Source organism: Mixophyes fleayi, chromosome 4 (genome assembly GCF_038048845.1).
Source record: "Mixophyes fleayi isolate aMixFle1 chromosome 4, aMixFle1.hap1, whole genome shotgun sequence".
Lineage (NCBI taxonomy): Eukaryota > Metazoa > Chordata > Amphibia > Anura > Limnodynastidae > Mixophyes > Mixophyes fleayi.
Window position 1 is genome coordinate 8,208 of NC_134405.1, and position 72,089 is coordinate 80,296.

Sequence of the window (72,089 nt, forward strand, 5' to 3'; positions counted from 1 at the left end):
TACAGTTGAATATCGGAGCTCTCCATTCAGAGTCAATAACCTTCTACCTTATTGATTGCTCATCGGTTCCCTTGATCCTGGGCCACCCATGGCTTTCCCGACATAACCCTGTAATGGACTGGGTAAAAGGAGAAATTATCCAGTGGAGCTCTTACTGTAAGCAGTTCTGTTTGTCACTGCCGCTGCGGGTGATCCAGTCTATTCCGGAGCAACTTCCCTCACAATACGTGTTTTCCAAGAGAGCTGCGGATACTCTACCACCTCACCGTGACTTTGACTGCGCCATCGAGCTCATACCAAGTTCCAAGTTACCCAAGGGAAGCCTGTATTCCCTCTCGGCTCCCGAGACCAAGTCCATGCAGGATTATATTGAGGAGAATTTGGAAAAGGGCTTCATCAGGCCATCCAAATCTCCAGTAGGAGCTGGTTGTTTTTTTGTGTCTAAAAAAGACGGAGGACTAAGGCCCTGTATTGATTACAAAGGATTGAACCTCATCACAGTCAAAAACACCTATCCACTTCCTCTCATCTCCGTATTGTTCGATCAACTAAGAGGTGCAACAGTCTTCACCAAAATTGATCTCCGGGGTGCATATAACCTCATACGTATAAGAGCAGGTGATGAGTGGAAGACGGCATTCAATACGCTCTCTGGCCACTATGAATATTTGGTCATGCCGTTTGGTCTTAGTAACGCCCCTGCAGTATTTCAGGACCTAATTAATGAGGTGCTATGTGAGTTTCTGGGACATTTCGTTGTTGTTTACTTGGACAACATCCTCATTTATTCAGAGTCCTTGTCAGTACACCAGGGTCATGTCAGACAAGTCTTACAAAAGTTGCGAAAACATCATATCTATGCTAAACTTGAAAAATGTGAGTTTGAGGTTCAGAAGGTATCCTTTCTTGGTTATATAATCTCCTCAGAAGGATTCTCCAAGGACCCAACAAAGGACCAAGCAATCCTAGACTGGGTACAACCGAATAACCTCAAGGCGGTCCAGAGATTCCTGGGATTCGCCAATTATTACAGGAGATTTATTGGCAGCTTTGCGGATATTGTGGCTCCTATTGTCACCTTGACTCGCAAGGGAAGCGACCCAGCTAACTGGACATCTCAGGCAATAACTGCTTTTGAAACCCTGAAGAAAGCCTTCGTGTCTGCTCAGGTCCTCAGACACCCGGATCCTAAGGTACCGTTTATCCTTGAGGTTGATGCCTCTGACGTCGGTGCGGTGCCATCTTGTCTCAAAAAGATTCCCAGACTCACCGCTTACATCCATGTGCTTATTTCTCTCACCAGTTCTCTTCAGCAGAGGCCAACTATGATGTGGGAAACCGAGAGCTGTTGGCAATCAAATGGGCCTTTGAGGAATGGCGACATTGGTTGGAAGGCGCTACACACCAGATCTCCGTTATAACGGATCATAAAAATTTGCAGTATATACAGTCGGCCAAACGACTGAACCCTCGGCAGGCTCGTTGGTCGCTGTTCTTCACCCGTTTTAACTTTGTAATTACATATCGTCCAGGTTCTAAGAATGTCCGGGCAGACGCCATGTCCAGAAGCTTTCTGGCACACCATGCTCCGGTTACTAGTCCAGAACCTATTATTCCCTTGTCTATGATCCATGCTGGGTTAACCCAAGACCTGAGCTGTACTTTACAAAGGTTTCAGAGATTAGCTCCTGATAATACTCCAGTAGGATGCTTGTTTGTCCCAGTGCATCTGAGGAGGGCAGTTCTTGCTGAAGCACACAATAGTCAGACTGCTGGACATCCGGGAGTTTTTAAGACATTAGAAATCCTTTCCCGTACGGTATGGTGGCCATCTTTGTCTGCTGACGTCAAGAGTCATGTCCTGTCTTGTGAAGTTTGTGCCAGGAACAAGGTTCCCAGGACTCGCCCGGTAGGTCAGTTGGTTCCGTTGGCCGCTCCTGCAAAACCTTGGACACATTTGTCCATGGACTTTATCGTTGATTTACCACCTTCTGCGGGACACAATGTCATTTGGGTCGTGGTAGACCGCTTCAGCAAAATGGCACATTTCATTCCACTAACCCGGCTTTCTACTGCTCGAGATCTAGCCATTCTCTTCATACAACATATTTTCCGTCTCCATGGACTTCCTTCTCATATCGTTACTGATCGTGGATCACAATTCATTGCACAATTCTGGAAATCCTTCTGTACCCTGCTTGGAATTAAAATCAAGTTTGTCATCCGCATACCACCCTCAGTCAAATGGGCAAACTGAAAGGGTTAACCAGTCCTTAGAGCAATTTTTAAGATGCTACACATCGGAATTCCATGATAACTGGTCCTCCTTGTTACCCTGGGCGGAATTTGCTTGTAATAATTCATGCCACTCATCCACCAAAACCTCTCAGTTTTTCTGCAATTATGGCTTTCACCCCAGATCCAACTCCTTATACTCACTCAAGTCTGCTGGTTATCCAGGAGATCCGCTCCACTGCCAGGGACCTCAGACTCATCTGGACGAAGGTACAGTCGTCTTTGAGACAAACTTCATTTGCTGCAAAAAAAAATTCGGACCGACACCGTACCACCTGCTCCCCTTTAAGGTTGGCCAGAAAGTGTGTCTGTCTACAAAAAATATCAGGCTCAGAGAGCCTTGCAAGAAGTTGGGTCCTAAGTTCATCGGGCCGTTTCCCATCATCAAGCAGGTGAACCCCGTCGCATTTAGGTTAAAAATTCCGGGTCGGTGAGAATTCCCAACACATTTCATTGTTCTCTATTGAAGCCAGTACTTTATCCAGCTCAAGCCCAGTCTTCAAGCAAGCCACAGAGATACATTGTTCAGAAAATCCTGGATTCTAAAAAAGTGCAAGGGCAGGTGCACTTCTTGGTGCAATGGAGGAACCGCGGATTAGAAGAGCGGTCTTGGGTTCCGCGGAGACAACTCCATACCCCCAAAAATCTTAAGGAGTTCTTCAAAAAATTCCCTAGAAAACCGGGATGTCGGGGTGCCTTGACCCCTCCTCAAGGGGGGGTACTGTTACGAGCCGCGGCGGTGCCCAGCCGCCGCGACTCCCTCACCTCCATCCCGGCCGTCGCTATGACGACCGGGATGTCACTTCAGGGGGCTCGGCCCGGCTGTTGCCTAGGCACCGGTCGGGACGCTGAGTGTGAGAGCGCCGCGTCCCAGCAAGGGGAACTGCTGGGCGCATGCGCATCTAGATAGCCTGTGGGCTAATTAATACAATTGGGCTGTATTCTTGCAGAGCTAGGCTCTGATTGGTTGGGGCCAGTATTTAAGGCAATGAGGTCTGCTACCTCATTGCCGGTTATTAATAATTAATTAATAAGTAATGATTTAATTTAGATATATTTAATATTAATTTATGAATATATTTACAATTGACCCTTGGCTTGGATTTGGACTTTGCTTGTGTATCCCGTGACCCTGACCTTTGGCCTGTTTACTGTTTCTCCTGTTTGCCTGGTTGACCCTGGCCTGTTAACTGGACTTGCTACCGGCCCTTGACCTATGCGTGGACCTCACTCCGCTTGCCTGGGTTCTCCCCAGCCGGTACACACTTCACGACCCTCTGTCAGTCTGCAGCCCAGTCTGTCCCCACCATCAGGGGCTCCAGTGAACACCTGATTGGCAGAGTAGACTCCGGGTTGTGTTGTGCCGGCTGGAGGGGTTCCTAACAGTGGGTCACATAGATATCCTCCAAGGAGGAATTCACATAGACTAGAGGACTCACACCTGCCCGCGCATGTTATAGCAGCAAATGCTGCGCGGGAAAGCGATAGTCAGCGTTATGGGTCAGGTCATACCTGTAGTCTACAGCCAGTGAGGTCAACTGACAGTCTGAGAGAAGAACCAACAATGATAGTTGACATAGCTGGTAGGAAACAAACTTTTCTTGTAGATACAGGGGCGGCCAGATCTGTGATAACCTCTCCTTTCAATCTACAGGTGACCAGTAAAACTATTCCAGCTATGGGGGTAACGGGAAGAGTGTTACATTATCCTTTAACTAAACCCACAGCAGTTACTATCGGTGCCCTGCATACCAAGCATTTGTTTCTCTTGGCTGCAGCAGCTCCTACTAACTTGCTGGGAAGAGACTTGTTATGTAAAATGAGATGTGTCATATACTGTACCCCAGATGGTGTATTCCTAGATATACCAGGAAGGTTCTGGTAGTGATACCGATGAGATGGATATCGAGAGTTACTAGAATACCCAGAACAGCCCATTATCAAGCTTGGTCCAGGGGTTATGAAAAGGTCTGCTAGCTCGGGAACTCAGAGACAGTGTGAGGGGCTATTGTCTGATGAGTATTGTATCTGTAAGTTCTGTGACTCCCTAGTTGAAGAGAAATGCATCCAGCAATGCCAGTCCACTAGTAATCTGGACGTGGGCGGGCATCCTCTGGAGGATTATCACTCCTTAGTGGGTAAGGTTCTAAACCAAACTGAGTGCTGGGTGTGCTCTCATGTGCCTCAGGGACAGCATAACATAGGACTAGTGCCGTTCCCACTAAACATCTCTGAGGTACTCGAATTAAGGGGAGGGAGGCCCATAGAAGGGAAGTACAATAACACTAGGTCCCCTAGTCTGAAGCTTCGACAATACTCCTTAGACAGATCTTTACTCTGCCTAAATATCTCTCATACAAAGCGTCTGGAGAATTGGGAAGCTGACCTATCAGATCAGACAATGGCTCGTCACACTCATTTTGGAGGGAGACTTGCGAGGTCACCAATAGGCAGGAATGTTGATGGACACCACAAATTAGGGCGTGTAACTAAACATAAGAAAGTATCCATTGGAAAGGTCTCTATAGGTAATTGTAAGAATGTCATCCATGCTGACACGTGTCTTGAACAAATGGAGGCACTAGGCATGGGTAGTTTTGTCAAAACCTAATGTGATATAATTAATGGGCATACTGTTCCTTATGTTCTCCCTGATGATGTGTACTTTGTTTGTGGGAGAAAAGCTTATTCCTGGGTGACTCCGAGTTCCAAGGGCTTGTGTTTCTTAGGTAAACTGGTTCCTGAAATCATGACTATTACTCATGAAGAAATGATTGGTACTCACAAGACTACATCCCCACCATACATATACACACACACACACACACACACACACACACACACACAGTATGAACACCGTGGCAAGAGAAATATGATTCCTGGTGAGGAACCCATAGCTACAAAATTGATTAGTGAAACCGCTGGTTTTCAAGTTATGGTTGCTCTAGATCTCACCAGGACCGCTCGGGGAACATTAAACTTTAAATATATTCAAGACCTAGCTGTTAGGAACCCCTCCAGCCGGCACAACACAACCCGGAGTCTACTCTGCCAGTCAGGTGTTCACTGGAGCCCCTGATGGTGGGGACAGACTGGGCCGCAGACTGACAGAGGGTCGTGAAGTGTGTACCGGCTGGGGAGAACCCAGGCAAGAAGAGTCAGGTCCACGCAGAGTCAAAGGCCGGCAGCAGGTAACAGTAATGATGAACAAGCTGAGGTCAGAGGTCACAGGCAAAGTAGCAGAACGGGTAAACAAGCCAAGGATCAGGGTCACAGGAAAACACAAGCGAAGTCCAATACGAAGCCAAGGGTCATACACGGGAAGTCAAACGTAGAAACAGGATACAGGGACTGGAACAAGCAGGTCAGCAGACTGGAGCACAGAAGCTATAACCGGCAATGAGGCAGCAGACCTCATTGCCTTAAATACCCAGCTGAACCAATCACAGGTTGAACACACTCCTGCAGGTTAATAGAGCAGCCACTAATAGAGCCAATCAGGGCTTGCCCCTGGCCTGCACAGTTGCAGGCTAATGCCTGTAATTGCCTCCTATAATCTGCCCCTATTAATTAGCCCACAGGCTGTAGAATCGCTGCGCCCGGCTTCCTCCTATTGCCGGGACGCAGCTCTGAAGCGTCTGCTGGTTGCCCCGGCAACGGCCGGGTTATGGCCGGAAATGACGCCATGGCGACGGCCGGGACGCGGGTGAGTGAGTCGCGGCGGCTGGGCACTGCCGCGGCTCGTAACAGTACCCCCCCCTTGAGGAGGGGTCGAGGGACCCCGACATCCTGGTTTCCTAGGGAATTTTTTGAAGAACTCCTTCAGTTTCTTTGGGGCATGGAGTTGTCTCCGCGGAACCCAAGATCGCTCTTCTAATCCGCGATTCCTCCATTGTATAAGGAAATGCACCTGTCCTTGAACATTTTTAGAATCAAGGACCTTTTGAATCACGAATTTTTGTGGCCCACTGGAACCTCTCCCAGGCACACTTGAAGACTGGGCTTGACCAGGATAAAGCACTGGCTTCAATAGAGAACAATGAAAGGTGTTTGGAATTCTTAACGAGCCTGGAATTTTTAACCTAAATGCGACGGCGTTCACCTGCTTGATGATAAGAAACGGCCCGATGAACTTAGGGCCCAATTTCTTGCAAGGTTGTCTGAGCCTGATATTTTTTGTAGACAGCCAGACTTTCTGGCCAACCTTAAGGGAGCAGGGGGTACGGTGTCGGTCCGAATTTTTTTTTGCAACAAGTGAGGCTTGTTTTAAAGATGAATGTACTTTCTTCCAGACAACTCTGAGATCCCTGGCAGTGGAACGGATCTCCTGGATACCAACGGACTGGAGTGAATACAAAGAGTTAGATCTGGGGTGGAAACCATAATTGCAAAAGAACGGAGAGGTTTTCGTGGATGAGTGACAGGAGTTGTTACAGGCAAATTCTGCCCAGGGCAACAAGGAGGACCAGTTGTCATGGAACTCCGATATGTAGCATCGCAAGAACTTCTCCAAGGACTGGTTAACCCTTTCAGTCTGCCCATTTGACTGAGGGTGGTATGCAGATGATAAACTGACCTTGATTCCCAGGAGGGTACAGAATGATCTCCAGAACTGCGCTATGAACTGGGAACCCCGATCGGAGACGATGTCTGTAGGGAGTCCATGGAGGCGGAAAATGTGTTGAATGAACAAAACTGCCAAATCTCGAGCAGTAGGCAGCCTAGTGAGTGGAATGAAATGTGCCATCTTGCTGAACCGGTCTACCACGACCCAAATGGTATTGTGTCCCGCAGAGGGTGGCAGATCGACTATAAAGTCCATGGACAGATGTGTCCAAGGTTTACCAGGGGCGGCCAACGGAACTAACTGACCTACCGGGCGAGTCCTGGGAACTTTGTTCCTGGCACAAACTTCACAGGACCGGAAGTGACTCTTGACGTCAGCAGACAGAGACGGCCACCATACAGTACGGGAAAGGATTTCCAGTGTTTTGTAGACTCCAGGATGCCCAGCAGTCCGACTGTTGTGTGCTTCAGCAAGGACTGTCTTCCTTAGATGAACTGGGACAAACAAACATCCTGCCGGAGTGTTATCAGGAGCCAACCTCTGGAACCTTTGTAAGGTACAGCTCAAATCTTGAGTTAATCCGGCATGAATCATAGACACAGGAACAATAGGCTCTGAGCAGGTGACCGGAGCATGATGTGCCAGGAAACTTCTAGACAGGGCGTCCGCTTGAATATTTTTGGAACCAGGACGATAGGTGATAATAAAGTTGAACCGAGTGAAGAACAGCGACCACCGAGCCTGTCGGGGGTTCAGACGTTTGGCTGACTGTATATACTGTAAGTTCTTATGATCCGTTATAACGGAGATCTGGTGTGCAGCGCCTTCCAACCAGTGTCGCCATTCCTCAAAGGCCCATTTAATTGCCAGCAATTCTCGGTTTCCCACGTCATAGTTGGTTTCCGCTGATGAGAACTGACGGGAAAAAAAGGCACATGGATGTAAGCGGTGGGTCTGGGGGTCTTTTTGTGACAAGACAGCCCCAGCACCGACGTCAGAAGCATCTACCTCAAGAACAAACGGTACCCTAGGATCCGGATGTCTGAGAACCTGAGCAGACACAAAAGCTTTCTTCAGGGTTTTGAATGCATTTATTGCCTGTTGTGACCAAACAGTTGGATCACCTCCTTTGCGGGTCAAGGTGACAATAGGAGCCACGATATCAGCAAAGCCGCCAATAAACCTCCTGTAGTAATTGGCGAATCCCAGGAATCTCTGGACCGCCTTGAGGTTATTCGGTTGAATCCAATCCAGAATTGCTTGGACCTTGGTTGGGTCCATGGAGAAACCTTCTGAGGAGATTAGATAACCGAGGAAGGATACCTTCTGGACCTCGAATTCGCATTTCTCGAGTTTCGCGTAGAGGTGATGTTCCCGTAATTTCTGTAGGATTTGTCTGACATGACCCTGGTGCGCAGACAACGATTTTGAATATATGAGGATGTCATCAAGGTAAACAACAACAAAGTGTCCCAGGAACTCACGTAACACCTCATTAATCAAATCCTGAAATACGGCAGGAGCATTACTCAGGCCAAACGGCATGACCAGGTATTCGTAATGGCCCGAGAGCGTGTTGAACGCCGTCTTCCACTCATCACCTGCTCTAATATGTATGAGATTATAGGCTCCACGAAGATCAATTTTTGTGAAGATAGTGGCTCCTCTTAATTGATCAAAAAGAACGGAGATGAGGGGAAGGGGGTAGGTGTTCTTAACCGTAATAAGGTTCAGCCCTCGATAGTCGATACAGGGTCTGAGTCCACCGTCCTTCTTGGGTACAAAGAAACACCCTGCTCCTACTGGGGACTTGGATGGCCTGATGAAGCCCTTCTCCAAGTTTTCGTCAATATACTCCTGCATGGATTTGGTCTCTGGACCGGAGAGAGGATACAAGCGTCCCTTGGGTAATTTAGAGCCCGGAATGAGCTCAATGGCACAGTCGAAATTGCGGTGCGGTGGTAGTGTGTCAGCAGCCTTTTTGGAGAAAACATCCCAGTAGCCATGATACTGAGAAGGGAGCTGCTCCGGAATAGACTGAATAATACGTAGAGGTAGTGTCAAGCAAGACTGTGTACAATGGGGGCTCCACTGGACAATTTCTCCTTTTGCCCAATCCATGACGGGGGTTATGGCAGGATAGCCAAGGGTGGCCCAGAATTAAAGGAACCGATGGACATTCGATAAGGCGTAAGACTATGGATTCCGAATGGAGAGCGCCAACGTTCAACTGTAGTGGTGGGGTCTCCCAAGTAATCTTGCCTCCTGGCAACGGACTACCATCTAAGCCACATACCGTAATGGCAGATTGGAGTTTAATCCGCGGAATCCCAGCAGAGTGGGCAAACTCGATGTCAAGGAAGTTGCCAGCAGCTCCACTGTCAATGAAGGCTGATAGTTTCGTAGAACGAGCACTGAACGTGAGCTGTGCAGGGACCAATAGTGCATTTTTCTGGGAGACAATTTGTAGACCTAAGTGAACTCTCCCCTCGTTCCTTAGGCATGCTCGTTTCCCGACTTGTTTGGGCAAGAACGGGAGAAGTGGCCTCTTGCGCCACAATATAAACATAAGCCTTGTGACCGTCTCCTGTCTCTCTCCTCAGAGGAAAGACGGTATGCTCCCAATTGCATTGGTTCCTCACTATCCTGGGAGATAGGAACGAAGGCGGATGGAGGTGATGACGTTTCCTTTTCAGTTTTCCGCTCTTTATATCTCCTGTCAATTTTAATGGAGAGGTGCATCAGATCCTCCAGAGAGCTAGGAGACGGGTATTGCACTAGCGAATCTTTAATCTGTTCAGATAGGCCGACACGGAACTGACTACGTAAGGCAGGGTCGTTCCATCCACTGTCAGGTGACCATCTACGGAATTCCGCGCAGTATTCTTCTGCCGACCGTCTGCCTTGTTTCAAGGACCGTAGGTGAGCTTCCGCGGAGGCCACTCGATCCGGGTCATCATACAGTAAACCCAATGCCTCAAAGAAGGAGTCTACGGACTGCATGGCCGGACTGGTCTGTGGCAAAGAAAACGCCCAAGACTGGGGGTCACCCTGTAGAAGGGAAATAATAATCCCAACTCGTTGCTGCTCTGAACCGGAGGAGCGGGGTCTCATCCGAAAATAGAGCTTGCAGCTCTCCCTGAAGTTCCGAAACAAGGTTCTATTTCCGGAGAACCGATCCGGTAAATTCATTTTGGGCTCACAGATGGGATCTGGAGGAGATTGTGAAGCTTTTGTGGCTTCTTCTTGAACAGACATACGCTCAGCCAATCCCTGCATCATCTGATACAAAGACTCAACATGGCCTGCTAGGGTTTGTGCCGGAGACGGTGTGGATCCACTTGCATCCATCCTAATCTTGTCTCCGTGAGTGGGCCGGTTATAATGTTAGGAACCCCTCCAGCCGGCACAACACAACCCGGAGTCTACTCTGCCAGTCAGGTGTTCACTGGAGCCCCTGATGGTGGGGACAGACTGGGCCGCAGACTGACAGAGGGTCGTGAAGTGTGTACCGGCTGGGGAGAACCCAGGCAAGAAGAGTCAGGTCCACGCAGAGTCAAAGGCCGGCAGCAGGTAACAGTAATGATGAACAAGCTGAGGTCAGAGGTCACAGGCAAAGTAGCAGAACGGGTAAACAAGCCAAGGATCAGGGTCACAGGAAAACACAAGCGAAGTCCAATACGAAGCCAAGGGTCATACACGGGAAGTCAAACGTAGAAACAGGATACAGGGACTGGAACAAGCAGGTCAGCAGACTGGAGCACAGAAGCTATAACCGGCAATGAGGCAGCAGACCTCATTGCCTTAAATACCCAGCTGAACCAATCACAGGTTGAACACACTCCTGCAGGTTAATAGAGCAGCCACTAATAGAGCCAATCAGGGCTTGCCCCTGGCCTGCACAGTTGCAGGCTAATGCCTGTAATTGCCTCCTATAATCTGCCCCTATTAATTAGCCCACAGGCTGTAGAATCGCTGCGCCCGGCTTCCTCCTATTGCCGGGACGCAGCTCTGAAGCGTCTGCTGGTTGCCCCGGCAACGGCCGGGTTATGGCCGGAAATGACGTCCCGGTCGCCATGGCGACGGCCGGGACGCGGGTGAGTGAGTCGCGGCGGCTGGGCACTGCCGCGGCTCGTAACACTAGCTAAATTGATAGACAATATCACCGAGATGTATGATGACACTTTCAGGTATACTGGAAGGGAGCTACAAGCGTACAAGAAGGAGTTGGTGCAACATAGGTTGGTACTGAATTATCTCACCTCTATTACTGGTGGATACTGTGTGACTTTTGCCACCCAGTTTGGTGTCAAATGTTGCACGTACATTACCAATAATACAGATGACCCCCAAAGAGGTTATAGACCGGAAGATGAATGAAATTCTGCGACTGAAATGGGAATTTCGAAGGAACCATAATTCTTCGTTATACGAGGTTGGGGAAAAGGTGGCAGGTTGGATCTCGTGGTTGAACCCTGTAAAATGGTTCTCCGGTCTAGGGGAGTGGGTACAAGAAATGGTTGCTAGTGTAGGTAAGCTCCTTCTCCTTATACTTGGTGTCATCTTAGCAATTGGTTTGTGTGTCAAATGTGTTCCTACTGTGTTGAAGTGTGGAAAACAGTCTTCTAGGAGAAACACTGAGAACGAGACTGAAAGGGTGTTGAGAGATACCGAGATCATGGTCTGTGAAGAAGTGTTGTATAATCCTGAACTTGAAACGGTGATTATGTGATAGTTTATTACACTATCAAAGGGTGGCACTGTCGAAGTCAGCAAATTGGATAAAGTCATTTCAATTAATATCGAGCAAACTTGGTTGTCTTTGTGTGAGAAGATGCGTATTGCGCGCTACGGCGTGGAAGGGTGTACGCAGCCGCTACACGTGGCAATAACAGGTTTTTACACAGTTACACACATTCGCACAAATACGCACATATGTAAATAGCACACATTAATTGTAGTTGCAACACATTTATTTATGTCGAAATATAGTAGTGTGTATGTGTAATATTATAAGTTATATGCATATTAGTAATACATATGGTACAGGTTAAAGGAAATGTGTCATGTCTGGTATCATATTAATCCCCTTTACATCAGCAGCTGTCCGGTTCATTCGGTGAAGAGATCGCACATAGCATGCTCTAGTTATTGATGTTAGGTAATAAACCTTTAATATGATGCTGACTATAAAATGCTAATGGACTAGTTGAAACTGGAGTCTTGGCGGGAAGAACGGAGCACATCCCCTGGAGAGATGACCACCACCTTTGGATTCTTTAATTTGAACTAGCCTATGATCTGCAACCCCCTGGACCTTCCTGAAGCCTGGACCAATAGAAGCAAGCCACACCATCTGCATTGTTTTACTGTATTTCTGTTTGCATATAAACAGGAGCTTTTCATCTAGTGTTCAGTCATCTTAACCACAGACTTCAGACCTGAATGACTGTTCACTGGATCCAGAGCGTCTGCGATAAGTAATGGCTGTACTTATTATTTCGCTTGAATTATTCTGCTACTTTTTGAGAATAAATATTTGTGCGTCGGAAACACAAATCAAGATTCGACAATCGTTATTGGATAGCGACATAACGTGCATAACAGTGGCTCCTATCACCGCTCTCACCTGAAAAGGAGCTAACCCAGCTGAGTGGTCCCCAGAAGCGTTGGCAAGTTTTTCAGCTCTCAAAGCTGCATTCATTTCTGCACCAGTTCTTAGACATCCTGATCCAGAACTTCCATTCATTGTATAGGTAGATGCCTCAGATGTTGGTGGAGGTGCCATTCTCTCACAAAGAGACCCGCAGAGTAAGAAATTACATCCTTGCTAGGAAATTTTCGCCTGCGGAAATTAATTATGATGTTGGAAACCGTGAGTTGCTGGCTATTAAGTGGGCCTTGGAAGAATGACGGAACTGGTTAGAAGGAGCCCCACATACTATTACCATCTTCACTGACCATAAAAACCTCCAATATATCCAGACCGCAAAAACTTTGAATCCCAGGCAGGCTCGCTGGGCCTTGTTCTTCACCAGATTTAAGTTCCTCATCACATTTCGTCCAGGTTCAAAATCACCAAAGCCGATTCATTATCCCAAAGTTTTATGGCACATCATCCACAGTCTCCAGACTCACTGCCTATTGTCCCCTCAGCCTCTATTCATATGGGATTAACCCAGGATTTGGGAGCCACCCTTCGCCAGTTACAGAAATTTGCTCCGGTTCAGACACCTGCTAATAAATTATTTGTTCCGGTTCATCTAAGAAAATCCGTCCTCATGGAGAGTCATGACAACCGCTCAGGGGGGCACCCTGGAATTCATAAGACCATTGAAATTGTTTCCCGCTGGATTTGGTGGCCCCTTTAACTGCTGATGTGGAGGGATAAGTCCGTGCTTGTCCTGAATGTGCCAGAAACAAATCGTCTAGAAACCGTCCTCCTGGTCTACTGTTACCCTTACCTACTCCAAGATGGCCTTGGACCCATCTTTCGATGGATTTTATTGTTGACCTTCCAGTATCCGCGGGTCATAACACCATTTGGGTAGTCGTGGACCGATTCAGTAAGATGGCACATTTCAAATCCTTACCCAAACTACCAAATGCCAGGAGTTTGGCCAGCCTGTTTCTTACACATATCTTCCATCTCCACAGCCTTCCAGAAGACATCGTTTCGGATCGAGGGTCCCAGTTTATTGCACAATTTTGGAGGTCTTTTTGTAATTCCATTGGAATCAGTATCAGTCAGATGGAAAGAACCAATCAGTCCTTGGAACAGTTGCTCCGCATCTATGTTTCCAAGTTCCACGATAATTGGTCCTCTCTCTTGCCCTGGGCGGAATTCGCTTACAACAATTCCTGCCATTCCGCAACACACACATCCCCATTCTTCTGTAACCTCGGGTTCCACCTAAAATCTAACTCTTTCTCTTCTGCTGTTCCCGTTGGTGATTCCGGAACACCTGCCTTCACTACCAGGTTGAAGTCTGTCTGGAAAAAGGTGCACTCTGCACTAGCTCAAGCCTCCCAAAAATCCAAAGCCTTTGCTGATCGTCATCGTGGTCCGTGTTCATTGAAGGTGGGGGATCAAGTCTAGTTGTCCACACGGAACATAAAATTAAGACAACCCTGCAAGAAGCTGGGACCGATACATTGGACCATTTACCATTGAAAAACGGATAAATCCAGTAGCATTCAGGCTCAAACTACCACCTTCTTTAAAAATACCTTCTACATTCCATTGTTCTCTTCTAAAAAAAAGCCGTTGCTCTTAGCAAATTTAATCAACCATCTCCTAATAGGCCTTGGCCTCTGCTGGTGAATGGAGACTGTGAGATCATCATTGAAAAATTTTTGGACTCAAGGAAAGTCCAAGGTCAAGTTCAGTTCCTAGTCCATTGGAAGGGTTACGGCCCAGAAGAGCGATGTTGGAGGCGTCTCCATGCGAAGAGATTATTGAAGGAATTCTTTAAAAAATTTCCTACTAAACCTGGATGTCGGGGTTCCTTGACCCCTCCTCAAGGGGGGGGTACTGTTAGTAGTCGCGACGGTGCCTCTCTGAGTCCTCCTCCGGGCGTCCCGGCCGTCATTATGACGACCGGGACGTCACTTCCTGCATCTTGGTCCCGGTTGCCTGGGCAACAACCCGGACGCTGGGGAGCTCCTGGTGCCGCGCCCGGGCAGCTTTCAAACAGCCGGGCGCGTGCGCACAGGGTAAGACAGGGTCAGCCGTTCAAGGCTGGGTTTGATCAGCCAATCAAGGCTGATTAAGAGATTAAGTTTACCGCTGGCACTCTGCCTATTCCATTGGCTGCAGGCTCTGCATATTCATTATACTGCAGCTGAGGACACATTCTGGACTGTGTCCTGATTGGCCATCTGTACTATTTAAGGCAGTGAGGACTGAGCCTTACTGCCGGTTATAGCATCCTGTTCCAGAATTGCTGCCTGCTATTTGTTCCTGTGTTTGGTGTTTAACCTGAGATTGATTACCCGTGTATGACCCTTGCCTGTTCCTGGACTCTGAACCTGTGCTTCTGACCCTGATCTATTGCCTGAACCCGGATTCTGAACCTCTGCTAGTGACCCTGATCTTACACCTGTCCCTGGATCCTGAACCTGTGACCTTGACCTTTCTGCCTATACCTGACATACCCTCTGGTGCCCTGTCCAGTCCGCTGGTCTCTGGCCTGCCGTTACTCCGTGTGCAACCTCCTATACCTGGGCGCTACCGTGTAGGCATAAACTCATACTACTCTGAGCATAAGACCTGGGGGCATCTGGGTATCTGTGAGCATAACCAGTCTCTACGGGAAAGGCGGCTGCTAAAGGTGAAGACCTCTTCTACCTGTTCTATGAGTTTATGTCGCACTGGTGGCCGTAACAATGTGTTTTTACCTATTTAATGATATATAAAGGATAAAAGTCAAATAAGACATTGATCAAAGACCAGAGGGTTGTCTTTGTCTGAATAATAACTTGTTGAAAGTTAGTTCCCAGATATTTAAATACTAACAAAGCAGATGGACATAGAATGCCTATTTTTTGTAATCGTGATTGTTTTGGTTATTTTGGGTATAAATAAGATATTAAATATATTTAATATCTTTCTTTTGGAAAGCACATAATGGAACACCCGTTTTGAACATTGGTTGAACATTTTAGACACCGCAGAGATCTATCAAAGAAGGGAGATTCTGTAATCTGCTCAAAGTTTAGAAGAATTCCAAAGACCTTCATCCCAGATACCGTCAAAGAAGCTATTTTGCATGGACATCCAGTACAAGGAGTCCACAGAACAGGACGTCCACTACAAGAACAACCCACAGAAACTAAATAAGAGTTCTGATTTGGACTCAACAGAATACTGTCAATATGGGAAAAATAGATAGTAAACAGATAAATGACATCAGCTCTCCCATAGATATGATGCATGAAGATTTTAGGAAATGGTGAGTAGAAGATCTGCAGGGAATTTTTCAAGATAGCCAAGACAAGGAGGATCACAGGCTTACTGCTGGTGGGGGATGAATGGACAACTCTTAGAGGAACAACCCTATACATGTGGCCTTATAGCAGGATACACGTGTATAAGTACCTGCTTGATCGACAATAAGAATGTGGTTCTAGATATGGGCAGAATATGTAGGCAGAGAAAAGGACGAAAATTGAATAAAAGATGGGAAATGTTAAATATGATTTTTTGTAAAGGCCTTATAAGGCTGTTGTTCAGCCATTTGTGTAACTCTCATATTATTTGCTAAAAGAGATTATAAATGTTTCTGCTGAAATGCAGTTTTACAAGATGTAAGCCCACAGCCATCATCATCATTTATTTATATAGCACCACTAATTCCACAGCGCTGTACAGAGAACTTTCACATCAGTCCCTGCCCCATTGGAGCTTACAGTCTAAATTCCCTAACACACACACAGACTAGGGTCAATTTTGATAGCAGCCAATTAACCTACCAGTATGTTTTTGGAGTGTGGGAGGAAACCGGAGCACCCGGAGGAAACCCACGCAAACACAGGGAGAACATACAAACTCCACACAGATAAGGCCATGGTTGGTAGTCGAACTCATGACCCCAGTGCTGCGAGGCAGAAGTGCTAACAACTAGGCCACTGTGCTGCCCAGAGCCTTAAGGTTAAGCTGCCATAGAGAACTCCTATAAGAATGTAGCAAGATTTGTGAATAGGTAGTTTCATTTTCTGCTCCTAGTGTGGGAGCTGTGCCCATGACAGGAGATAATCCTCCAGTCCTCCCGTTGGGATAAGAATAAATTGACACATCTGTCCTGAGAAGGGGGAGAAAGTTAAACACCTCAAGAATATGAGTTAATCCGCAGCGCATCCCATAGACTATTGTATACTTATGACATAGGATTCATATATTCAGTAGGCTATAAAGACTTGTATATTGATATCAATAAACAGAGAATATTCCTTGTATATAGAACTTGGTCTGTGTCTATACTCTCCAGCTGACTGAAGCGCTTCCAGATATACTTGACATCACAGGCAAACTTGGATCAGATTTTAGATCTAACACATGCCAGGGACTAACCCCAACTGTAATCATAATATGAAGCTTTAATGTGTGTGCAGTGTCCCCTCTGGTGTGGTGTACATGCATGCTCAAAGCACCGAAGGCCAGGCAATCAGAGCTAAATTCAAAATTACTGCAGCAAATCCGCTCCCAACAGTCGTAGTCTGATGCACAGAGCCCTGTCCTCTAGGGGCAGCAGACACTGGTGTGTTGCAGAGACCAGTAGAGGAGGTAAACACCTACCTACAGAACAAACCACTACCTTTCCTATAGACTCCATTGACAGGAAAAGACAGTGGAAGAGGAGGTGCTACCTTATATACCGTGCAGGGTGTGTATTTTGTAATAATATCTCCACCCAAGCTAGAAAAAGAAAGCTACCCATAGGCTATGACTGCTCTGTAGTCTGAAGGAGAAAAACGATTTCTTTTAGTACTATCCTAAATAAAAAGACTTCTGAACTACAGTGGAAGTCATTCATTCACCCCCATAGATTTACATATGTGCATTAGCAGATTCTTCACATTACCCAATTCAAGAGAGTCTGAATTTTCCCCAGAATTACTACTAAATCCAATTCTGACTGTTAAAACCAGACCTCTAAGTCCATACTCGCCTGAGACCTTGCTCTCATCACCCTCTGCAGAAGATATAAACCCTTCTTAGCCTGGTTGAAAAAATAGTTGGTGTGTGACTATCTTCTAAGGGCAAAGGTTTAACACAGGCTCCACAGACTCGGCCTTACCATTTGTCCTCCACAGGTAACAGTAACAAGAGGGAAGAGCATTTATCTGGATTTTTAATTTGCTATTAACCAAGTACCCCCAACTGAAGGACACCCATAATATGCAAGCCGTGGTGATGGACTCAGGCTTCATCCCACTGACAAATGTCTGGTTGTGCACAGATGCGCACAGCACGTATCAATTCTCATATTTGAATTTCAAAGCTATTCCTCGCAGACTTTGCTACCAAAGGTAGCAACTAGTGGTACCTGTGTAGCCAGCCCTGGTCCTTGGCTTGCAACTTCAGAAGTGCATTGCAATACATTGCTGCCATTGTATTTAATGTTCATATACTTTACTCTTTAGTAGCTTAATTTTATTTGTTTCTGATGGACTATAAAAATTGATCTCACTGGGGAGTACTTTGAGAATACTCCCAGTGGGCTGCAATGCCCCATTTAAAGGTCTTGGAACACTTGTTGCCCTGGGCTTTACTGGACTGGTTCTTGCAGCTTGTACCCATTTGACATCTTCGTAAGCCAAGTAAAAAAACAATTCTAACTCTGTAACCGTATCTGTCAGTTCTTTCTTCTGTCAATAATACATTGTACAACAGACTCAGTTTGACTCCATTCTGCTATAAGGAGATGGAGCTTGGCCTTCAATCAGGTTCACCCCCAGCACAAACGCAGTTAAGTCCACCTCATCTCTTTTATAGCATATATTGTAATACACTTGTGACTCCTTTCTTTATGTCATACTATTTCTTGTATAACCAAAATGTATAATCCCCAGAAGGCATCAATACAAAAAGGTTCCCGGTATTCAAGTAAGACTCATTGAAAAGCACACAAGGGTGTTGTACATCTTACAAACAAAGACACTGCACATTTATCAACAAGTTATTTATTTAGAAGTACAGAATTTTACTTTAGACATTTATTAACATTTCAAAAAAAACCTCAGCACAATCTTTGCAGAATGACAGATGCAAGGAAATACGAAATCAATCCCTTCGCCCTCCTCCTGATAATCTATAAATAATTTGTGCAGCTATAAAGGCTGAGAGTATGGTTTGCAGGTATAAAGGACACACATCTATAACCTCTTTATTCTTGATTATGCTGAAATAGGCATAAGCCTGATACAATTTGGCCAGAAGATATAAGGTCATGTTCAGACCACAATAGTTATATTATAAAATCTCAAACCTAAGCCAGTAGGGTATAGAGGCAATAAAAGAGTCAACAAATTCAAGAAATGCAACCATTTTACGCTGGTGTGAAGTTATGTCACTGTCCAGGCTAACCACACACGAGATGTTGGGTGCAGGTGATGTCTCCGACATCAGAACACTCAGTTCTCTTCATCGCTATCATCTGGACTGATAGCTGGACTTGTAAGACTGTATGTGGGCGACGTTGGACTGTATCCAGGTGATGTAGGAGAGTAAGTGGAGCCCTTTGGACTGGTTGGAGAGTAAGTAGGTGAAGTTGGCGAATACTTGGGAGAGGTTGGTGAATAAGTAGGGGAAGTAGGAGAGTATTTGGGGGAAGTAGGAGTATAGACAGGGGAGGTTGGGGAATAAGTTGGTGATGTAGGGGAGTACTTGGGTGTTGTTGGAGAATAAGTGGGGGAGGTTGGCGAGTACTTGGGAGAAGTTGGCGAGTATTTGGGAGAAGTCGGAGAATACTTGGGAGAAGTCGGAGTGTACTCTGGGGAGCTTGGACTGTAAGAAGGGCTTGTGGGTGTGTATTTTGGGCTTGTTGGGGAGTAACTGGGTGAACTGGGGCTGTAGCTGGGCGAACTGGGAGTATAGCTTGGAGATTGTGGCGTGTAACGCGGGCTGGAAGGAGAGTAACTGGGGGATGTTGGTGAATAACTTGGGCTCGTGGGGCTATAATTTGGAGAGGTAGGGCTGTAACTGGGAGAAGTGGGACTGTAACTTGGAGAAGTGGGTGTGTAATTTGGAGAAGATGGTGAGTAGTTAGGAGAGGTTGGGGAGTAGGAGGGAGATGTTGGACTGTATGATGGTGATGTAGGAGAATAACTGGGAGAAGTGGGCGAGTAACTGGGGCTTGTGGGAGAATAACTGGGAGACGTAGGCGAGTAACTAGGAGAAGTGGGCGAATAACTGGGACTTGTGGGCGAGTAACTGGGAGATGTTGGGCTGTAACTGGGAGATGTTGGAGAATAGCTGGGAGATGTAGGAGAATAGCTGGGAGACGTTGGGGAATAGCTTGGAGAAGTAGGGCTGTAACTTGGGCTTGTTGGGCTATAACTGGGAGATGTTGGAGAATAACTAGGACTTGTAGGAGAATAGCTAGGAGAGGTGGGGGAATAGCTTGGAGAGGTGGGGCTATAATTAGGGCTTGCAGGAGAATATGAGGGGGAAGTCGGACTGTAGGAAGGTGAAGTGGGGGAGTAACTAGGACTTTGAGGGGTGTATCCTCCAGGACTTCTTGGCTCATAAGCAGGAGAGGTGGGGGAATAACTTGGTGACATTGCACCACCTGCAGGGAAAGAAATGTAACACTTGTGTAAGGTACAATAAGTTCCTGATATTAGAGATATTTAAGCACTGCGGCACTATGTTTTATTTCCAAACATCATCTCCCTGATGTACAATAAAGTACAGGACCAGACAGTGTCCAGTGTATCCAACCCTATGTATAGAGAGACCTAGAGAAACTATCTACAAGGTGGAAGGACATATACTCAGTACACGGAAGACACACTTACCTGGGGAAGGAATGTAGGGACTTGACGGTCCCGGGGATCCAGGTGAGCCAGGAGTGGGAGACCATGCAGGGGAATATCCTGGACTGAAGCCACTGGCATCAGAAGCTGCACTGGGAGAGAAGCCAGCAGCTCCAGGGGTCATACCACTTCCTGGAAGAGAAGAGGTCATTTGTGGGTGACTATACTGTAGGTCTACATGCAGACTCCATCTTTAGGTGTCATACGCTTACAGCGTTTCATAGGTGAGGTTTAATCTGCCTTCAGTTTTATTCGTCCAGAGGTGGAAACATACCTAGACTTGGGGACCATGCGCCATATGCTGGTGTAGCACCCTGGTTCCATGGGGTCATAGCTGGTGACATACCCCCCATTGGGCTTGGGGCTGTTCCAAAAAACATTCCAGTTGCTAAAAAGAAAAGCAAAACAAGATATTAAAAAGCCTGGACCAGAGAACTGGTGTTCGAGACATTGACAAGGCAACAGATTCGACCCACCATTCTGGCCGCCTCCAAGCACACTCAGACCCACATTGCGGCCGCGTACCCCCACCCATCCTGGATGCACCACATTGCAGCCACCTCCACCCCTAACTAGATTTTATATGTTACTTCAACTTACGTCCTGCAGCTCCAAGACCTGGGATATTTGTAGGAATTTCCATCCCAAATTTACATTTCTCAGCATCCAGTAAAAGGTCAAAGCAGCCGGTTCCAGCTGGGGCCAACTGTCCCAACATAATATTCTCAGACACCCCCTTCATGGGATCGGTTTCACCGTGTGCTGCAGCTTCCATAATGACATCGACCTGTGGAGAACCAAAACCGCAGTGTCAGTTTGTCACACCAAGTACTATTAACAATGGGAACCAAGGACTGAGCACACACTAACCGTCTCTTCAAAGGAACACTTCATAAGTGGTCCTGTGTCCTGCCTGTTGACCCCATGACGTGTGATGGCCATCAAATGTCCTCTACAAGTCATTGTGTCACACAGAAGTGCCAAGTGGCGATAGTTTACATAGGATCCATCAAAGGAGATGACGTGGTACAATTCTCTTTCTAGAGCTTTCCTGACAGCCTCTATTCCAAGGACCTAGGAGAAAGTTGATGGATGTGAGCTCAAGCCAGGAATGAAAACATGAGAATGAGGAAGGGACAAGTTCAGACTTACTGTGAATATCTCCACAATGTCATTTGATGTGGTCCTCACAGGATCAACGTCTTTCTCACTCAAGACCCGCATCAGACTGACTCCATCTGTCTCCAGGATCCACTCCTGTAGAGCCTTGAACTCTCCGTCTTCTGTAATAATGATCTTCTTTTTGTTGTCAGTCTGAGGCAAGTGCATGTAGACCTAGCAGAAAATAAACCAATTACAACTGCCCTATAGATTCTTACCATACAGGATTCACCCAGCAGAGACCTAGTTGAGTTCCGTGTAAGCGAGTAGTCCACTGACACTTATTTTTGTGTCTGGCTGTCAGCAGGTACAATCACAAGCACCATGTACACCATTGTCAAGGGAGGATTTGAAATTAACTGAATGAGATATATGAGTGGACATTCTCCAAATAGTTTTATGCACATTGCAAGAATCTGATCATTACAGATTGTAAAGTAAATGTCTCATGTACAATAGTGCAGCCAGTGCAGATTTAAAAGACAGTGTACACTTTACATGACTGTAGATCCTCCTACCTTGCTGATCTGCTCAATCCCCTGCAGAGTCATGTCTGTCAGCATGTTAGACTCGATACAACGCAAGAAAACGTCATCATCCATCTTGTCAACAACCTCTTCTTCCTGGAAGTTACATAAAATGGTAAGAAGGAGTAAGGAAAAGAGTGTCGGAAGTGAGCGAGGTCAGATAGATAAACGGGGAGTGTGAGGGGAGAGTAGGGTAAATAGACAAGGAGTGTGGGAAGTGAGCGAGGTCAGATAGATAAACGAGGAGTGTGAGAGGAGAGTAGGGTAAATAGACAAGGAGTGTGGGAAGGGAGCGAGGTCAGATAGATAAACGAGGAGTGTGAGGGGAGAGTAGGGTAAATAGACAAGGAGTGTGGGAAGGGAGCGAGGTCAGATAGATAAACGGGGAGTGTGAGGGGAGAGTAGGGTAAATAGACAAGGAGTGTGGGAAGTGAGCGAGGTCAGATAGATAAACGAGGAGTGTGAGGGGAGAGTAGGGTAAATAGACAAGGAGTGTGGGAAGTGAGCGAGGTCAGATAGATAAACGAGGAGTGTGAGGGGAGAGTAGGGTAAATAGACAAGGAGTGTGGGAAGTGAGCGAGGTCAGATAGATAAACGAGAAGTGTGAGAGGAGAGTAGGGTAAATAGACAAGGAGTGTGGGAAGTGAGCGAGGTCAGATAGATAAACGAGGAGTGTGAGGGGAGAGTAGGGTAAATAGACAAGGAGTGTGGGAAGGGAGCGAGGTCAGATAGATAAACGGGGAGTGTGAGAGGAGAGTAGGGTAAATAGACAAGGAGTGTGGGAAGGGAGCGAGGTCAGATAGATAAACGAGGAGTGTGAGGGGAGAGTAGGGTAAATAGACAAGGAGTGTGGGAAGGGAGCGAGGTCAGATAGATAAACGGGGAGTGTGAGGGGAGAGTAGGGTAAATAGACAAGGAGTGTGGGAAGGGAGCGAGGTCAGATAGATAAACGAGGAGTGTGAGAGGAGAGTAGGGTAAATAGACAAGGAGTGTGGGAAAGGGAAGGTCAGTAAAATGAGAAGATAAGGTGTGTGGGAAGGGAGTGATACAGGTAGAAAGACTCACCTCCTGTATCTTGTTCTCCTCACTGTTCATAATACGGATTCTCAGAACTAGTTTTTCAGCATTATCGTCATTAAATATGCAATTAAGATCATCTCCAAAACCTGAAAAAAAAAAAAAAGGGACATGAATGAGTACTAGAGAGCGATAAAAGATCAGCAATGTTTAGGGCAATCACGGGGAATGAAGGCCGACTGTCCAGCAGCAATATTGGGGAACAGAACAAGGTGGAATGGCCCCCCAAGAGGATTTTGGACATACTAACCAGCGTTTATTTTCTCAGCGATCTGCTCCATGGTCAGTTTCCGATCAGTCATGTGTTTTCGGTCCAGCTCCACACGAAGCAGCCAGGGGGAGATTCTAGTCACATCAAAGTCTGGCATTTCATAGTAGACATTTACCCATTCTTGGTCTTCTGCCACCACTGTATTTTGTGGATTTGGATCGTAATAAATGGCTGTATTGGCAGTAACCTTACGCAGTGTTGTGTGCTCCAAGCGGCACAGAATATCCTGCATAGAGAAAGCATTTATATTTAGAAACAAGCTTCCCCAAGGTATCAATGCTGTCATACACTTGTCAAACACCCTTTTCTGACCTTTGCCCTTTCTGCATCCCGAGCAGACTGGCCCAACAAGAAGACAGTCAGAGAAGGAGTCTTTGGTTTCTTGGAAATATTGATCAGCTCTTTCAGACGTGGGACTCCCAGAGTGACGTTTTTGGCTGAGACACCGGCATAATGGAAGGTGTTCAGGGTCATCTGAGTGGCTGGCTCTCCCAGAGACTGAGCGGCCAGTGCTCCTACCATCTCACCTGGATGAGCCTGAGGGATAAAGAGAAGTCAAACAGAAATATCATCAGGACCTTCTTTCATCTATGTACCCATCTCCTCTAATGGTCCAGCAGTGCTATAAATTATAGACACCATTTTATTTTTAAATGTCTCTTATTACTCTCTGCAGGTCTGGCATGTTGGAACCTGTAAAAGACATTATGAACAAATTCATTATATGAAAGGGACCTTGTTATGCCAAATGTCCACCATAATTTAGGCTTCCTCACACCCGAATATGCTGGTATGGAACAGTAGAGGTATGTATCTCATCTTATGGCGATTTCTCTCGCTCAGATATAGAGCAACCACAACATCTGTAGGTTTCTTACAATAGCCTGGTTGAACTTGGACTCAATCTCCCCTAGCAGCCAGTCAAAGGCCTCAGAACTCAGCCTGAACTCCTCCACCATCCTCCGGCTGCACAGCGTTGAGCGAAGATGGATGTTAAACAGGAGGGTGGCATTTTCCTGCGCTTGTCGACTCAAAGGATCGGCCCCATTTACAATCACCAGCTTCTTACTGAGCTCCTTGACACCTAGAGAGACAACAGAAGAGTCATCGACGTGACAGTATATAGACCAGCTAGCTCTTCATTTCACATAGGACACAGACAAAGTGCAGATCCAGAAACTCCATGGCCGAGCTTAGCATGTAGGCATACTGTAGATGAAATCATTTCACTATTCTGGGTCATTCCTTCTTCCTTGTAATACAACCCCCCAAAACATACTTACATAAGGAAGAGATCTAGCAACCAATCCAATCATCCTTACCATCAACCACTTTGATAGGATGCAGATCTGAGGGCATCCGAGTGTTAATGTGGAATATCTTCTGCGCATTCCAAATCATCCTCAGGAGATTACATGGAAGAACCACCTATGAGGTATAAAAATAAGATGTCAAAGCATGCAGTAATCAGGTCACTATGTCCCTTTGCAATTCTCAATCATTGTTACCTTGCTGTCACCAGTGGGGAAAATGACCCTCAGAACCTCTCTATCGTCCTTCATCTTCTCAAATTCCTTCTCTAGTTCATTCTGAATGTTGGCATTGCTGAGAATCTCTTTCACAACATCTTCCTGCAATGTCCTTCTCAAAGCACGCTCGTTGGCATAATCAAACTTAAACCTGAAGAGAACAATTCATTTGCATGGTTACACCACTGTTACTATAGAAATAGTCCCCATATATCACCATCATACAAGTGCCAATACTCACTTCTTTTCAAAAGCTTTGTTGGAGGGTTTCAGTGTAGCCAAATTCTGGAATTCAACCCCCTCTCCAGCCAGTCCATCCTCCCCATAACGCAGCTGTACCACCTGATTTATGGAATTTCGTACTGTAGCATCGTACTTAACCATAACAGACTCCATAGATTTGATCAGACGTCGCTGGATGTAACCTACATAGGAGTGGAACAGAGGTTCAGACCTGTGTTTTGGGTATTGTACAAAGGATGAATTAGGAATTTCATCCTAACTAAAAACACTAGATGTGACTCCATTAGCAGAACAGAAAAGTTACTACAATGGCAGCTAGCCTTACCAGTCTCGGCAGTTTTCACAGCTGTGTCAATAAGACCTTCTCTTCCTCCCATGGCATGGAAGAAAAACTCTGTTGGAGTGAGGCCAGCAAGGTAGGAGTTCTCCACAAAGCCCCTGCTCTCTGGGCCGTAATCATCCTTGATGAAATGAGGGAGTGTTCGATGCTTGAATCCAAAGGGGATGCGCTTACCCTCCACGTTCTGTTGGCCGACGACAGCAATGACCTGGCAAGGGAAAGGTTTGCAGTTATATTGGCACATGTCGTCCCACCATAACCACCCATGAGACAGGGCCTCACCTGGGAGATATTAATCTTTGATCCCTTGGCTCCTGACACCACCATGGACTTGAAGTTGTTATACTCAGATAGTGATTTCTGTGCAGATGAACCAGTTTTATCTCTGGCATCATTTAGGATTCGGTTGACTTGATTCTCGAATGTCTGACGTAAGGTGTTTCCAGGTGTGGGCTCCAACTCATTGTTATGTGCCTTTTCAATAACCTGCAGAAAAGAACATTAAAATGGAAGACTCGTGCAACTTGTGGCAAAACGAGCCCTATGCCGCCGAGGAGCCCACAGTTCTCACCTCTATCACATCTTGCTTGGCTTTTTTGATGGTGTTCTGGATGTCCTGGTAAGTCTTTGCATCAGCAATAGAGTCTCCAATTCCAATAGTGTGTCCTAAGAGAGAAAGATAATTATATGACAAATTGCAGACAAATCGTTTACCATCAGATCTCAAGGAGTTCATTTGTAACTATCTATTCAACCCCCAACTAACTAAATGTGTGGGGTACAGGTACACACTGTATAATCAGCAGCGTTTCACAAACAGCCCATCAGTGTGTACTTTCCCCTATAATACTGCGCTACAGAGCTCCGTGTATTCAGGAACAATGAACATGGACTTGGCATGTTCTACCAACTAGGATGTCTGGGATTGTTCTTGAACCAAGTTACATTCTCGTGGACCTAATGTAAAGGAAACCAAATATCTGTATGGAAACAGAACATGTATCTCACACGACATTAAAGGAACCCAGCACAATCACATATAGCACATTGTTATAGAAACACTGATCTGCTAATACACTATATAAGACTGCAGCTACTGATACACACCTTCTATCAGGAGCCAGTTATTGATGACAGTCTGGATGTTTGAATAGAACAGACGAGTTGTATCATGACCCATTTCCAGGTATGAAATGTGCACCAACGATCCAGCCGATGTCCCCAGTGATTTCTTGCACAAAATTCCCATAATCAACTCTCCATTCTCTACAATGACCTGGAGAAAAACATGGAAGGATGTTGTAATATATTCACAGGAACCCACACAAAGGACAGTGTGTGAAAAGTGGGCCACTCATCCTGACCCACCTTTGTGTCTCCTGGAGAAATGTGCTTATAGGGGCCACTGTCTTCTTCATCCGGATGGGTGCTGTGAGTCCGGATACAATTAATGTGTCCCGGAATGATAAGAGAAAAAATCTGCTTTCCTGTCCAAAGAGGACGAGGCTTCAAGATGGCCGGCTGAGGAACCTTGCCTTCCCAGGTGGAGAGAAACATGAGCAAATTCATAACCTCCCCCTGGAAAAGAGGACAAACAATCCAATGTTTCACCACATCTACTAACTGGTTTACACAAGTCTGGGAATGGCATTATAACCACAGTCTCATCTGGAGTCTGCATCATAAAATTCCTCCAGATGTATTAAAGCATATAGAGACCACCGCCCACCACCTCTTGTTTCAGCTATGGTCTATAGAAAAACTTTACTCACCCTTTCTAAAAATACGTCTCTCTTGGTGAATTTGCGCACAGCAGTCAGGGAGTCCTGCACAATACCCATGACAGGCCTGTTGGACTGAGGAGTGACAATCATACGGGGCACCATTGCCAGCTCCTGAATCTCTGCCCGAGTCTCCAGAGACTGTGGAAGGTGTAGATTCATCTCATCCCCATCAAAGTCAGCATTATATGGAGTGGTGACACTGGACAAAGAAAGAGACTTCTAAACACCTGATCCAAAATAACTTCATGCAACAAAGCACAGATGGAGGCCTCACCTGAGGTTGAGTCGGAACGTAGACCATGGCAGGATACGGACTCTGTGTCCCATCATAGACATCTTGTGCAATGTGGGCTGTCTGTTGAAGATGACTATATCCCCATCACACATATGTCGCTCAACCTAATGAGGAGTCAAACAGCACAATAGTAACCATATTACTGATCACCTTTTATACAGACAGACATAACACTGGCACCAGGATAACAAACATCTAGCGTGTTATCTGTCCCTGACAAATACAAGATGCATTAGGACTCATTAACCCCTAGATCACTTCAGCCCATTTGTGTTGTGTGAAGACTGATTTAGACAGGACAGACGGATGACACTGTACTGGAGAAATGTTATATTGTCCGAGAGGGTAACAGACCTGTAGGGTAAGTGTAAATGTTATGGCTCATGTGAGCATTCAGTGACTGAGAGGAATTAGAGATATCACCTTATAACCTATCTGTAGATGCAGGTCACTGGGTTTCGGGTGGAATCGCAGGTCAATTCGATCCCCGTTATCTCTAATAATGTACTTGGCTCCCGGATACTGACTGTTTCCACGGCGCACCAACTCTTGTAGCCTGAAAACAATTTGTTAAACAATAAAAGTTACAGAAATGTTACTACCTAATATAAAGGAGAACTAAAGCCATCAGGATTGGGAGTAAAGGATAGGGTGACAGAGGGGTACAGATTAGGGACAGGGAGTATTACTAGACCGGATTATCTCTATACCAAGCAGTGCAGAAGTAAACGTTTAGTTATTTCAGAAATCTCACCGATCAATGTTGAATGGGGTCACAATCTCTGGGAAGGTCATGTTTGCAGCAATCGACCTTGGAACTCCAACTTGGTCAATGGAAAGGTTTGGGTCAGGTGTAATAACTGTCCTAGCAGAGAAATCAACACGTTTCCCCATCAGGTTTCCTCGGACACGTCCCTCCTTCCCCTTTAACCGCTGCTTAAGAGACTTAAGGGGGCGACCAGACTTTTGCATTGCCTGAAAAGAAAGCGTTTCTTAATGGGCATCACATGGAAGTGTGCACTATGTGTTATAACCTCATTACTACCATATCCACTATCAGATAGCCCTATGTCCCTCATTATACTGTGCCAGTAGCCCCGCAGCTCTCATGTTTCCCCATCTGTTATAGTTCCATCTACAAGAAACTTTTCTGCCATCATTACTGTGAAGGCCGTGTTAGGTGTAACACTTCTCTATGGGCTTACTTTTCATAGATTCATGTTATTGTCTTTGTATATATTATAAAGGGACTATGCCAGCAGTAAAACACTCATTTGCTAGATTCCCTTTACATGCTGCCAAATAGAGATATAAATTTTACACACACACACACTCTCAGGGTACCAAGATGTTACTTGGCAGTTTTGACAACCTACCCGGGGTAGTCCCGGTAACTCATTATCCACCATTGTTGCCACATGGAACTGCAGTAGTTTCACATCCTCTAAAATGACATGCGCTGCAGCTCCGTTCTGTTCATTACGTCTCAGCTGGTTGTTAATCTTCACAATATCAGCCAGTTTATGAGTCAGATCATCCTGGAACAAACAAGGGAAGAGAAATCTAGAATGGCCTCGCCCAATGGCTTGTATAAAACAGCCGTGTGTACCGTCACCACCCAATGCACATCATACCTGCAGCCATGCATAGCACTTCCACCCCAAGCCCCTACTAGACAGGCATCCTACAGCACTACCCACATGAATAGCACAGCCCACAGGAATAGCACAGCCCACAGACAGGCATCCTACAGCACTACCCACAGGAATAGCACCCCCCCCAGACAGGCATCATACAGCACTACCCACAGGAATAGCACAGCCCACAGACAGGCATCATACAACACTACCCGCAGGAATAGCACAGCCCACAGACAGGCATCCTACAGCACTACCCACAGGAATAGCACCCCCCCCCCCCCCCCCCAGACAGGCATCATACAGCACCACCCAGACAGGCATCATACAGACAGACAGACATCGCATAGATCCACCCACGGGTGTAGCACATGAAATATTTAGTGCATTGTGAGAATGGAAATAAGACTGAAGTGCGGGACAGTTTCAATGTGCAGGAGACTCAGTAATAAAACCATGTGCTTCATTTCCATACACTCCTCACCAAATCCACCAACACACCTGGTTTCTGGCTGACCCTTGCATGACCACAGCAGGTCGCACAGACAGCGGGGGCACTGGCAGGACAGTTAGAATGAGCCACTCAGGCCGTGCATAACGCGGCTCCATGCCAAGAATGAAACATTCTTCATCTGTGATACGTTTGAAGATTTCATGCACCCGCTCTGGACTCAGCAGAATCTTCTTTTCCTGGGAGTCTTCATTCACATGTTTCCACTCCGCATTCAACTCCAGCCCAGAACGCCGGATACGAGGCTGGTATCGGCCACAACCACCATGACCCTGAAATAAGACAGCTAAGGTTGGCACAATCTTACCAGCGGACACCCACAGTACCATGATTTGCCAGCGTTCACACACACCTCTATCTGCCCCCACCTGCCACGGCTTAATCTTACATTTACTTGCCCATTTGTGTCCCTCTCCCCCATGTTATCCGTGACTCTGTTGCCCCTCAGCACCAGCCTCCATCTTAGGTTGCCTCATGTTGCCAATGTTTCCTCAGTCTACACTGGCTCTACCACACCCGTGGCCCCACCACTAGTCCTACCGGACTCACCTAAACTTTGCCTCCCCGGGTCCAACTGAACTCTGAACTAACTTTGTCCTTACCCTCTGGAACTCTGGTCCCTCCCGATCTCAATTACCATCAATTTAATTTCTCAAATTATCCAATTTATTTATTCCATCTGTACTATATTGTTCTCCACTACACGTGGTTTATATTGTTCTGACTGTTCTTTTATTGTTTAGACTTATTATTTAGACTGTTATCTTAGTCTCCTTCGTTGTACATTGTCTACACTCCTTGCCACTACTCTTCTTCACCTTCTATTGTCTTCATTGTTTTGCCACTGCCCTTTGTTTCACTCCGTTCCACCAGCCTACATAATCCCAATCACTGTCTTTCTCTGCTCCGTTAGTCCTCATTCAACTAAGCTCAGCTATTCTCCTCTAGCCACTGCCGCCCTCTCTCCTACTCCTGTCCCCCATCTTGCAATATGCCACCCCGCTCCTGTCCCATAGCCATCCTCACCAGCCTTTATCTCATGGTCCCTTCTCTCCCCCTCGCTTCATCAACCCTAACAATCTTATCCGCATCTCCCCGCATCCTTCCGTCCCCTTCTCATGTGCCCTCTGGAAGGCAAGGTCCATCCGTAACAAACTGACCTCCATCCACGACCTCTTCATCTCCAACTCTCTTAACCTTCTTGCCATCACTGAAACCTGGCTCACTCCTCCTGATACTGCCTCACCTGCTGCCCTCTCCTATGAAGGTCTCTCCTTCACCCACTCCACCAGACCGGATGAGCGTCCTGGTGGTGGTGTGGGCCCCCTCCTATCTCACTGCTGTACTTTTCGGGTCATTCCCACTTTACCTTTCCTCTCTTTCTCCTCCTTTGAAGTTCACTCCATCCATCTCTTCTCTCCCATCCACCTCCGTGTCTCTCATCTACCATCCCCCCTTGGCCCCATCTCCCTTTTCCTGGACAACTTCGCCGCCTGGCTCCCCCACTATCTTTCCTCTGACCTCCCCTCCATCATACTCGGCGACTTCAACAGCCCTATCGACAACTGCTCAGACCCTGCCACCATCAAACTTCTCACCTTCTCCACCTCCCTAGGCCTCACCCAGTGGACCTCCTCCCCCACCCACCGTCTTGGCCACTCCCTTGACCTTGTCTTCTCTCATCACTGATCTCTCCATCACCCCCTTCCCACTCTCTGACCACCATCTCCTCTCCTTCACTCTGTTCTCCTCCCCTGCTCCCCCCCCCCCCCCCCCCGCCGAAATCTACCCTCACCAGATGCAACCTTGAAGCGATTGACCCTACCTCTTTCTCCACCTCACTTGATTCTCTCCTTTACCCCCTTCCCTCTCTGGCCTGCCCTGACATAGCGGCCTCGCTCTAAAACTATTCCCTCACTACTGCCTTGGATGCAGTCGCCCCTGCCTCTCCTATCCGCCGACGCATTATGCCCCAACCTTGGCACTCCAAACTCACCCGCTTCCTCCAAAGGTGCTCTTGCACGGCGGAACGCCTCTGGAGGAAATCTCGCTCCCTGGCTGACTTCCTTCACTTTAAATTTATCCTCTCCTCATTCTGCTCTGCCCTCTCCCTTGCTAAACAAATCTTTAAGTCCCTTATTTCTTCTCAATCTTCTAATCCCCGCCACCTTCAACTCCCTCCTTTATCCCCCCCCCCTCCTTCTGTCCCACTTTCCTTCTCCGCTGCTGACCGCCACTTTTTTCTCTTCCAAAATTGGGGCCATCAGACTCAACATCTCCTCCAACCCCTCTCCCACTGCCCCCATCCCTCCTCCAACAACCAACTCTGGTGCTCCTTCTGTCCCACATCTGGCGAAGAAGTTCACTCCCTCATTCTTTCCTCTCCACCCTCTACCTGTCCTCTCGATCCCATCCCCTCTAATCTCCTCCGCTCTCTCTCCCACTGCCTGCTCCTACACCTTGCTCACCTTTTCAACCTATCACTCTTCTCTGGTGTAGTACCCTCCTCTTTTAAACACACTCTTATCTCTCCTATCCTCAAAAAACCCAAACTTGACCCCAACTCCCTTGCCAATTATCGCCCCATCTCACTTCTCCCCTACGCCTCCAAATTACTTGAACGGATAGTCTGCTGTCGCCTCACCAGATACCTCTCAGACTATTCCCTCCTTGACCCTCTTCCACTCTGGTTACCCCCCCCCCCCAATCCACTGAAACTGCCCTGGCCAAAGTTACCAATGACCTCCTCCTTTCAGCCAAATCCAAGGGTCACTTCTCCATAATCATCCTCCTTGTCCTCTCCGCGGCCTTTGACACCGTGGATCACCCCCTTCTTCTGCAAACTCTTCTCTCTCTTGGCCTCTGGCTCAGTCCATGCCTGGTTCTGCTCTTACCTCGCCAACCGCACCTTCTCTGTCTCCATTTCTGGCTCCTCCACCCTCTCCCCCGGTTGGCGTCCACCAGGGCTCTGTTCTCGACCACCTTCTCTTTTCGCTCTACACTTCCTCCCTCGGTGCTCTTATCACCTCCTTTGGTCTTCAGTATCACCTTTATGCTGACGACATCCAACTCTACATCTCTTCTCCAGATCTCTCTTCCACCCTCCTCTCTCGTGTATCTGACTGCCTCTCTGCCATCTCCTCCTGGATGTCCTCACTCTTTTTTCAAAATCAATATCTCTAAAACTGAACTTATTGTCTTCCCTCACCCAGACTCTCCTCCCACCACAACCTCTCTATCATTGTCAACACTACCATCTCCTCTGTCACCCAAATCTGATGCCTGGGTGTCACCGTTGACTCCTCTCTCTCTCTCTCCTTTGCCCCCCACGCCCAATCCCTTGGCCAAGCCTGTCGCTTCCAACTGCGCAACATTGCCCGCATCAGGCCCTTCCTCTCTCAAGATGCCACCAAAACAATCATCCATTCACTCATCATCTCCCGCCCCGACTACTGCAACCTTCTCCTCACTGGCCTCCCTCCGCTCCGTTCTCAATGCAGCTGCTCAACTCATCTTTCTCTCACGCCGCTCCTCCTCTGCCTCCCCTCTCTACCACGCCCTACACTGGCTCCCCTTCCCCTACAGGATCCTTTTCAAACTCCTCACCACCACTTACAAAGCTCTCTCCCAATCTACTGCTCCCCTATATCTCTAACCTCCTCACCATTCACACTCCGGCCCACTCCCTGCGCTCGGCCAATGACAGTCGCCTCTCCTCCACTCTGATCACCTCTTCCCACTCTAGAATCCAGGACTTCTCCCGAGCTGCCCCTCTGCACTGGAACGACCTCCCTCGCTCCATCCGTCTCTCCCCCAACCTGTGGTCCTTCAAACTGGCACTTGAAACCCACTTCTTCCTTAAAGCCTACCAACCATCCACCTAACTCCTCATCCACTCTTCTTGTTCTCCCTCTCTCCCCTGGCCCCTCTCTTCTCTCCCCCTCGTGCCCGTTTTTGTTCCACCCTTCCTTAGGATGTAAGCTCTTACGAGCAGGTCCCCCCCTCCCCTCCCCACACCGGTTCTTCTGCTCTGTCTTTACTCCATATGTCTCCCTGGAGTTCCTGAAGCATTGGTACTTTGCGTTTATTGTTTTGTATTTTATCACCGTTTTGTACTACTGTTTGTACTGTGTACGGCGCTGCGGATACCTTGTGGAGCCCAACAAATAAAGGATAATATCCTGCCTGGAAGGTTCCACTGAAGAAACATGTTTTATAAAGACACTTACACAAAACATATACCCTGATAACAAAGTAAACATTATGCATCATGTCACCCAGAGGCCAAGTGACCCCGAAAACTGTGTGGTCTATATACACACACACACTGGGGTGACTTGTGGTGTTTCCAGACTGGTAAAACCCAGTGCGTAGGATATACTATGTCACCTTCTCCTTCGTAATGTCCTCATCTCCTTCGTTCTGTTCCACACCAAACTTATTGTCCATTTCTTCTCCACCTTCACAGATGTTTTTCCCTTTGCAGAGCTCGTACACGTGCGTTAGACGCTTTTTAGGCTGGCCTTTGGATTTAATCAGAATGTCTTTAATTTTGGGATTATTCTGTAAAACAAAAGGAAATTGTCCGACACCGACATGATATGCAGTTTAGGTTATAAGACTACCAGTAATTCCAAGTAAAGACAAAACTCACCGCATCGACCAACAGTTTGGAGCAGAAAAAGCAGACACACCGTAAAACTTTCATTGTCTTTACCAGAAAGCCCACGTGGAAGACCGGCTTAGCAAGTTCGATGTGTCCAAAGTGCCCCGGACACTCAGTCATGTTTCCTGCGTAGAGCGAGAAAGATGTTACAATGGAGGCATCAGAGAAGGAAACTATTACTAGTGCCTTCACCACTGTCCCCCATTAATCGTGATGACAGTAAGTCAATTACTCCAATACCTGGATATTAGATATATTCTACTTCACCTGCACATGTCTGACATCGTCCAGTCCTTTCAACCACACCCTGTCGAGGGTCCATTAATCCCCCGAGTTTTGGACGTCCACCCTCAGTTGTCTCAGGGTATTTAATTCCACCTTCTGTGACAGACATGCGTTTCTGAAAGACCAGCAAAACAAAGCAGTTTACTTACATGACCAGATCCAGTTACATGGATTATGTTATTGTAACAGCTGCTCTTCCATGCGAAAACATAGAGTTCCTCCAAACTGAACCCAGGGACAGACCTAAGGAATGGGGGGGTCATTTAGCATAGCTACACCACTCTCGCTCTGAACAGACCACTCTGCCTGAACCCCCACAAAACTAGTACAAAAAAACAACAAACCAAAAATAAAACATTTCCCAAGTTTGCAGATAAAGTTTTCCAGTGTGATCCATTACTAGAGGGGCTCACAGGGGCCCTGTACTGATGCTATACAGCTCAAAGCTTAGTAGGGAAGCCCAGGGTGGGACACACACAGCTAAATGCAATGCTTTACTGTGAGATCCTACAGAAGCAGGGGTTTGGTAGTATTACTAGAGGGGCTCACAGGGGCCCTGTACTGATGCTATACAGCTCATAGCTTCGTAGAGAAGCCCAGGGTGGGACACACACAGCTAAATGCAATGCTTTACTGTGAGATCCTACAGAAGCAGGGGTTTGGTAGTATTACTAGAGGGGCTCACAGGGGCCCTGTACTGATGCTATACAGCTCAAAGCTTAGTAGAGAAGCCCAGGGTGGGACACACACAGCTAAATGCAATGCTTTACTGTGAGATCCTACAGAAGCAGGGGTTTGGTAGTATTACTAGAGGGGCTCACAGGGGTCCTGTACTGATGCTATACAGCTCATAGCTTCGTAGAGAAGCCCAGGGTGGGACATACACAGCTAAATGCAATGCTTTACTGTGAGATCCTACAGAAGCAGGGGTTTTGTAGTATTAATACAGGGGTCAAATGTGATTGCAGTGGTGCTTATAAAATCTCTGAACAAGACATCTCGCCAGGATTCTGGATCAGAATGTGTCAGAGGCAAAGAATTGGACATACAAGGAGCACAACACTGACAGGTGGATGAGGAGGGAGGGCGCTGTTCATGAGAGCTTACAGTGTAAAGGGGAGGGGTGACAGAGCGAGAAAGTGAGTGTATGGGGGCCAGGCCAGTATGGGGTTGGAATTAGGAGGAGGAATGGTAGGCTCTCATTTTTTATATTTCACATAAAACAAGGAAACCAGAGAGCTGTGTCTATGGCCCATCAGAGATTTCCGTTTAGTAAGTTGTATGTCCAAGCGCAGTAAGCTTGGTCACACACACCACATGAAGGCGGCAGACTGGCCCTGTTTCTTCAGCTTCCTGATCATTTCCAGGCATCATATTGTAAAGAAATGGTCAATATCCGCACTAATGTGGACCTCCCCGATTTATCCTTTATTAGGGATCTGGTCATTCTTCGGTGGATAAACATAAACGGAGGATGACATTATCTCATGCCATCTGTACTGTATATCAAAGAAAGAAATAGTCTTATGGGGCAGTCAGTACACAATCCGCTAAAATACTATTTATGCACATCTAAAATCATTCCAAACTAAATAGAATTTGCTAAACAGTATAAAACCTCATATTAGCTATAGTCAGTATTTGTCACCCTTTTACCAACTAGATATTTCCAATATCACTATACCAAGTAGTTATATTTGTTACATTTATTAATATATTTTATTGTTGCAGCTATTTGTGTGTTGTGAAGTTATTTATTGTTATAACTTCTCATAGGAGTGAGATTTAAGCAGGTTGGTTCATAACATTACATTTCTGGCCTCCTCTAAGCCATTGTGACTCACCAGCTATCTGTTTTTAGGGGTGTAATTATATCACAATGACTATACAACTAGATGTCATTTAATAAAAATGTTTAAATGCATCCCCATCTACCATGGCTCTAATGTTGGCAGCATTAGTTTTGTAGCTAGATGTGTACATTCTGGTGGGACGTTAGGACAGATAAGGTGATAGGTGCTCAGTATTAACAAGTACTTATTCTCCAGGACCAATGATACCTAAAGACTGGATAATAAACAGACATTACAGGGAGCAGGGCATGCAAGCCGACACTCTACAAGACTGTATTCAAGAGGTTTTTCTCGGTTTTATTTTGATTACACTACACATGCATGCAGAGCACCGCTAGGACAGGGTTTGGGGGCTCAGCCCCGCTAGGTGCAGACATAACGGGAGGGCAGGTCAGGCTGAATACAGCACCACTAGGACTAGTACAAGAGATACACAGCACCGCTAGGACCAGTATATATAAAGCAGATCCCTAGGACTAGTAGATGGGATACACAGCACCGCTAGGACCAGTATATATAGAGCAGATCCCTAGGACTAGTAGATGGGATACACAGCACCGCTAGGACCAGTATATATAGAGCAGATCCCTAGGACTAGTAGATGGGATACACAGCACCGCTAGGACCAGTACTTGGCGCGCACACAGCACCGCAAGGACCAGTAGATGGGATACACAGCACCGCTAGGACCAGTATATATAAAGCAGATCCCTAGGACCAGTATGAGATACACAGCACCGCTAGGACCAGCAGATGGGACACACAGCACCGCTAGGACCAGCAGATGGGATACACAGCACCGCTAGGACCAGCAGATGGGATACACAGCACCGCTAGGACCAGCAGATGGGATACACAGCACCGCTAGGACCGGTATGAGATACACAGCACCGCTAGGACCGGTATGAGATACACAGCACCGCTAGGACCAGTATGAGATACACAGCACCGCTAGGACTAGCAGATAGGATACACAGCACCGCTAGGACCAGTATGAGATACACAGCACCGCTAGGACTAGTAGATGGGATACACAGCACCGCTAGGACCAGTATGAGATACACAGCACCGCTAGGACTAGTAGATGGGATACACAGCACCGCTAGGACTAGTAGATGGGATACACAGCACCGCTAGGACTAGTAGATGAGATACACAGCACCGCTAGGACTAGTAGATGAGATACACAGCACCGCTAGGACTAGTAGATGAGATACACAGCACCGCTAGGACTAGTAGATGAGATACACAGCACCGCTAGGACTAGTAGATGGGATACACAGCACCGCTAGGACTAGTATGAGATACACAGCACCGCTAGGACTAGTAGATGGGATACACAGCACCGCTAGGACTAGTAGATGGGATACACAGCACCGCTAGGACCAGTATGAGATACACAGCACCGCTAGGACCAGTATGAGATACACAGCACCGCTAGGACCAGTATGAGATACACAGCACCGCTAGGACCAGTACTTGGCGCGCACACAGCACCGCTAGGACTAGTATGAGATACACAGCACCGCTAGGACTAGTAGATGGGATACACAGCACAGCTAGGACCAGTATGAGATACACAGCACCGCTAGGACCAGTATATATAGAGCAGATCCCTAGGACCAGTATGAGATACACAGCACCGCTAGGACCAGTATGAGATACACAGCACCGCTAGGACCGGTATATATAGAGCAGATCCCTAGGACCAGTATGAGATACACAGCACCGCTAGGACCAGCAGATGGGATACACAGCACCGCTAGGACCGGTATGAGATACACAGCACCGCTAGGACTAGTAGATGGGATACACAGCACCGCTAGGACCAGTATGAGATACACAGCACCGCTAGGACCAGTATGAGATACACAGCACCGCTAGGACTAGTAGATGGGATACACAGCACCGCTAGGACTAGTATGAGATACACAGCACCGCTAGGACTAGTAGATGGGATACACAGCACCGCTAGGACTAGTAGATGGGATACAGAGCACCGCTAGGACTAGTAGATGGGATACACAGCACCGCTAGGACTAGTAGATGGGATACACAGCACCGCTAGGACTAGTAGATGGGATACACAGCACCGCTAGGACTAGTAGATGGGATACACAGCACCGCTAGGACTAGTAGATGGGATACACAGCACCGCTAGAACCAGTATGAGATACACAGCACCGCTAGGACTATTAGATGGGATACACAGCACCGCTAGGACTATTAGATGGGATACACAGCACCGCTAGGACCAGCAGATGGGATACACAGCACCGCTAGGACTATTAGATGGGATACACAGCACCGCTAGGACTAGTAGATGGGATACACAGCACCGCTAGGACTAGTAGATGGGATACACAGCACCGCTAGGACTAGTAGATGGGATACACAGCACCGCTAGGACCAGTATGAGATACACAGCACCGCTAGGACTATTAGATGGGATACACAGCACCGCTAGGACTATTAGATGGGATACACAGCACCGCTAGGACTATTAGATGGGATACACAGCACCGCTAGGACTATTAGATGGGATACACAGCACCGCTAGGACTATTAGATGGGATACACAGCACCGCTAGGACTATTAGATGGGATACACAGCACCGCTAGGACTATTAGATGGGATACACAGCACCGCTAGGACCAGCAGATAGGATACACAGCACCGCTAGGACCAGCAGATGGGATACACAGCACCGCTAGGACTAGTATGAGATACACAGCACCGCTAGGACTAGTAGATGGGATACACAGCACAGCTAGGACCAGCAGATGGGATACACAGCACCGCTAGGACCAGTATGAGATACACAGCACCGCTAGGACCAGTATGAGACACACAGCACCGCTAGGACCAGTATGAGACACACAGCACCGCTAGGACCAGTATGAGACACACAGCACCGCTAGGACCAGTATGAGACACACAGCACCGCTAGGACCAGTATGAGATACACAGCACCGCTAGGACCAGTATGAGATACACAGCACCGCTAGGACCAGTATGAGATACACAGCACCGCTAGGACCAGTATGAGATACACAGCACCGCTAGGACCAGCAGATGGGATACACAGCACCGCTAGGACCAGCAGATGGGATACACAGCACCGCTAGGACTATTAGATGGGATACACAGCACCGCTAGGACTATTAGATGGGATACACAGCACCGCTAGGACTATTAGATGGGATACACAGCACCGCTAGGACTATTAGATGGGATACACAGCACCGCTAGGACCAGCAGATGGGATACACAGCACCGCTAGGACTATTAGATGGGATACACAGCACCGCTAGGACTATTAGATGGGATACACAGCACCGCTAGGACTATTAGATGGGATACACAGCACCGCTAGGACCAGCAGATGGGATACACAGCACCGCTAGGACTATTAGATGGGATACACAGCACCGCTAGGACTATTAGATGGGATACACAGCACCGCTAGGACTATTAGATGGGATACACAGCACCGCTAGGACTATTAGATGGGATACACAGCACCGCTAGGACCAGCAGATAGGATACACAGCACCGCTAGGACCAGCAGATGGGATACACAGCACCGCTAGGACCAGCAGATGGGATACACAGCACCGCTAGGACCAGCAGATGGGATACACAGCACCGCTAGGACTAGTATGAGATACACAGCACCGCTAGGACTAGTAGATGGGATACACAGCACAGCTAGGACCAGCAGATGGGATACACAGCACCGCTAGGACCAGTATGAGATACACAGCACCGCTAGGACCGGTATGAGATACACAGCACCGCTAGGACCAGTATGAGACACACAGCACCGCTAGGACCAGTATGAGATACACAGCACCGCTAGGACCAGTATGAGATACACAGCACCGCTAGGACTAGTAGATGGGATACACAGCACCGCTAGGACTAGTAGATGGGATACACAGCACCGCTAGGACCAGTACTTGGCGCGCACACAGCACCGCTAGGACCAGTAGATGGGATACACAGCACCGCTAGGACCAGTATGAGATACACAGCACCGCTAGGACCAGCAGATGGGATACACAGCACCGCTAGGACCGGTATGAGATACACAGCACCGCTAGGACCAGTATGAGATACACAGCACCGCTAGGACCAGTATGAGATACACAGCACCGCTAGGACCAGCAGATGGGATACACAGCACCGCTAGGACCAGTATGAGATACACAGCACCGCTAGGACTAGTAGATGGGATACACAGCACCGCTAGGACCAGTATGAGATACACAGCACCGCTAGGACCAGTATATATAAAGCAGATCCCTAGGACTAGTAGATGGGATACACAGCACCGCTAGGACTAGTAGATGGGATACACAGCACCGCTAGGACTAGTAGATGGGATACACAGCACCGCTAGGACCAGCAGATGGGATACACAGCACCGCTAGGACTAGTAGATGGGATACACAGCACCGCTAGGACTAGTAGATGGGATACACAGCACCGCTAGGACTAGTAGATGGGATACACAGCACCGCTAGGACTAGTAGATGGGATACACAGCACCGCTAGGACTAGTAGATGGGATACACAGCACCGCTAGGACCAGTATGAGATACACAGCACCGCTAGGACCAGCAGATGGGATACACAGCACCGCTAGGACTAGTAGATGGGATACACAGCACCGCTAGGACCGGTATGAGATACACAGCACCGCTAGGACCAGTATGAGATACACAGCACCGCTAGGACCAGTATGAGATACACAGCACCGCTAGGACCAGCAGATGGGATACACAGCACCGCTAGGACTAGTAGATGAGATACACAGCACCGCTAGGACTAGTAGATGGGATACACAGCACCGCTAGGACTAGTAGATGGGATACACAGCACCGCTAGGACTAGTATGAGATACACAGCACCGCTAGGACTAGTAGATGGGATACACAGCACCGCTAGGACTAGTAGATGGGATACACAGCACCGCTAGGACTAGTAGATGGGATACACAGCACCGCTAGGACTAGTAGATGGGATACACAGCACCGCTAGGACCAGTATGAGATACACAGTACCGCTAGGACTAGTATGAGATACACAGCACCGCTAGGACTAGTAGATGGGATACACAGCACCGCTAGGACCGGTATGAGATACACAGCACCGCTAGGACCAGTATGAGATACACAGCACCGCTAGGACCAGTATGAGATACACAGCACCGCTAGGACCAGCAGATGGGATACACAGCACCGCTAGGACTAGTATGAGATACACAGCACCGCTAGGACTAGTAGATGGGATACACAGCACCGCTAGGACTAGTAGATGAGATACACAGCACCGCTAGGACTAGTAGATGAGATACACAGCACCGCTAGGACTAGTAGATGAGATACACAGCACCGCTAGGACTAGTAGATGGGATACACAGCACCGCTAGGACCAGTATGAGATACACAGCACCGCTAGGACCAGTATGAGATACACAGCACCGCTAGGACTAGTAGATGGGATACACAGCACCGCTAGGACCGGTATGAGATACACAGCACCGCTAGGACCAGTATGAGATACACAGCACCGCTAGGACCAGTATGAGATACACAGCACCGCTAGGACCAGTATGAGATACACAGCACCGCTAGGACTAGTAGATGAGATACACAGCACCGCTAGGACTAGTAGATGGGATACACAGCACCGCTAGGACTAGTAGATGGGATACACAGCACCGCTAGGACCGGGACACATCGTAGACACAACACGGCTCCGCCATCACAACACCCATCTCAGCTTCCGGGTATATCCCCGCCCCTCTCGCGACGCCCCGCCCCCTCGCTTACCAGTTCGTCCGGGCCTAGAACGCCGAACTGAACCCGCTTAATGAGGCGCAGCGGGCAGGCGCTGTCTCCGGTGGGCAGACCGTGCATGTCAGCGGTGTTTCTCTAACGTTATACAATACAGGGTCTCCGAGCCCAGCGGTTCCTCTTCCAGATCTCCGCCGCCGCTGCTGCCCACAGCCCAACTGAAGCTCTCTGCGCTCTGCGTCCTCTTATATAGATCGTACAGCTATGTACGGGGTCGCCCGGCCCGCTCTCCAGGAGGCTGACGCTGTGTTCTCCGCTACTATTGGTTAGCTGCACAGAGCTTGATGACGAATGAAGACGCATGCGTAGTGGAGCAGCGAGGCCTGTTCGGGAATTTCCGAGTGGTTACGTAAGAAGTTGTGTAAGATTCAGCGGGAGAAATGCTTAGGGGGCGGGTCTACAAGAGTACGGACCTGTGCGGCTGTCATCCGCGCATGCGTACTGGCACATTGAGTGCTGTACGAGGAAGATGCCCAGGAGAGGCTGCTGGTGTACGGACAGCACGATGCGCATGCGCCCTGGGACGCCGTTGGATAATGTTAGCGGGGTTCTAGTTATTCTTTCTATCCGAGGTTTCCGGCATCAAGATCTGCTTCACTGGTCCTCCTAATGCTCTGCGCGACAACCATTAGTCTGGGCCTTTGGGAGTAGTATTGGGGGCCTGTCATCCCCGGTGTTTCCTGATCAGCAATGCCGCGGAGAGAGCCAGGAGGCTGGGGTGGAATTTACGACACACGGCGGCCTCGGTGCGGGTGTGTAGGCCGCAGCTTCCTTGGACTAACACGGGGTGTTCACAGTGTTTGTGTTATCCAGGGACCCCATTGTCCTAGAAGGCCTAAGAACCTTGTATATCGCCTGCTCGGGGCTGGGAACTACGTGATGAATAATATATTTACTGTTTCTCCTTCTGGACTTGTTCTGGAGCTGGACTGATTGGGGTCCTTCATCCTGGGAGGAAATGTATATATGTGTGTATAAATATGTATTGTTTCAACGACATAGTGCAAGGTATAGAGGTGTACAGCCACTCTTCAGACCCGTACACCTCTGAAGATATATATATATATCTATTTGTAGTGCAAGCTCTTCAGACAAGTGGTGTGTGAGCTCGATGTACGTCTCTATACCTGTGAGGTGATATATATTTATTTGTAGTGCAAGCTCTGCGGATGAGTAAAAGCCCTGGACGCCTCTATACATGTGAGGTAATATATATTTATTTGTAGTGCAAGCTCATCAGACAAGTGGTGTGTGAGCTCGATGTACGTCTCGATACCTGTGAGGAGATATATATTTATTTGTAGTGCAAGCTCTTCAGATGAGTGTAGTGTGAGATCCCTGTACACCTCTATACCTGTGAGGTGATATATATTCATAGTGCAAGCTCTTTAGATGAGTGTTGTGTGAGATCCCTGTACACCTCTATACCTGTGAGGTTATATATATTCATAGTGCAAGCTCTTTAGATGAGTGTTGTGTGAGATCCCTGTACACCTCTATACCTGTGAGAAGATATATATTTATTTGTAGTGCAAGCTTTTCAGACGAGTGATGTGTGAGATCCCTGTACACCTCTATACCTGTGAGGTGATATATATTTATTTGTAGTGCAAGCTCTTCAGACGAGTGGTGTGTAAAGCTGGGTACACACTACAGGGTTTTTGTCCAATAATCAGCTCAACCAGCTGACATACAACCGCTCGTTCGAAAGTCGGGTCAGTGTGTGTAGTGACACAATGGTCGAAAGTCTGCCCAAATAGACGATTATCGCATCATTTAGTTGGTCGTACCGTTCAATTTTTTCCGATCAATCGCCTAACGATCATGTAGTGTGTATGCACTCATGCTGACGTTCTCCATAGAGTTTACAGAGTCTGGCTTTTTCAGCCGATGCTAGTGATGAATGTCCCGGTGAATAAATGTAGAGTGCTGTAGAAGGAATAATTCATTTGTTCGTTCCGAGACAGAATATTTCGTTTCAGAGTCACAGAAGCTAACGAAATTCGTTAGGACATGTGGATAGCTATAACAAGGCGGTTTTAATCAGTGTGACAATGTGACAGTAGTGAATGAATGAATATTGTGCTGTCATTCTCCAGACTAGAGGACAAGACAAAGGACCAGATGAAGAGCACAGATCTGAAGGTAAATCGTGTCAGTGTGTATGCATGGATCGTCAGACTGATCGGACCTTCAGTCATAAGTATAATAGTTTGAGATAGCACGTCGGTGTGAACAATTCTTCAGTGTGTACCCAGCTTTGGATCTCTTTATGTCTCTATACCTGTGAGTATGTATATTTATTCGTAGTGCAAGCTCTTGGGTGAGTGCTGTGTGAGATCCCTGTATGCCTTTATACCTGTGAGGATACATACAGCGGGTGAAATAAGTATTGAACACATCAACATTTTTCTTAGTAAATATATATTTAATATGGTTATTATAATACAAGTTACACCAAATGTCAGTAACAACCCTTGCAATTCACACATGCAAAGAAATCAAATCATAGATGTCCATAAATTAAGCTTTGTCTAATAATGTGAAATAACACAGGGGAAAAGTATAGAACACGCTTCCTGAAATTAGTTAATACTTTGTACAAAAGACTTTGTTGGTAATGACAACTTCAAGACGCCTCCTGTATGGAGAAACTAGTCGCATGCATTGCTCAGGTGTGATTTTGCCCCATTCTTCAACGCAAATAGTCTTCACATCTTGAAGGTTCCATGGGCTTCTTCTATGAACTCTGATCTTTAGTTCTTTCCATAGATTTTCAATTGAATTCAAGACAGCTGATTGGCTGGGCCATTCTGGCAGCTTTATTTTCTTTCTCTGAAACCAATTTTGAGTGTCCTTAGCTGTGTGTCTGGGATCATTGTCTTGCTGACATGTCCACCCTCGTTTCATCCTCAGCATCCTGGTAGATGGCAGCAGATTTTTATCAAGAATGACTGTACATTTTCCCATTCATCCTTCCTTCAATTATATGCCGTATGCAGGCCCGGTGCTACCATTAGGAGCTGCCTAGGGCGCCGGGCTCTGGGGGGCTCCACTGGTGTCTGGCACTATTGTGTTATGCTGTGTCCCAAGTTCAGATCTACGGGGGGTGGGGACAGTGATTGCGACCCACCTCTGCACACTGCCAGTTCATCTTTCACCCTCCTCCCCCTCTCCCTTCACTGCCTGTCGGGTGTGACATCATCATCACGTCCTGACAGTGTCGGTGAGGAGCCCGTCAGAGAGAAGCAGCTGCTGAAGGAGAGACGTCAGACGTAAGTAAAATAAAGCTAGGGGATAGTGTGATGCGGTGGGGCTGTGAAGGCGAGTGGACAGTATGCAGAGGGGGCAGTATGAGGTAAGTTTGGGGGCAGTGTGATGAAAGTGTGTGTGTGGGGGGGGGCTGTTTGATGCAAGGGAACAGTCTGATGATGAAGGGGCCCCCATGTCAGGGAGGAGGCATGGGGGGACAGTCTGATGATGCAGGGGCCCCCATGTCAGGGAGGAGGCATGGGGGGACAGTCTGATGATGAAGGGGCCCCCATGTCAGGGAGGAGGCATGGGGGGACAGTCTGATGATGCAGGGGCCCCCATGTCAGGGAGGAGGCATGGGGGGACAGTCTGATGATGAAGGGGCCCCCATGTCAGGGAGGAGGCATGGGGGGACAGTCTGATGATGAAGGGGCCCCATGTCAGGGAGGAGGCATGGGGGGACAGTCTGATGATGCAGGGGCCCCCATGTCAGGGAGGAGGCATGGGGGGACAGTCTGATGATGAAGGGGAGGCAGCATGATGCAGGGGCCCCCATGTCAGGGAGGAGGCATGGGGGGGACAGTCTGATGATGAAGGGGCCCCCATGTCAGGGAGGAGGCATGGGGGGAAAGTCTGATGATGCAGGGGCCCCCATGTCAGGGAGGAGGCATGGGGGGACAGTCTGATGATGAAGGGGAGGCAGCATGATGCAGGGGCCCCCATGTCAGGGAGGAGGCATTGTGCTGCATGGGGGGACAGTCTGATGCTGGAGGGGAAACATTGTGATGAAGGGAATTAACATACAAACACAATAAGAGGTGTGCCAGGGGACTACAAAAAAATGTATACGTAAGTTAATAAAATATACATTTATTAAAAATATATACACAAAAACAACAATGATGTCTAATAAAAAATAAATAAAATAAGCATGTTCTATATTTTTATTGTTAGTGCATGATAGTAGATTGTGATATTTATTTTTATTATATTAAACATTGTTTCTGTGTATGTATTTTTTAATGTTTATTTTATTAACTTGCGTATTGCGCCATATTTGTGCCGATGTTTTCTGAATGAAACATTTTTTGTAGTTCCCTGGCGCACCTACTATTGTTTTTGTATGTTTGCTCATTTTTAAGGTTTGGCACGCCTTCGAGAGGATGGAACAAGGGATATTTCCCCTTTTTTATTATTTTGATTATCACAATTGGTCCCTAGAGTGGGAGCGCTTAAACGTTATATTGTTTTGATGAAGGGAATTGTCTGTTGGCAGCTTGTGTCAAGTTTTTCGCTCCCAAATCTAACACTTGGATGCCTCCCCTCTAGAAATCCTGTGTTTGTCCCCGGACATCAGTGGAGTCTGAACAGTGTTCTGCATCAAACATCACAGCATCTGGAATGCTGCAGGAGGTAAGTCTTATCTCTCTTTTTTTTTTTTTTTCCTTCAAAAGTCAAGTGTGTGTCAGGGTCTGTGAAGTTGGTATTTGGTTTTTGTGCCCGTGGGGGGGTAGTTTGAAATTTTGCCTAGGGCGCCGAGAAACCTTGCACTGGTAGTATGCCAGTACCGTGTGCAGTGAAACAGCCCCACGCCATGATGTTCCCACCTCCAAACTTCACTGTTGCCATGGTGTTCTAGTGATGATGTGCAGCGCCATTTCTCCTCCTAACATGGTGTTCTTGTGATGATGTGCAGCGCCATTTCTCCTCCTAACATGGTGTTCTAGTGATGATGTGCAGCGCCATTTCTCCTCCTAACATGGTGTTCTAGTGATGATGTGCAGCCCCATTTCTCCTCCTAACATGGTGTTCTAGTGATGATGTGCAGCGCCATTTCTCCTCCTAACATGGTGTTCTAGTGATGATGTGCAGCCCCATTTCTCCTCCTAACATGGTGTTCTAGTGATGATGTGCAGCCCCATTTCTCCTCCTAACATGGTGTTCTAGTGATGATGTGCAGCCCCATTTCTCCTCCTAATATGGTGTTCTGGTGATGATGTGCAGCCCCATTTCTCCTCCTAACATGGTGTTCTAGTGATGATGTGCAGCCCCATTTCTCCTCCTAACATGGTGTTCTAGTGATGATGTGCAGCCCCATTTCTCCTCCTAACATGGTGTTCTAGTGATGATGTGCAGCCCCATTTCTCCTCCTAATATGGTGTTCTAGTGATGATGTGCAGCGCCATTTCTCCTCCTAACATGGTGTTCTAGTGATGATGTGCAGCCCCATTTCTCCTCCTAACATGGTGTTCTAGTGATGATGTGCAGCCCCATTTCTCCTCCTAACATGGTGTTCTAGTGATGATGTGCAGCGCCATTTCTCCTCCTAACATGGTGTTCTAGTGATGATGTGCAGCCCCATTTCTCCTCCTAATATGGTGTTCTAGTGATGATGTGCAGCGCCATTTCTCCTCCTAACATGGTGTTCTAGTGATGATGTGCAGCGCCATTTCTCCTCCTAACATGGTGTTCTGGTGATGATGTGCAGCCCCATTTCTCCTCCTAACATGGTGTTCTAGTGATGATGTGCAGCCCCATTTCTCCTCCTAACATGGTGTTCTAGTGATGATGTGCAGCCCCATTTCTCCTCCTAATATGGTGTTCTAGTGATGATGTGCAGCCCCATTTCTCCTCCTAACATGGTGTTCTAGTGATGATGTGCAGCCCCATTTCTCCTCCTAACATGGTGTTCTAGTGATGATGTGCAGCGCCATTTCTCCTCCTAATATGGTGTTCTAGTGATGATGTGCAGCCCCATTTCTCCTCCTAACATGGTGTTCTAGTGATGATGTGCAGCCCCATTTCTCCTCCTAACATGGTGTTCTAGTGATGATGTGCAGCGCCATTTCTCCTCCTAATATGGTGTTCTAGTGATGATGTGCAGCCCCATTTCTCCTCCTAATATGGTGTTCTAGTGATGATGTGCAGCCCCATTTCTCCTCCTAACATGGTGTTCTTGTGATGATGTGCAGCCCCATTTCTCCTCCTAACATGGTGTTCTGGTGATGATGTGCAGCGCCATTTCTCCTCCTAACATGGTGTTCTAGTGATGATGTGCAGCCCCATTTCTCTTCCTAACATGGTGTTCTAGTGATGATGTGCAGCCCCATTTCTCTTCCTAACATGGTGTTCTAGTGATGATGTGCAGCCCCATTTCTCTTCCTAACATGGTGTTCTAGTGATGATGTGCAGCCCCATTTCTCCTCCTAACATGGTGTTCTAGTGATGATGTGCAGCCCCATTTCTCCTCCTAACATGGTGTTCTAGTGATGATGTGCAGCCCCATTTCTCTTCCTAACATGGTGTTCTAGTGATGATGTGCAGCCCCATTTCTCTTCCTAACATGGTGTTCTAGTGATGATGTGCAGCCCCATTTCTCCTCCTAACATGGTGTTCTAGTGATGATGTGCAGCCCCATTTCTCTTCCTAACATGGTGTTCTAGTGATGATGTGCAGCCCCATTTCTCCTCCTAACATGGTGTTCTTGTGATGATGTGCAGCGCCATTTCTCTTCCTAACATGGTGTTCTAGTGATGATGTGCAGCCCCATTTCTCCTCCTAATATGGTGTTCTAGTGATGATGTGCAGCCCCATTTCTCCTCCTAATATGGTGTTCTAGTGATGATGTGCAGCCCCATTTCTCCTCCTAACATGGTGTTCTAGTGATGATGTGCAGCCCCATTTCTCCTCCTAATATGGTGTTTTAGTGATGATGTGCAGCGCCATTTCTCCTCCTAACATGGTGTTCTAGTGATGATGTGCAGCCCCATTTCTCCTCCTAACATGGTGTTCTAGTGATGATGTGCAGCCCCATTTCTCCTCCTAACATGGTGTTCTAGTGATGATGTGCAGCGCCATTTCTCCTCCAAACATTGTTTTTATAATGGCATCCAAAGAGTTCAATTTTGCTCTCATTTGACCACACTATATTCTCCCAGTATTTCACAGGCTTGTCCAAATGTTGTGCAGCAAACTTTAAACAAGCGTCAACAAAGGTCTTGTGTGGCGGGGTACAGGCCATGGCGGTTGAGTGTATTATTGTACCTGCTAATTCCAGGTCTTTCTGAAGCTCTCCACAAGTGGTCCTTCTTATAATTTTTCCACTCCTCTGTCAGAAATCTTGCGAGGTGCACCTGGTCGTAGCCAGTTTATGGTGATATGATGTTCTTTCCACTTCCAGATTATGGCCCAAACTGTGCTCACTGGAACACTCAGCAGAGATCCTTCTGTAACCATTGCCATCAGTATGTTTTGCAACAATAAGGTAGTGAAGGTCTTGAGAGAGCTCTTTTCTTTTATCTATGATGAGCTGTTTCTTGTGACACCTTTCTAATGAGACATCTTTTTATAGGCCATCAGTTGTGGCTGAACCAGCTGGCAGGATTGCTTTCTAATTACTGATAGATTTCATCTGGTGTCTTGGCTTTCCATGCCTTTTTGCACCTCCCTTTCTTCATGTGTTCAATACTTTTCCTCTGTGTCATTTCACATTATTGCACAAAATTTAGTTTATGGACATCTATGGTTTGATTTTTTTCCATGTGTGGATTGCAAGGGTTGTTACTGACATTTGGGGGTAAATGTATCAAGCTGAGATTTTTCCGGCGGGTTTGAAAAGTGGAGATGTTGCCTATAGACAACCAATCAGATTCTAGCTGTCATTTTGTAGAATGTACTAAATAAATGATAGCTTGAATCTGATTTTTTAAACCTGACCAAAAATTCTTAGCTTGATGCCTTTACCCTTTGGTGTAAATTTCATTACAATAGCCACATTAACTATATGTTTACTGAGAAAAATGTTGATGTGTTCAATACTTATTTCACCTGCTGTATATTTATTCGTAGTGCAAGCTCTTGGGGTGAGTGGTGTGTGAGATCCCTCTATACCTGTGAGTATAGATATATTTATTCGTAGTGCAAGCTCTTGGGGTGAGTGGTGTGTGAGATCCCTCTATACCTGTGAGTATAGATATATTTATTCGTAGTGCAAGCTCTTGGAGCAAGTGGTGTATAGGTTTCCCGTACGTCTCCATAGATTTAAGGAGATTTATTTATTTGTAGTGGAAGCTCTTCAGACGAGTGGTGTATAACATCCCTTTATGTCTCTATACCTGTGAGGATGTATATTCGTAGTGCAAGCTCTTGGGGTGAGTGGTATGTAAGATCCCTGTACGCATCCATATAGGAAGAATTGTATCTTATACATTTAATGCCCTTCGTCTGCTATCTCCCCTTTGTTCTCCCTCTGTTATAGATAATGACGATATTCTATAATACCTATTTTTTTTTAGTGGACATTATTTTAAATAAATAAAAACTGCATTTAAAAAAATAAATAAAAATTAATGCTTCTTTTATTTGTGGTATTTACCGCAGTATTTTCATATATGCATTTCACAGAAACTTGATGGCAAATGCGTTTCGAGATTGGTAAATTCCTGGTCATGTCATGTGCTGAGGTTTAGTGTAGGATATGTCAGCACATCACCTAGGTGTACAAACATGTCACCTCATGGGTCTTCCAGAACTCCTTGGCCTGGTCCAGGTTGTCACAGATTCCTGACCAGTATATGTTTATTTTGTGTGTTCGGTATATTGTCAGACCGGGCTGGCAAAGCACAGTGCTAGTAATAGGGGGAATTGGGGGACGTCATGGTTTTTGTGCCCTGATTTTGCTAGTATCAGCCTGCAGTAGTAGGGTTGGTTAGCATTCAGTTTAATAAAGGGGGGGGGGGGTGTTCTTACATTTAGTGAAAACATATAAGAACCCCTTGGCCCATCTAGTCTGCCCATTTTGTAACCTATTTCATCCTTACTGTATTAGCCTCTACCACCTCTGATGGGAGGCTACTCCACTTATACACTACTCTTTCTGTGAAACCACATAATTGGACGTCGGATGAGTCTTTTTAAAATAATTATGTCTTTGTTTTCTCACTTTATTTCCCAACTTCACTCTCGCCATCCAGCTGTTCCTCGTCTATGTCTCGCTAACCCTTTGACTTGTTACTTCTGTTTTCCACAAACTCACCTTTCACACCACTTCTCACATGCCCCTGTCTCCTCACTGCTCTCCTGCCACTAATCCCCCTCCCACTACTTTCTCATTGCCTTTGTATTTACTGATTTTATCTCTTCCGTTATTTTACTGCATTGCCTACTGCAGTACATAGGCAAAGTGTTGCCTTAGTAGGTTTTTTCTTTTACCACTTATTTTATTGTTAAGGATTGAATTGTCACTGTTGTACGCCTTTGTCACCAAACTTCTACACTGCCTAGGCCCAGATACCATTGTGGCCCCTGCACCATCCTGGACGTTGTCCAAATAGGCCTCTGCACCACTTTCTACCATCATGGTCCAATCTTGGCCTCTACCTCATGGCCTCAATATATATCTTCTTCATAGGAGATCCCACTATGCTCCTTTTGTTTCATTACCCCCTCCTTTAAAAATGTAAGCTCTCACCGGCAGAGTCCTATGTCTCGTTACTGCTCACTCTCTGTTCTCCTCCTATCTTTCCCTGTTTTGTGTTATACGCTGAATTGTTTTGGTATATTATGCTATTTGTTCTGCTAGTGGCATCCATGCCTGTAGTATCCTGCTTTTCTGTACCCATTCATCATCATCATCATCATCATCATCATTTATTTATATAGCGCCACTAATTCCGCAGCGCTGTACAGAGAACTCATTCACATCAGTCCCTGCCCCATTGGAGCTTACAGTCTAAATTCCCTAATATATACACACACTCACACAAAGACAGACAGAGAGGGAGACAGACAGAGACTAGGGTCAATTTTTTTGATTGCAGCCAATTAACCTACCAGTATGTTTTTGGAGTGTGGGAGGAAACCGGAGCACCCGGAGGAAACCCACGCAAACACAGGGAGAACATACAAACTCCACACAGATAAGGCCATGGTCGGGAATCGAACTCATGACCCCAGTGCTGTGAGGCAGATGTGCTAACCACTAGGCCACTGTGCTGCCCATTGTTCTTATCTGTGTATATTTGTGTCATTTTATAATTTTGTTGTATGTTTTTTAAACCCTTTTGTACAGCGCTGTGGAAGCCTTCTGGCGCATTATAAATAAAAGTTAATTCTTATTTATATGGAGCCACAAGAGGTCTGCAGTGCCGTACAGTAGGTAGGACAAAATGAATACATAAGATAAGAGCATGTCATATTATGGGACATAACATAATTTAACTTGACATAATTGGTAAAACTTAATATAAGTACCATATACAATACAGGTGGAACAGGTTACATGGTAGAGTGCAGATACAGAGGAGATCTTGGGAAGGACGGTAGTGTAAGTGAAAATTGGCTAAAATTATAGGCCGAAAACAAGCTTGAAGAATGAAGCAAAATACTGTAGATGGTGTGAAGAACGGGGTATTAGAACCTAAACTCACACGGTATACCCTGGGACAGTGTTGGCTAACCTGTGACACTCCAGGTGTTGTGAAACTACAACTCCCAGCATGCTTTGCCAATATATAGCAGCTTATTGCTGGAAGGGTATGCTGGGACTTGTAGTTTCACAACACCTGGAGTGTCACAGGTTAGCCAACACAGCCCTGGGACTTCAGGGTCAAGTCACGCAGCCATTAGGCAGAGAAAGATAGAACAATATATAAGAGATTTGCAAGAATACAAACATTTGAATGTAACCCATACTAACCGGTCCATATAAACACCAGTTTACCACTAGACTCCCCAGAACATTCCCATGCTGTCTAATTAATGCCCAACCGATCCGGATGCGATGTGATTGAGTAGGAGTCTGAACTTCCAGACTTGTTGGTTCTGCTAAACCGTAACTCCATCGATTAAAGAGTAAGCCAGGGAGAGCAAACATGTCTGAAAGTCTTGTAATCTGATAGCCACGACAGTCCCAGGCACAATCCTCCGCACAGTGGCAGAAGCTGATAATCCAACGCCAGTAGCTTTTAGAAGCAATGACATGCACACATGGAGCTCCCTTGCATCTTCTTTGTAAAGGGGTTCCAATTCCCATGACCAAAGTCCATCCTGCAAAGGGTGGCCTTAGGATAACATCTCCCCGGATTGGTAAAGCTCAATGAGGGGCTGTATAAGATAATAATCATGTCTCTGTGCTAAATGAGTTCTACTCTGCTATTTTCATGCCAAAATACTGGCTCTGTTGTAAGGAAGAACAATGGTATCTTGATGTCATTAATCTCATGGTGATGGTGAGTGATTGCCAGTCCCTGTTTTAACCCATTTTAGTCATTTGTGATGTCAGAGGGGTTCCAGCTGCTCCCAGCTTCCTGTCCTGGTGCTTTTACGGGAAGTTAATGGCACACAATTTCTAATTATACTGTCTCAACATGAGGGACGTATCGCAGACTTAGAGAACACCACAAGTGCCTGTAACATCGCCATCCCCTACAGCTTTCCCTCTCCCACCAGCTCAGTTTGGAGGGGACCCTCAAAAGTTTTGTGGATTTATCAATCAATGTCAGTTGCATTTCCAACTGTATGAGTACCATTTCCAGTCTGATAAATCAAAGGTCCATTGTATGCTTTTGCTACTTAAGGAAACCGCCCTTGCATGGGCTTCTTTCTGCAAAATATAGCAGGATTTACAGCAAGCCATTATTACGCATAAAATATATCACAATAAAGCAGGAAAGTATAAAAACACTGAATACATTACATCTCCTCTAATGTTTCATCTGAACCCACGATAAGGTAGTCATGTCTGCTGTGTAGTCAGGCGAAGAGAGCTAGCTGGGGGAAGCAGCTTGATAATATCCAGTTTCAGTATAGAATTAAAACTCCTGATGATGTCACTGTACTGCTGCACACATGCTGGTGCTTAAGGAACTGACTTAAACCAGATTCTACCAACCTATCAGTTTTCCAAATGCAATGTAATTTTGATCATTAATATTTTATCTTCCATAACTATTGATTGCAGGAAGCGATCGCAAAGCCGAAAATAGCGGATTCGAGATGGCAATGTGCAGATCAAAATGACACTAAACATGATACATTTCCTATTTCCTGAGCATTAGATAGTTTAATATATTATCATTTATGTATAAACAATCTATAATACATTTTACTAATAAATAAATGTGGATTGGAACCTAGCACTCCCACCCTAAAATTATATTGCTCAGTAGTGCATTTTATTTTCTTCTGATGTATGTCCCCCTTATGTATGACCACACTGTCTGTGGATGTCAGTCAGGTTACCATTAGAGTCACAATCCTAGAAATAATTTTCTTTTTCTAGGGAACATATACCTTTGGAGCTCGGAGTTAACCTTTTGTATGCCCTTCACCCACAAATGTAATACATTGAAAGGATACAAGGTGCAATAAAATGTAACATCAATATAGAATATTCTACTAAAGTTCTTCATGCCTAGCATGTTCCATCTGTCCGAATCATGTCTAGATGACATTTAATAATACATTTTCACCAATAACATCATTTTATGTCTGTTAATCTCATTTATGATTTCCTTCAACCTTTATAGTTAAATACACTCTAATAATATCAACAGGTTTTTCATCAACATTTGTGAGGTGGGCTATTGTCTGTTCATTTTGCCCAGTCTCCCAATACTCAAGTTTCTGTGTACGTGAAACAGTGATCGGCCTGCCGAATATTGAGAGACTTCAAACTAAGGGACCTACCTATATTACCTTTTCCCTATTGTCCTCCCACCCCATAATTTGGGTACCTCAGAAATATTTACTGGAAAAATAACTAGTCCTACTTAATATAATATCTGAGGCATGTGTGAGCACGCCCAGCACTCGGTTTGGTCTAAAACCTTACCCACCCAAGAATGATAATCATTCTCATAGATGTCCGCTTATGTACTGGCGTCGCTGGATGCACCTCTCTTCAACTATGGGGTCAACGTACTTACGGACGTTATACAATAGCCCCTCACACTGTCTCCGAGCTCCAAGGTTAGCAGATTTATTTTTCTTACCCCTGAATTGAATAGCGTAACTGGCTGGACTGATTGTGCTAACAACTTCTCCTTCATCCCCTTGTCCTCATTATCACCACCTGAACCAGCCTCTGTCACCTGTCCACCATGGAAAGAATTCATTGTCCTTAAAAGAGAATGAAATGAGAGAAATGCTGGACAGGGAAAAACAGGAAAACTGCTTCATGCTGGATAACAGTCTGCAAAGTCCTTGGCTCAGCTGGTAACTGCGGTTGTGGGTCTCTCGGCACAGATTCATGAGTGTCCTTCTCGGCTGTAATTTGAACCTTCTCCGGGTGTTGACTCCTCTGCAGTGGGTGAAATAGGTCCAAGTGTCTCTCTGCTACTCCTAGGGATGTGATGCTGGTCGTCAACACTTAGTACCTGTCTGTCACACAACTTGAGCGTAGGAAATTACAGTCCATAACAAGCTCTTCCAGTCCAACTTTATAACAGTATAACGTATCAGGAGACTGTTTCCAACGTTCTTTGTTGCTGTCTCGCTATTTGTTTTTCTTTACAAAATCTTGAACTGTGTCTCCATTATGAAATCATATTTTCAACAGTCTACATTGTAAACTCATCTCAGGAAAAGTCAAAAGTATTTCAAAATGTTAAGAGACGTCTTAGGAGTGATTCTGATGATATGGGAGGACTAGTGGAAAAAGATTCCGGCCACTCCAATCAAGATTCAGACATCAGTCTATTCAATTTGTTCTAGATAGTACCGTTTACCTGTTTTCTCACTGGTTTGTGGCTGATAAAGATTATGTAACTTACGATCACTGCTCATATATTGTACTCATTATCTAAAAGTTATTACCAGTAAAATGAATACCCCTATCACCTTCTATATAACTCTAGGGATACCATATCTACTAACAAGAATCTTTAATATGACACAACAATAATGGAAACATTTGAATAAACCTTTACCCAGATATATATTTCATCAGTACATCAGTATATACTTGAGAATCATGCAAGGTGGCAATTGGATGAAGTTGATTTGTTTTACCTGGAGAAGGTCCATCTGTAGGAGGGGTATGGAATGGCTCTATTGGTATTGTCTTTCTCACCTTTTCTCTCAATCAAGTAAGACAGGGCATTGCCTTTCTAGCTTGAGAAGAAAGTCTGATGCACTCCAATATGCTCTTACCAGCTTACACATACCCTCTTTACCCATCTGAGTCAGACCGTGTGCTGCTTCAGCTAGGCCTGGAAGATACACTCTGGGAGCCACAGGCCTACCTTGTCCATCTCTCCAGGGTCCAGAGGACTCCTAACCACATCCCTTCACCTTCCAGATGGTTTATTCTTCAGGTAACACAAATCTCATATATTAACTAATTCGTGTATGTTTTCAATTTAAAAAACAGTGATTTCTTGGTTGTCATATGTAAACCTGCTCACTTGACAGCTTTGTCCACCCTGTCAGTAAAGTCCTGTGTGTAAGCTTTAAATTAAATAACAGCGACTTCATTTGGTAACTGTCACTGTCACAAGTCCCTCATGTAATGTGAGTGTGCTACTCGTCCTGCTATTGTCATAAAAGTTCCTCTGTCGCCCCCTATCTTAGAAAAGTGCTCAAAACCAATGTATATTAACTGATTCAGCTACCTGTCTAAATGAGGAGGGCAAAGGGGTCAATTTTTATAGCGCCTTCGTCAATTATAACAATATTCAGTACATGTCTATTTACCTCTGAAAAATATAAAAACATGAACATTTTACATTTTCTAAAGGGTTTCACTTATGTCAGGTCTTGTGGCAAAGATCTTAATCAAATGTTCCACATAGATATGCAGATCTGTTTATCTACCTGATTCACCTTCAGCTAATCTACTGTCCCCTTCCACCCCTTGTGCATCTAGAGCCACACTTTGTACACTTTGCTCAGGAGACAAAAGCAGATACCACATGCAATCTATAAAACAGAAGCAGAGTATATACACACTTCATTTTAAATAATAAATCTCAACCAAATATGTTATCATAGGCCAACACAGTTAGAAGAAAGGGTGTTACAATGACACATTGTTATCTTGCTTTTAAGGGAAAAATTGTATTTCTCTTGCCCATAATTACTAAATATATCTCTGGCTGTTCTTGTCTACAAAAGAGAAAAATAAAAGTAAGTATCAGAAACAACCAAAACATTTTCATTTCTTTCAACAGAAAAATAAATACAAAATATAAAACACACAAAAAAACAACTCAGACTTATTCATTCCTTGGTGACAATTGTTTCTTATGCAGGAAAATTCCCTCTTCAGTCTTTTGTTTTGTTCTAAGGCTATATAGCCTCATTGCAGTCAGGGTCAATTAATGAAGACCATTTGTCTGGACACAATGGATATCTCTCGCCTACTGATAGCAAATACATGTGCAACCTTAATTTTCCTTCTAGATTCAACTACACACCATACATAAACACAACAGAAAATATAAATTTAAGTCAGAGCTGTAACTTAGAATTCTAGTGCCTGGGACGAGAAAGTCAAATGCCGCCTCCTAGCCCTTAATTTTAACCAAATGCACCTAAAATATTCCTAAATTTCGCCCTGGGCGGTCGCCCGTGTCGCACAGCCCTAGTTACGGCCCTGATTTGTTACTCATATTTAAACCTGAACGAATTACACACTAAATACAGATTATCAGTTACATTTACTATTTTTATAAGGTTTTTTTTTATTATTTTATTCGGTTTATACTTTCCTGCTTGAGTTCGCTTCATTTCGCTTTATTACTTTTCGCAATGCACGCTATCCTGCTACATGTTCCTTTACAGGTACCACAGTTTTAAACAGTCAGCTTAATTTTCAGTTTTCACAAATATTTTTATCTCTAACTTTACTCAGGACCTCTTGATAAATATTACCAACCATGGAAAATGGTATCACACATTCATCGGTCATCTTGACCCACTGATCACAGTATACCATTGTATACTTACCTTACACTTCTCTACTCACAAACACAAACCCTATCGGGCCTACTTATCGACCATCTCTAACGCTTGTTTAGCACCCATGTGGAAATGGAATTTTCCAGCACTTTGAAGTGCAAAACTCCTGCTAAAGATTTTTATTGGCCGTGGATGAATTACATAAGCTGCGTCCACTCACATGATTGTCAGCGTACCCAGCGAGGTCCCTAACACAGAAACTGGGAGCACAAAAATATCAACTTTGCAATATCCTGCCTTTCCAGCACACCTACTGATTATTCTACCACTGGTAGCACTAAATATTTACTTATACCAGCCTTGCCAGCGTATTTCCTCCCACAACTCCCAAGTCACAATCACGACTGCACATGCAACCATGCAGTCTGATTGCACCGCTTAGAGATACTAGCTATCAATAAACTTTGCGACTACTATTGGGATTGCGACGAAAACCCTCGTTTTCATTTCACAGTATGCCACATATACTCCGGCGTCTCTTTATACCCTGTTTTCTTTCAAACAGAATGCCACAAAGGTCTCTATACCCTGTTTCTTTCAACAGAACCTTTGTCCCTGTCTCTTTCAACAGTAAATCATCTTTATCTACACAATTCACATACATATACACCTTTTGTTTTTCTGCGAAGAAAAATACTTTCCCAAATGGTTGTAATGATATCTCAGAGATTTTAACAATTCATTTCACTATAAAATACAACAGGACTATCTATCAATACAACTGTTTCAACATGTGGGAATACAGGGAAGCATATGCGTATGCTAAGCAAACAAACCACGTTTAAATCGCAAACATGACATAAAAAGAAACAGTTTTTTTTTCTTTATTTCTTGTCCCTTAGGTTCTTACCAGCGCTCCTTACCCGATTATGACGCATCTTCCTTTGTTGAGGAACCAAAATCTGTGGTCTTTGCGAATCTTCCGGTAACGTGATTACCGCTCAGAGCCCCCAAATTATTAAAGTGATTTTATTGCTTACCAATAAAACATTGTCTCAACATGAGGAACGTATCGCAGACTTGGAGAACAGGTCACCACAAGTGCCTGTAACATCGCCATCCCCTGTTGCTCTCCTACCAGCTCAATTTAAAATTTTTGCGGATTTATCAATCAATGCACTTGCATTTTTACAGCTGTATGAGTCATAACCCATTTCCAGTCTGATAAATCAAAGGTCCAGTGTATGCCTTTGCTACTGAAGGAAACCGCCCTTGCATGGACTTCTTTCTGCAAAATATAGCAGGATTTACAGCAAGCCATTGTTACGCATAAAATATATCACAATAAAGCAGGAAAGTATAAAAACACTGAATACATTACATCTCCTCTAACGTTTCATCTGAACCCACGATAAGGTAGTCATGTCTGCTGTGTAGTCAGGCGAAGAGAACTAGCTGGGGGAAGCAGTTTGATAATATCCAGTTTCAGTATAGAAAAAAACTACTTCTGATGTCACTATGTACACAAGCATCACGTCTAGAGGTCATTGGCTCAGAGTTAATGATGTTACAGTTGTCTGCTGGTCATAGGTTAATTCACAGGATTCCTCTGATAAGGTGTGACCCTTTCATTTTCACCAAAAACTCGTGCTCCCGAGTTTGAACCCTCTGTTGAACAGGTGAGCGAGTTATATAATTCCCCTCCTCATATATTGGACCAGCTACCTCCACAATATAAAGACTTTTCTGATGTCTGTAGCCCAGTTGACTTGTTACCTGGGGCTGCCATACCCTTTGGGCGCATTTATCCATTAGCCTAACTTGAGTTAAGTCCTTAAGTATTATATAGATGAAAGTTTAGAAAAGGGTTTTATTCGTCCCTCCACGTCTCCAGCAAGTGCACCTATATATTTTGTGAAAAAGAAGGTTGGTTCATTACAACCATGTATTGATTATAGAGCGTTGCATAAAGTGACAATCAAGAACTGTTACCCGCTACCACTTATTTCAGAATTACTGGAGAGGCTTCGCTCCGCAAAGATTTTCACCAAATTAGATCTACGAGGAGAATATCATTTAATTTGCATACGATCTGATGATGAATGGAAATATTGAAGTAAATATGGATATTACGAACATTTGGTGATGCCCTTTGGACTCTGCAATGCCCCTGCTGCATTCCAACATTTCATGAATGACGTTTTTAAAGATTTAATTGACCAATTTGTTGCTATCAGTCTCAACAACATAGTAATTGTTTCAAATTCCCAAAAGGAGCATCAACAACAGGTTCAAACTACTGGAACGTCTTCACAGACACCATTTGTACATCAAGTTGGAAATGTGTGAATTCCACTAAACAGGTTCAGTTCTTGGGCTATGTCATCTCACCTCAAGGTTTGGGAATGGACCGTAGCAAAGTCAAAAAGGAAAAAGTTGGAGGAGGCCGCGCTTCCATATTAGTTGTACAAAACGCTGCCTAATGGGAACAAAAATAAAAGAGGAGGGTCCCTTTACCCCTTATGAATAAACAGAAAGAAATGATACTAACGAATATACAAATTACAATAGTTTATTAATTGTAAACTAATCAACCATAAAGTTATAATTCGGAATAAAAAATATCAAAGACACAACCTGGAAACTCTGAGAACAGGTAGCAATAATCTGCAGAGCATTACCACAGGATAGTGGCGTAGACAGTGGCTGAGATGATCTGCAGATAGATGTGAACAGGTAGCAATCAGGAGCCAGGAAACAGGACATCTGAACAGGAGAGTAGACCAGAAGATCAATCAGGATAAGACATGCGAACAAGCACAGCAACACTGGAAATGCAACAGATGATCTGCAGTTAGGCAGTCGCGTCGGCCGCGGGCAATGCTGCAACACACATTACCTCCTTCTGTCGTCCCGGTCGTTTCTATGGCGACCGGGATGTCACTTCCGGTATTTTGGGCCGAAAACAGGCTGCAGGCGCTCCGGCAGGCTGAAAGCATGTGTTATAGCTCTGCCTGTGGGTTGATTAATATATTTAGCTAGTAATTAACGGGGCTGTGATGATTCAGAGCTAGGCTCTGATTGGCCATCAGCAGTATTTAAGACTGAGGTTGGAGCCTCACTGCCGGTTATAGCGTGTCTATCCTAGTCTGCTTACCTGCTCCTGTTTCCTTGTCCTGTCCTGTGGATAATCTGTTTGACCTCCCGTGTATGACCCCTGCTTGGATTATTTGGATTCTGCCTGTTTTGCTCATGAACCTGACACTTCTTGCCTGTACCTTGGACTTTGCAACCGTGCCTGTTACCCTGTCCCCTGGCGTATTTATCGATTACCCGGCTTGCTTGTGACCCTTGACCTTGGCTATCGTTTTGACTATCCGCTGCCTCCTACCAATCTCCTGACCTGCCGCTGTGGTCCTGCATTACAACCCACACTACACTTGGAGCTAAGTCCTGGCGGCATCTGAGTACCGATGAGCGCATCAAGCTCTAAGGGAAAGGCGGCTGCTATAGGCGAAGATCTCTGTCATCTAGTTCTGTGGGTTGGTGATCACCCTAGCAGGCTAACATTATAACCGGCCCTACTGAATTTCCGGAGACAGAATACGGAATGGATGAAAGCGGAACCAACTTATCTCCGGCTCAAGTTCTGGCTGGTCAAATTCAGACACTGTCACAGATGGTTCAGGGATTGTCCCAGCGTTTGTCTGCTCAAGAAGAGGCCTCAAGGACCACAAAAGCCACTTCAGGTCCCACCTGTGAACCCAATGAACCCAAGTTGAATCTGCCGGAACTTTAAGGAGATATGCAAGCTCTACTTTCGGCTGAGACCTCAGTCTTCTGGTTCTGAACAACAGAGAGTCAGGATTGTCATCTCCCTCCTTCAGGGTGACCGCCAGTCTTGAGCCTTCTCCCTACCTCAGACGAGTCCTACCATGCAGTCGGTGGAAGCCTTCTTTCATGCATTAGGTCTGCTATACGATGACCCGGATCGAGTGGCCTCCACTGAGGCTCATCTACGGGCCTTAAAGCAAGGCCGGCATTCGGCAGAAGAATACTGTGCTGAATTCCGCAGATGGTCGCCTGCCAGCGAATGGAATGATCCAGCGTTACGCAGCCAGTTTCGCCTAGGACTGTCAGAGCAGATTAAAGATTCACTTGTGCAGTATCCTTCCCCCACCTCGTTGGAGAGCCTTATGCAACTCGCCATTAAAATTGACAGGAGAATTAAGGAGAGGAGGACAGAGAAAGAGACATCTACCTTTTCGTCCACATTTATCCCCGTTCCCACGGATGTTGAGGAGCCTATGCAGTTAGGGGTGTATCGCCTCTCTCCTGAGGAAAGAGACAGAAGACGGTCACAAGGCCTATGTCTTTATTGTGGTACTAAGGGCCACTTCTCCCGCTCTTGTCCTAACAAACCGGGAAAAGAGCATGCCTAGGGAACAAGGGGAAAGTCCACCTAGGTCTGCAAATTGTTTCCCCAAAGAATGCTGTTCTGATTCCTGCACAAATCACTCTCGGTGCCAGTTCCATGGCCCTGTCGGCCTTCATTGATAGTGGAGCGGCAGGCAACTTCCTCGACTGGGATTCCGACTGTGAAGCTCAAATCTACCATTACTGTCTGTGGCTTAGATGGGAGTCCATTGCCTGGTGGCAAGATTATCTGGCAGACCCCGCTACTACAATTAAACATAGGGGCTCTCCATTCAGAGTCCATGACCTTCTTCCTTATCGACTGTCCGTCGGTTCCGTTGATTCTGGGCCATCCTTGGCTTTCCCGTCACAACCCTGTTGTGGATTGGGTGAAAGGAGAAATTATCCAGTACACAGTCTTGCTTAACTATGCCTCTGCCAATCATTCAGTCAATTCCTGAGCAGCTTCCCTTACAATATCATGAGTTCTGGGATGTGTTCTCCAAAAAGGCTGCTGACATCTTACCACCTCACTGTGACTTTGACTGTGCTGTCGAGCTTATTCATGAATCCAATTTACTCAAGGGATGCTTGTACTCTTTCTCTGGTCCGGAGACCAAATCCATGCAGGAATATATTGATGAAAACTTAGAGAAAGGCTTCATTAGGCCATCTAAATCTCCAGTAGGAGCTGGATGCTTCTTCGTATCCAAAAAAGATGGAGGACTAAGACCCTGTTTTGACTATCGAGGACTGAATCTCATTACAGTTAAGAACACCTATCCCCTTCCTCTCATCTCCGTATTATTCGATCAGTTAAGAGGCGCTACAGTCTTCACTAAAATCGACCTTCGTGGAGCATATAACCTCATCCGTATCAAAGAAGGAGATGAATGGAAAACGGTGTTCAATACACATTCTGGCCACTAGGAATATCTGGTCATGCCGTTTGGTTTTAGCAACGCACCTTCAGTGTTCTAAGATCTGATTAACGAAGTTCTTCGGGAGTTCCTTGACTATTTTGTGGTTGTCTATTTAGACGATATCCTCATATATTCCAAAACATTATCTATACATCAGGGTCACATCAAACAGGTTCTACAGAAATTTTGAGAACACCACCTTTACGCCAAACTAGGAAAGTGTTAGTTTGAGGTGCAGAAGGTATCCTTCCTGGGTTACGTAATCTCTTCTGAGGGATTCTCCAAGGATCCAACCAAGGTCCAAGCTATCCTAGATTGGGTGCAACCAATTAATCTCAAGGTGGTGCAGAGGTTCCTGGGCTTCGACAATTATTATAGAAGGTTCATTCGTGGCTTTGCTGACATTGTGGCTCCTATTGTCGCCGTGACCCACAAAGGAATGGATCCAACTAACTGGTCGCCCCAAGCAGTAACCGCATTTGAAAGCTTGAAGAAAGCCTTTGTATCCGCTCAGGTTAGGGTTAGGTGCTTAGACACCCGGATCCTGAAAAACCATTTGTTCTTGTGGTTGATGCCTCTAACGTCGGTGCCGGTGCTATTTTATCTCAGAAGGACCCTCCTACTCACCACCTACACCCATGTGCCCACTTCTCCCGTAAGCTCTCTTCAGCAGAAGCCAACTACAATGTGGGCAATAGGGAACTATTGGCAATTAAATGGGCCTTTGAGCAGTGGCGACATTGGCTGGAGGGTGCTACATATCGAATCTCCATTATTACGGACCATAAGAACTTACAATACATACAGTCGGCCAAACACCTGAACCCCAGACAGGCTCGCTGGTTGTTGTTCTTCACCTGCTTCAATTTTGTGATCACCTACGACCAGGTTCTAAAAATATTCAGGCAGATGCCCTATCTAGAAGCTTCTTGGCACATCATGTTCCAGTTACAGATCCTGTGCACTTCATCCCCTCCTCCATAATCCATGCTGGGTTAACGCAAGACCTGAGCACCACGCTTCGCAGGTTTCAAAGATTGGCTCCTGATAAAACTCCGGAGGGATGTTTATTCGTTCCAGTTCATTTAAGAAAGGCGGTCCTTGCAGAAGCACTTGATAGTAAGACTGCCGGACATCCCGAAATTCATAAAACTTCGGAAACCCTTTCCCGTACTGTATGGTGGCCATCATTACCTGCTGACGTCAGGAGTTATGTCCTCTCTTGCAAGGCTTGTGCCAGGAACAAAGTTCCCAGGAATCGTTCTGTAAGCCAGTTGGTTTCATTGCCCATTCCTTCAAACCCTGAACACGACTTTATAGTCGATCTGCCACTCTCTGCGGGACACAACACCATATGGGGCGTGGTAGACCGGTTCAGCAAGATGTCACACTTCATACCATTAACCAGGCTTTCTAGTGCTCAAGGTTTGGCTATCCTGTTCATCCAGCATATATTCCGCCTACATGGACTTCCTATTGATATAGTTTCTGATCGTGGGTCTCTATTCATAGCACAATTTTGGAAATCCTTCTGTACCCTTCTTGGAATCAAGATTAATCTTTCATCTGCATACCACCCTCAGTCTAATGGGCAAACTGAAAGGGTTAACCAGTCCTTAGAACAGTTCTTACGATGTTATACTTCAGAATTTCACGACAACTGGTCCTCCTTGTTACCCTGGGCAGAGTTTGCCTACAATAATTCTTGTCATTCATCTACTCTAACCTCCCCATTCTACTGTAATTTTGGTTTTCATCCCAGGTCCAATTCCTTGTATTCCCTCAAATTCGCTGGTATTCCGGAGATTCGTTCCACGGCTGCTGATCTCAAGGTCATCTGGAAAAAAGTGCAGTCCTCTTTAAGACGGGCCTCATTCTTTGCAAAAAAAATTCGAATCGCCACCGTACCTCCTGCTCCCTCAAAGTGGGCCAAAAAGTGCGGCTTTCACCACGCAATATTAGGCTCAGACAGCCCTGCAGGAAATTGGGGCCTAAATTCATCGGTCCCTTCACCATTGTCAAACAGATCAATTCTGTAGTGTTCAGGTTGAAAATCCCCAATACCTTCCATTGTTCTCTCCTCAAGCCTGTGGTATGCTCAGATCAATCTCAGTTATCAAGTACTCGTGTAGTGGATCGGAACGGATCTCAGAAATTTACTATCCAGAAAATTCTTGACTCTAAGAGAGTGCAGGGTCAAGTTCACTTTTTGGTCCAGTGGAGGAATCGTGGTTTGGAAGAGCGGTCCTGGGTTCTGCGAAGACGGCTTCATGCTACCAAAATTTCCAAAAAATTACCTAGGAAACTTGGGTGTCAGGGTTCTTTGACCCCTCCTCAAGGGAGGGGTACTGTTAGGCAGTCGCGGCGGCCGCGGGCACCGCTGCGACACACATTACCTCCTTCTGGTGTCCCGGCCGTCGCTGTGGCGACCGGGACGTCACTTCAGGTATTTCGCACCGACCGTTGCCAGGGCAACAGCCAGACTCTGAAAACAGGCTGCAGGCGCTCTGGCAGGCTGAAAGCTGAGCGCATGTGTCATAGCTCTGCCTGTGGGCTGATTAATATATTTAGCTAGTAATTAACAGGGGGCTGTGATGATTCAGAGCTAGGCTCTGATTGGCCATCAGCAGTATTTAAGACAGTGAGGTTGGAGCCTCACTGCCGGTTATAGCGTGTCTATCCTAGTCTGCTTACCTGCTCCTTTTTCCTTGCCCTGTCCTGTGGATACTCTGTTTGACCTCCTGTGTATGACCCCTGCTTGGATTATTTGGATTCTGCCTGTTTTGCTCGTGACCCTGACACTTCTTGCCTGTACCTTGGACTTTGCTACCCCTGGCCCGTTTATCGATTACCGGCTTGCTTGTGACCCTTGACCTTGGCTATCGTTTTGACTATCCGCTGCCTCCTACCAGTCTCCTGGCCCGCCGCTGTGGTCCTGCATTACCAACCCACACTACACTTGGAGCTAAGTCATGCGGGCATCCGAGTACTGGTGAGCGCATCAAGCTCTAAGGGAAAGGTGGTTTCTGTAGGCGAAGATCTCCATCATCTAGTTCTGTTAATGGTGATCAGGCCAGCAGCCTAACACTGGCCAAGATTGCTGGGACAGGCAGGCCTTATAGGCCAGAGGCAGGTGTTTAGGCTTCCAGGAATAACTAGGCAGCTCTGGCAGATGGGAGAGCAGTCTGAGTACCACAGTGACCCCTTTGGTGGAACATGGTACTACACGCAGGATACATCATTATACAAAGGTCCAACATAGTTTCTGGCAGACAGGAGCTGCAATATTCACATTGTGACATAGAGGGTTAGGGTTAGGTTTGTTCGATCTGCAAAGAGACTATCTCCTCAACAAGCCAGATGGAGTTTATTCCTAAATCGTTTTGAATCTCTTATAGACATGGATCCCGGAATAGGAAAACTGATGCTCTATCCAGAGCATAGATGGGAGACTCAAAACAGGTGGAGCCAAAAGAGACAATCCTCTCTGAGTCAAATTTCCTGGGAGCTATTTGCAGTGAGGAGCTGTTGTCTGACATCAAGGAGGGTTACAGTATGGATCTGATCCTTTTAAATCCCCCTTTAGATTTGCACTTAACATATCGAGATAACATATGGAAGCATGAACACCACTTGTATGTACCAGCAGCAGCATGATTAAAAGTACTGCAATTTGTTCATGACTCTAGACTAGCAGGGCACAAGGGTGTTTTGTAAGACTGAGGAATTATGATCTTGTTACTGCAACAACCAGTAACTGGAATAATATCTATGGTGCTAGATTTGCCATCAGCAAGATGGCTGGATTAATGCACTGTCTATGGCAGAGTTCTCATACAGCAACTCACAGCACTCATCCACAAGACAAAGTCCTTTTTATGCCAATTTGGCTTATCATCCAAACCTGCTACCCAATTTTCCACAGGATTCTTTCATTCCTGCTGTTACATCCAGATTAGTATTAAGAGAGACATTACAACATGTTCATGTCACGAGATCCGAGGGTATTTAGTGGATCCCTTGTATCTGCCAGATTAGTATTGCTCATTCAGGGGTGCGGGGTCTAACGGGTAGGTGGTGTTCGCCAGGGACCCCCGCAAGGAGGTATGGTCTTAGCTGCCCCTATCCCGCAGGTCGCGGTCCCCTGACTGAGTATTGGACAGAGTGGTAGGAGGAGCCAGACGCGGAGGAGAGATGACGGCAGCTGCCAGGAGAAAGTCCAACAGAGAAGTAGAGTCTTGAGGCCGCGACAGCTCACTATGAGCAGAGGAGGTGCAGCGCAATATCTGAGAGAGTAATAGTCACCCCGAGTAACAGTAGGAGATTTGCTAGATCGGTAACTCAGAGCAATGGCTGGAGAGGCACTGGAACAGCGGCAGTTCAATAGGAGCAAATGGAGATGTAGAACTACAGCTGACTCGATGATGGTAACTCAGAGCAACGGCAGGAGAGTCACTGGAACAGCGGCAGTTCCATAGGAGCAATGGAGATGTAGAACTATAGCTGACCTGATGATGGTAACTCAGAGAAACGGCAGGAGAGTCACTGGAACAGCTGTAGTTTGATAGGAGCAATAGAGATGTAGAACTATAGCTGACCCGATGATGGTAACTCAGAGCAACGGCAGGAGAGTCACTGGAACAGCGGCAGTTCCATAGGAGCAATGGAGAAATAGAACTATAGCTGACCTGATGATGGTAACTCAGAGCAACGGCAGGAGAGTCACTGGAACAGCGGCAGTTCGATAGGAGCAATGGAGATGTAGAACTATAGCTGACCTGATGATGGTAACTCAGAGCAACGGCAGGAGAGTCATTGGAACAGCGGCAGTTCCATAGGAGCAATGGAGATGTAGAACTATAGCTGACCTGATGATGGTAACTCAGAGCAACAGCAGGAGAGTCACTGGAACAGCTGCAGTTCGATAGGAGCAATGGAGAAATAGAACTATAGCTGACCTGATGATGGTAACTCAGAGCAACGGCAGGAGAGTCACTGGAACAGCTGCAGTTCGATAGGAGCAATGGAGAAATAGAACTATAGCTGACCTGATGATGGTAACTCAGAGCAACGGCAGGAGAGTCACTGGAACAGCGGCAGTTCAATAGGAGCAAATGGGGATGTAGAGTTATAGCTGACCGGATGGTAACTCGGAGCAACAGCAGGAGAGTCACTAGAACAGAAGCAGTTCAATGGGAGCAGAGTAGGTGTAGAACTATAGCTGACCGGATGGTAACTCAGTCGGCATGGACGGGAGGACTCATGAGAAGTAGCGGCCACATTGGAGCAACAGGAGGTTAGGGTAGACTGAAGGGAGCCAGATCGCTACAGCGAGTGAAAGAACTCGAAGAACAGGCATCAGACAGGAGGAAGTAGGAGGTTTAAATAGCGCTCCAAAGTGCCGTGGCCAATGAGGAACGAGGAGAAGGTAAGAAGAGAGGGGAGTTGGGTTTGTACATGCACAGAGCAAGAGTCAAGATGGCGGACGTCATCCAAGGATGTTACCAGGATACTGGAATTACCGCTTACAGGAGGACGGTAACAGCGCCAGTGCCCGTCCGAGGGGCTGGCGTCTGACAGCTCAAGACTGTTGTAAGAGAATTTCAGACAGGCATCATAAAGCTGCACCAGTTTTAAACGTTGGAGAAAATGTTTGGCTTTACACACGAAATCTAAAAGTAAGCGTGCCTACATCTAAACTAGGACCAAAATATATAGGTCCCTTTAAGATTTTGGCACAAGTCAGTTCATCTGCCTTTCGACTTGAACTCCCAGGATCTATGAAGGTTCATCCTGTCTTTCATGTTTCTTTACAGAAGCCAGTCATATCAAATCCTTTTCCTGGACGCACCTTGCCCCCTCCGAATCCTTTTCAAATTGATGAACATGAAGAATTTCTAGTAGAGAAAATAATAGATTCATGAATATTTATAAATAAACTTCAATATTTGATACAATGACATGGATATGGTCCAGAAGACAATTCATGGGAACCAGAAGAGTATGTCCATGTACCTCAATTGTTGCGTGAATTTAATCAGAGAAACCCAGCAAAGCACCGTCCAGAGGATGTTATTGAAACGGGGGAATACTGTAAGGAATTACTCTGATATTTAAACCTCTGACCACTAGAGGTCTCTGTATTTGTTACTTGCCCTTAGATTTGCCCTTATCCAAGATAACCAGAATGGCATCAAGGAGAAACCATCTTGGATCCTGTTTGGGCCTATAATAGGCACTTCCTGGATCAGACATGAGCTGGAGTATTCTGCTTGCTCAGCTCCTGCTACTTGCTACACTTCCTTGCATCTGTGACTACCCGCTTGTGAACTGAACCGGCAAACGTCTAACTACTCACTGGATATCTACTCGGCTATTGGGCTTCAGATAATACTACCAGTATCATTACACAAACGTAAGCGACATGATTTACCACAAAGATACTTGGAGTAGAGATATAAAAAATAAGTAAGAAAAGATAAACATTGCTATGAGTACAAGGAAGGGAGTGGACAACTGACCTCTCAAAGAGGAAGGAGTGGCTACTGAGGGCAAGCCCACGGGAAAGATGAGGATTCGGTCTGTCTGACTAGACACAGGACGTCTGGGCTCAGATTGCTGGAAGGCCAACATATAAAACTTAAGCAGTAACAATAAGGAGTGGGGGGAGACTAGTCAGTCTCACCTCACAATTCCCAAATTAGGGGCGGGACCAGGCAAACAAGAGTGAGTCTCGTCCACCTGGACACAGAAGAAAATGCAACATAAGCATCATGGTGTAACATAATAAATAGAATAATGAAACATTAATCAAGCAGAGTATGTTAGGGGCAGCACGGTGGCGAAGTGGTTAGCACTTCTGCCTCACAGCGCTGGGGTCATGAGTTACATTCCCGACCATGGCCTTATCTGTGTGGAGTTTGTATGTTCTCCCCGTGTTTGCGTGGGTTTCCTTCGGGTGTTCCGGTTTCCTCCCACACGCCAAAAATATACTAGTAGGTTAATTGGCTGCTATCAAAATTGACCCTAGTCTCTCTCTCTCTCTCTGTCTGTCTGTGTACGTTAGGGAATTTAGACTGTAAGCTCCAATGGGGCAGGGACTGATGTGAATGAGATCTCTGTACAGCGCTGCAGAATCAGTGGCACTATATAAATAAATGGTGAAAATGGTGATGATGATGATGATAGGACAGACAAAGAAATACACATTAGGCAGAAAAGCAAAATGACTCTATTGTGTACAAAGTCAAAACAACTGCAATACGACTTCCAGCTTCCATAGACAGCTAGGATGGCAAGATCAATAAACCGTCTCTATGATATCATGGTCGGCATCTGGAGCAGTACTACCCAGATCAAGGTTCCAGATCAAGTCTCTTCAGTGGAGTCCTGTACAGTAATTTGACGGCCTCTGGCCTCCACAATCAACCTAAACGGAAAGTCCCATTTATATCTGTATCCGTGTTCTCATAGCATTCTCATCACATCTCACATTTCTTTTCCTTCAATAATTGTGGAAGGTGCTAGGTCTTCAGATATCTGGATCTTGGCTTTTTCAAAGAAGATGTAGCGGGGTTCCTGCAAGCATTAACTATGCTATCCTTCATTTTAAATGAGAAATTTAAGACGGTTCAATATGAATATCGTGGACAGAAAATTTGAGAACAAGGGATTGAAAGAGGCGACTCAAGTATGGCTCAAGGTGTTGATCTGTTAACTCTGGTACATTACGGACCCTGAGGTTGTTTCTGTGTTCCCTGTTCTCAAGGTTTTCAGCTTTGTCCTTGAAAAACACCAACTCTCTATGTAAAAATCAATGTCCTGAGTTGCTTCTTGTAACTTTTTAGTGTTAGAATCCACTTTGTGATCACTAGATGACGTTTTTTTGGACAACAGTGCAATTTCACCTCTTAGATCTAAAGGCAGTTTCAGAAACTTGACCGTAAATGAGTTGTGAAGGTACACCATCATAGCTTGAATAGTAGCTAGGGCATCTTTGTTGTCTGTTAGTGTTACAGATTATGCCTGAGGTGAGGAGGGAGGGGAAGCAGGAGAGTCCTGGTGCATGATGTGTTGTAATATCCATGTTTACGTACCCCTTTTACCTTTTGGGATAATTTTTCTGCATGTTGGATGACGGAATAACACAAAAA

General features: G+C 46.0%; 1 protein-coding gene and 2 long non-coding RNA genes across 4 annotated transcripts; 1 reads left to right on the plus strand and 2 right to left on the minus strand.

The window, feature by feature from the left end:
• Positions 1-18,531: 18,531 nt before the first annotated feature.
• On the minus strand, positions 18,532-42,616 carry POLR2A (RNA polymerase II subunit A). Its single transcript, XM_075206082.1, has 29 exons — positions 42,422-42,616; positions 34,710-34,842; positions 34,431-34,567; positions 34,166-34,339; positions 29,767-30,048; positions 29,005-29,166; positions 28,383-28,603; positions 28,052-28,184; positions 27,608-27,732; positions 27,322-27,532; positions 26,918-27,127; positions 26,657-26,825; positions 26,121-26,215; positions 25,832-26,035; positions 25,535-25,757; positions 25,208-25,391; positions 24,946-25,117; positions 24,760-24,865; positions 24,316-24,521; positions 23,750-23,974; positions 23,417-23,663; positions 23,155-23,255; positions 22,081-22,185; positions 21,554-21,736; positions 21,272-21,475; positions 21,002-21,188; positions 20,676-20,789; positions 20,384-20,533; positions 18,532-20,154 (listed from the first exon to the last, which is right to left on the minus strand). Exons 1-29 carry the CDS (start codon positions 42,506-42,508, stop codon positions 18,998-19,000), a joined length of 5,907 nt encoding a protein of 1,968 aa, XP_075062183.1. The 5' UTR covers positions 42,509-42,616; the 3' UTR covers positions 18,532-18,997.
• A 2,376-nt stretch (positions 42,617-44,992) lies between these two features.
• On the plus strand, positions 44,993-56,471 carry LOC142150909 (uncharacterized). Of its 2 annotated transcripts, none has more exons than XR_012691104.1 (3): positions 44,993-45,720; positions 47,027-47,110; positions 55,779-56,471. It is a non-coding gene; the product is annotated as an uncharacterized LOC142150909 (long non-coding RNA). The 2 variants fall into 2 exon arrangements; XR_012691103.1 differs by lacking the exon at positions 55,779-56,471 and adding an exon at positions 49,878-51,009.
• Positions 52,878-57,001, minus strand: LOC142150910 (uncharacterized). The gene is made up of 2 exons (XR_012691105.1): positions 55,690-57,001; positions 52,878-54,299 (listed from the first exon to the last, which is right to left on the minus strand). It is a non-coding gene; the product is annotated as an uncharacterized LOC142150910 (long non-coding RNA).
• Positions 57,002-72,089: the final 15,088 nt, after the last annotated feature.

What these genes read in the sequence shown, in the direction of transcription:
- POLR2A (XM_075206082.1), bottom strand. Translation starts at nt 42,508, where the DNA reads ATGCACGGTCTGCCCACCGGAGACAGCGCCTGCCCGCTGCGCCTCATT. An exon ending in TTTCTCCAGGAGACACAAAG is followed by an intron (nt 26,826 to 26,917) that starts GTGGGTCAGGAT and finishes GTTTTTCTCCAG; the next exon opens with GTCATTGTAGAGAATGGAGA. An exon ending in AGGAGAACAAGATACAGGAG is followed by an intron (nt 22,186 to 23,154) that starts GTGAGTCTTTCT and finishes TGTAACTTCCAG; the next exon opens with GAAGAAGAGGTTGTTGACAA.